The sequence below is a fragment of the Elephas maximus genome, chromosome 14 (genome assembly GCF_024166365.1).
Source record: "Elephas maximus indicus isolate mEleMax1 chromosome 14, mEleMax1 primary haplotype, whole genome shotgun sequence".
NCBI lineage: Eukaryota > Metazoa > Chordata > Mammalia > Proboscidea > Elephantidae > Elephas > Elephas maximus.
Window position 1 is genome coordinate 72166762 of NC_064832.1, and position 72089 is coordinate 72238850.

Consider the following 72089-nt stretch of genomic DNA (forward strand, 5'->3'; position numbering starts at 1 on the left):
AGTTCCTTCACCTTCCCTTTCATGCTTATTCTCACCTTGGTATTGGCTTTCTGCTTCCAGACACATACATGCTGGGAACCATTGTCTTTGTCTTCTTGGGACCTGTGCTTGCCCAGCATTTCAGCTCATCCTGGATTCAGCCACCTCCTCTCCACTCTCCCTCCGTCCCATGCACACTGCTTCTATCTTGAAAGTGGATTTCCTTCTTTAGCTTGGATCCTTTCAAAAGCAAGGTGTAAATAATTAACACACCTAAAACAATTAAATCAGTAATAACTTAGATGGAACTAGAAATTATGTTGGTAGAAATTAGAACTTTCAGACTAAGTTGTTTTTCTTTTGAAAAGTAGAAACTTCAGCAAACTGCTAAATGCTAGGGCTCATCTGGACCCACATGGGGACCTTTTCAAACCACGTAGACTGTGACCACCCCATTCCCCCAATAGTTCCAACACTCTCTTGACAGGGAATAAAAAGCAGAAATGTCTGGGTGTGTGTTTAAGATAAATCTTTTCAATTCTTTCCATCAATTATTGAAAATGATCAAATGATTTTTTTTTTCTTTAAAATCTCTGAATAAATTTACCTTTGTGTTACTAGATTTTGCTTTGGCAGAGGCTTTTTTTTTTTTTGCAAGAGGAATTAGTAGTGGAATATGTTAATACCTTAAAATTAGATTTTAAAATAGGTAGCTGTAATATTTCATATATTTGGGTTATTTTGTTCTGTCACTGCTATTGTCAGAGGGAAAAAATTGGGATTTGTTCTTTTCACATTCATGACAGCTCTGAGTATAAAAAAAAAAATTTTTTTTTTTTCTGAGTATAGTCAGCATGGGATGAAATAAAAGAAGATTTCTAACTGTTCCAGAGAAAAGGTTTCTTGAGGGACTTTTATTTGCTGATTCTTTATCAATTTTATTTCACTATGTATTATGTGGTACGTTACTGCTATTATTATTGTTTATCTCTACATCACTACTGAAGACAGGATTGCATTTTCCTTTGCAAATTTTTTTTTTTTTTTGGTCTAGCGTGAACAGCATCGAAATTTAAATATTTATGTAGGGATCATTTTAAGAGGTATTTTTCTTTTCCTTCTAACCACTTCTAACCGTAAACATTACAAGGGAACAGTATGAGAAAGTTAAGATAATATTTGTCTTTATTGGTGTTTTCATGCTGTTTTCTAGTTGATTTATATCATTATTTAATGCCAAAATGTGAGAACTGATAAAATAATAATGCAAAATGCTGTATGCTTGCTTGGTTTTTATTGCATCAATTTGTATTGAAAGTACATAAAATATTAAAAAAATAATAATGCAAAAATTAATTAGGTCTGATGAACACTAGGGTGTTCATCTTGACAATCCTTGAATAACTGTGTTTTAGTTCTGAGGAGGGTGCCCTGTTGATTGGGAAGAAATGAAGACTTGAAGAGAGACTAAAATATCAACTGTAGCCCCTAAACCCCAAGTGTTTTAATTTTCATAAAGAATCCCATGGAGGATTTATAGGTTGTTGAAGTGATTGTTAGTCAGCAGGGAATAATCAACAAGTATTTATTGTAGACAATTTATCAAGTGCCCTTCACCTGCATTATCCAATATAATCCCTACAAACCCTGCGAGGTAGCTACAGAACCTCACGTTGAAATGACTAACAATTGGCCACACAGCTAGTTACCAGCATAGCCAGACTTCGGATCCTGAAATATCTACTCCTATTAGAGGTCGCTATGAGTCAGAATTGATTTGATGGCAATGTGTTTGTTTTGGGGGGGGATTTGCTAGGGGTAGGGCCTGTGCTAAGAGCTTCATGAATATTGTCTATGATTCTCACATGGGTTCTGCCAAGTGTTATTGTATCTTCATTTGAAGGTGAACAAATCAAAGCTGAGTGAGCTCCAGAACCTTGCTCAAGACCACACAGCTGGTAGTACCAGGATTGGAATGGAGGCACACCTAATCCCAAGGCCTGCATCCAACCTCCATGTTGCCTCAGTGTCCTTCCACTGAACACACTGGCTGCCAGAAACCTCACCATGTATTGTTGTTGTTGTTAGGTGCCACCGAGTTAATTTAGACTCGAAGTGACCCCATGTGACAGAGTAGAACTGCCCCATAGGGTTTTCTAGGGTATAATCTTTGGCGAGGAGAAGGTCACCGAAGGAGGAGATTGAGGAGCTCAGAGCGGGGGAGGATGGATGAGCTGTCTACATGTGTATCAGTTAGAGGCTGAGTTTGGCTGCACGTAACAAAAACACCAAACAGCAGTAGCTTAAATAAAACAAGAATGTTGTTTTCTCTGGAGCCCTAGTGGCCAGTGGTTAAGAGCTACAGCTGCTAACCAAAAATCAGCAGTTCAAATCCACCAGCTGCTCCTGGGAAACCCTATAGGGCAGTTCTACTCTGTCCTATAGGGTTGCTTTGAGTTGGAATCAACTTGACAGCAATGAGTTTGGTTTGGTTTTGGTTAATCTTTATAGGACCAGATTGTCAGTTCTTTCTCTTGTGGAGCAGCTAGGTGGATTTGAACAGCCAACCTTTCAGTTAGCAGCTGAACACTTAACTGTTGTACCATCCATGTTTAATTCTCTCAATCAGCTGTTACATACCAAAATATTTCAGATCAACCGTTAAGAATTATTGAATCATGTGAAATAGCTCCTGTCCTTTTTGTTGTTGTGTGCCGTTGAGTCGATTCCAACTCCTAGCGACCCTATAGCACATAGCAGAACTGCCCCATAGGGTTTCCAAGGAACGGCTGGTGGATTGAACTGATGGCCTTTTGGTTAGCAGCCTGAGCTCTTAACAACTTTGCCACCAGGGCTCCCCTTTTATCTGTGGTAAAAAGGAATCAGACTTGGGATCTTTTTGTCAAAATAAATAAAGTTGTCTACTGAAAAACACTAAAAGAGAAGTTCCCTAAAGATCTACACAGTAAAGTGAATTAATGAGCGTTTGTGGTAGTATATTGTCTCTGCTAAGGCAAAGAAACAGACTTAAGCTGTGCAAGGAAAATGCAGATTGGTAATTACTACCATTTATTCTGCTTCTGCAGGGTACAGGCTAGGGACAAGGGAAGGATACATGAGAAATGCAAGACAAAATCCTTGTCATTGTGGTACTTACAATCCAGCTGAGTAGACCAAATAACGTGAGTTCACTGCATGTGTCGTATACCACCAGAGAGAATCCTGTTCTTATTTGGGCATTTTATTTTTGACATCTCCTTGGTGCAATCTTAGGTCCATGATTGTACTGAGCATCTATAACTAGGGAATTTAAAATAGCCAGAAAAGAACTCTGCTTAGGGCCAGTGTGGAGTAAAAGGAATCAGATTTACCTTCCCTCCTGAAACCAAATAAATCACACAAAATGTTTGAAATAACAAAGGACAGGAAATGAAAGAGGTGAGTTATGTGATTGCTCCAGATTATTGCATGGCTCAGGGAAGGGAAACCCGAGCTCTACACAGGAGAGTCCCCAGATCGAGAGATGGAGCTGAGAATCTAGGGAGACCAAGGAAGCCGGAGCTTATGGCACAGAGTACTTGAGAGACAGTCCCAGAGATTTGCTGAGGCTCCTTCTTGACTATTCAGCTGAGTATTGTTCAGTGCCTGTGTGTGTGAGGAAATTACCCATGCTTGTGGAAAACACCATCTGAAAGGATTAGAAGGAACAGTGGCTCACACTCATACAGAGCTAGAAATGGTGTCTGTTCCCAACAGCCAAGTTGGAAAACTTCATAATTCATGGAGCATTAGGTAGATTACTCAGGAGGGTTTTTCTTCAGTAGTGGGGAATTAGTTCTGCAGTAAACACAGCTCTGCTCCTACTTAACAAATATTAAAAGCAAGACCTGAGAAGATTATATATATTTTTTCTAGGTAACTTAACTGTGACCCAGAAGAAAGCTCAAGAATACTTATAGGAATATAAAAATATCCAGCATTCAACAAGGTAAAATTTATAATGCTTGGCATCCAATCAAAGATTGCCAGGCATGCAAAGAAGCAGGAACATATGACCAATAATGAGGAAAAAAACCAGTGAATCGAAACCAACCCAGAACTCACACAAATGTTACAATAACAGACAAGGGCATTAACCTAATGTTTATAACTATATATGCTCATAAAGTTAAGACATAAAATTTAGATAAACACTCAAATTGAACTTTTAGAGATGAAAATTACAATGTGAGATGAAAAACACACTGGACTGGATTAATAGTAGATTAGACATTGCAAAAGAAGAGTAGTTAATCTGAGTCCATAGAAATAGCAACTGTACAAAAGACAACACAAACAAAAAAAGAATTAGAAAAAAAAACATGTCAGGTCAGGGAGCTGGTGGTGGTGGTTGTTCTTAGGTGCCGTTGAGTTGGCTCTGAGTCCTTGTGATCTTAGATACAGCAGAATGAAATGTTTCGTGGTCCTGCGGAGGATGGGAGCTGGAGACAACTTTAAATGACCTAACATATATGTAACTAGAATTCTCAAAAGAGGAAAGGGATGGAGCAGAGGAAATATTAAAGAAATAATGGCTGAAACTTTTCCAAATTTAATAAAAACTATAAACCCACAAATTCAAACACCTCAACAAACCCAAGCATGAGAAACATGAAGAAAATTGTACTAACGTTCATCATAACCAAATTGCTCAAAACCAGAGTTAAAGAAAAAAATCGTAAAGGCACTTAGACAAAAAGTTCTGTTAAAACCTACGTTTGCAGAAATAAAGGGAACAGCAGCTTTCTCTTGAGAAACAATACAAATGGGAAGATAGTGGAGCCACAACGTTAAAAGTACTGAAAAAAAAGAAGAAAAAAAAATCTGTCAACCTAGAATTCCTTACCAACCTGTTGCTGTTTAGTTGACTCTGACTATGGCAACCCCATGTGTATCAGAGTAGAACTGTGTTCCGCGTGGGGTTTTCAATGGCTGATTTTTCCAAATTAGATCTCCTGGCTTTTCTTCAGAGGTACCACTGGGTGAGCTTGAACTTCCAACCTTACAATTAGCAGCTGAATAGGCTAATACTTTGCACCACCCAGGGACTCCTAGAACTCAGTGAAAATAACTTTAAATAAGGAGAAATCAAGTATTTTCAGGCATATGAAAGCTGAAAGAATTCATCATCACCAAGACACCATACTACAAGAAATGTTAAAGGAAGTCCTTTATGCAGAAGAAAAATCTATCAGATGAATCTACATGATAGAAAGGAGAGCACTGGAAATGCTTTCATGGAAATGCTCATATATTTACCTATGGAAATTGCTCATGGAAATAAATATTTTTTCCTTATTTTAAATCCCTAAAATGTTTAAACTGATAGTTTAAACAAAAATAGTAACGATGCATTGTGGGGTTTAAAACATGTGTATAAGTAAAATGCTTGACAACAATAACATGATGGCCTGGAGAGGAGAAATGGAAGTATGCTATTTTATGGCTTTTATACTACACGTGAAGTGGTATAAAATCACTTGAAGGTAGACTGTGTGACAAGTTAAAGATATGGGCTATACACCCTATAACAACAGCTAAAATAAAAAACAAACGTTGGAGCTAATAAGCCAACAAAGACTTTAAAATGGAATTCTAGAAATACTCAATTAAACTAAAAGAAAGCAGAAAAAGAGGAAACAAAACAAAAAACAGATACAGATAGAACAAAAAGAAAACAAATAGCAAGATATAGATTTAAACCTAACCATAACAATATAAATGATCTTAATACTCCTATAAAAAGGCAGGGATTGCCGGTTGAATAAAAAAGCAAGAACAAAAAATACACTGCCTACAAGAAAAGTGCTTTAAATATGAAGACACAAAAAGGTTAAAATTGAAAAGATAGAAAAAGGTGTATCAAACTGACATGAATCTAAAGAAAACTGAAGTGGCTCTACTAACACCAGAAAAAGTAAATTCATAGTAAAGAATAACACCAAAGATGAGGAAGGTCATTTCACAATGGTTAAAGGACTAATTTATGAAGACGCATTACAATCCTAAATGTTTATACACCTAGTAACAGAGTTTCAAAATACTTGGAGCAAACTGACAGAATTAAAAAGATAAATAGAAAATCCAAAATTATAGCTGCAGCTTTAAATACTCGTCTCTTAATAATGTAGAACAAGTAGAGGAAAAATTAGTAAGGCTACAAAAGATCTGAAAAACAATATCAACAAACCAGTCATAATTGAAATTTATAGGATACTCCACCCCCAAATAACAGACTACACATTTTTAAAAAGTGTACCCAGAACATTTTCCAAGATAGACATATTCTGGGCCATAAAATAAGTCTCAATAAATTTAAAAGGATTAAAGTCAGACCAATTAAGTTCCCTAACCGCAATGGAATTAAATTTCTAATCAATAATAAAATTGGAATATTCTAGAATACTCTGAAAAATTCCTAAATATTTGGAAGTGAAATAACATATTTATGAATAACTCATGGCTGAAAGGAGAAATCAAAAGGTAAATTAGAAATTATTTTGAGATTAATGAATGTGAAAACACAACACATCAAAATTTGTGGGAAGTCTTTAAAGCAGTACTTAAGAAAAAACTAGAGCATTAATTAATACATTAGAAAACAAATGTCTGAAGTCAACTACTTGACTCCTGCCTTAAGAAAACAGAAAAACACAAAAAACTTAAGCTCAAAGTGTATAGAAGTAAAAAATAAAATCAGCTTAGTACTTAACAAATTAGAAAACAGAAAAAAAAGAGAGAGAAAATCAAAGACAGCCAACCTGATTAAGAAAAAAGAGAGAGAGAAAAAAAAAATAAGCAATAGCAGGAATGAGATTGGTGATACAGATGCTACAGGTATTAAAAGGACAATAAGGAATATTAAGAAAAATTTTATTTCAGTGTTGAAGTTGTAGATAAAATAGGCTTATTCTTTAAAGACATAACCAAAGTTCACTCAAGAAGGAATAGAAAACCTGAATATCCCTATAAGTATTAGAGAAATTAAGTTTGTAGTTACAAGCTTTCCCACAAAGTAAATGCCAGGCTCAGATGGCTTTATTGGTGAATTCTACCAAATATTTAATGAAGAAACAATACCATTTCTACAAAAACTTTTCCATAAACTTGAAGAGGAAGGAACGCTTACTTGATCATTCTGAGGCCAGCATTATCCTGATACCAAAGCCGGCCAAAGACCTTATAAGAAAAAAAAAGAAGCAAAAACCACAGACTAATATTCTTCATAAACAAAGATGCTAAAATTTTAAACAGAACAGCAAATTAAATCTGAGAATATATAAAAAAGATAATACATCATGACCAACTGGGGTTTATTCCAGGAATGCAGGGTCAGTTTAACTCTCAAAAATCAATCAATGCAAAAAAAAAAAAAAATTTTTAATCAATGCCATTCACCATATTAGCAATTTTTTTAAAGCAACATATATTTAGTTCAATTTCAGAAAAACATTTGACAAAACCCAACATCTGTTTTTGATTTAAAAAACTCCCAACAAACTAGGAATAGAAGGAAGCTTCCTCAGCCTGAGAAAGGACAGCTACAAAAAATCTAAAACCAACATCAGACTGAATGCTTTCACTGTAAGATCAGGCATAAGACAAGGATATCTGCTCTTGTCACTTCTGTTCAACATAGAACTAGAGCTTCTAACCAGTAATATAAGAAAAATAAATAAATTCCAGGTTGGGGAAAAAAAAAAGTGTAAAAGTGTCTGTATTCACAGATAACATGATTATCTACATAGAAAATCCAATGAAATCTATAATAAAGCTATTAGAACTAATAAATGAGTTTAGCAAGGTTGCAGCATGCATGATCAATTAACCAATGTTCAATTGTACTAGTGAGGAACAATTGGAAAATTAAAATAAAAATGCCATTTACTATAAACAACAAAAATATTAAATGCCTAGCAATAAATCTAACAGGAGATGTTCAAGACTAAAAACTGAAAACCATAAAACATTGCTAAGAGAAATTAAAAACCTAAAAAAATAGAGATCCATGTTTTCTTTATGGATTGCAGACTTAATAACAAGGATTATCAAACTATGGCCTACTTTTGCAAGTAAAATTTTATCGGAACATGACCATGCCCATTCATTTACATATTTTCAATGGCTGTTTTTTTTTACAACGGCAAAGTTGAATAGTTGAGACAGTACCATGGCCTGCAAAGCCTAAAATATCTGCTGTCTAACAAAAAGAAGATGCTGTTCCCTGCTCAATAGTGTTAAGATGTCAATTTGCCCCAAATTGATCTATAGATTCTATACAATGCTAATCAAAATCCCAGCATGGTTTTCTTCTTTTTTTTTTTCGTAGAAACTGACAAGCTCATTCTTAAATTCATGTGGATATGAAACAGACCTAGAATAGACAAAACCAAGTTGAAAAAAAGACAAATAAATTGGAGGACTAACACTACCTGATTTCAATTAAGCTATAGTAATGAGGAGGATGTGTTTGTTATTTGACTCAAGATAACTAAATATATCAATGCAAAGACAAACCACAGACTGGGAGAAAACATTTGCAAAATGTATATCTCATAAAGGACTTGTATCTAAAATATATAACGAATACTCAAAACTCAGTCATAAGAAAACAATCAATTTAATAAATGGGGAAAAATGTGACTATATCCTTCACCAATAATATATGTAGATAGCAAAAAAGCAAAGATGGTCGCATCATTAGTCGTGTTAATTAGGGAAAAGCAATGAAAAACACAATAAGATACCACTATATACCTACTGTTGTTGTTAGGTGCCATCGAGTCGGTTCCGACTCATAGTGACTCTATGCACAACAGAATGAAACACTGCCCGGTCCTGCGCCATCCTTACAGTCATTGTTATGCTTGAGCTCATTGTTGCAGCCACTGTGTCAATCCACCTTGTTGAGGGTCTTCCTCTTTTCCGCTGACCCTGTACTCCGCCAAGCATGATGTCCGTCTCCAGGGATTGATCCTTCCTGACAGTGTGTCCAAAGTAAGTAAGATGCAGTCTAGCCGTCCTTGCCTCAAAGGAGCATTCTGGCTGCACTTCTTCCAAGACAGATTTGTTCGTTCTTTTGGCAGTCCATGGTATATTCAATATTCTTCGTCAACACCACAATTCGAAGGCGTCAACTCTTCTTCGGTCTTCCTTATTCATTGTCCAGCTTTCACATGCATATGATGCGATTGAAAATACCATGGCTTGGGTCAGGTGCACCTTAGTTTTCAGGGTGACATCTTTGCTCTTCAATGCTTTGAAGAGGTCCTTTGCAGCAGATTTGCTAGAATGACTAAATTTAAAGGAACTGACAATATGAAGTGTTGACAAAGATCTGGAAGAACAGAAACTTTCACATACTGGTGTTAAGAAAGTAATATGGTACAACTGTTTTTGGAAGAGTTTGGCAGTTTTTTTTAAAAAAAGCTGAACACGTACCTCCCATGTGATCTAGCCATTCAACCCCTAGATACTTACCCAAGAGAAAAGAAAGCCTATGCCTATAAAAGACTTGCACACAAATGTGAAAGGATCTTTATTTGTAATGGCAAAAAATGAAATGATCCAAATATCCACCAGCACGTGATTGGATAAACCATGAAATACTACTCTTCAATAAATAGGAATAAGGTACTGAAACCTACAACAAAATGGATAGATCTCAAAATAACGCTGACTGAAAGAAGCCAAACAAAAAAGAGTACCTACTTTTTTTTACTCTATGACTCTGTATAGTACTTGCATATTGTATGATTCCATTTATTTAGAACTTTAGGAAATGCAAACAATCTATAGTAATAGAAATCAGATCGGTGGTTGCCTGTGGAGGGATGTATTATAAAATACCAAAAACCCAAACCAAACCCAGTGCCGTTGAGTCGATTCCGACTCATAGCGACTCTATAGGACAGGGTAGAACTGCCCCATAGAGTTTCCAAGGAGCGCCTGGTGGATTTGAACTGCCGACCTCTTGGTTAGCAGCCATAGCGCTTAACCACTATGCCACCAGAGTTTCCATAAGGAAATTTCTGGAGAGATGGATATGTTTACTAACTTGACTGTGGCAATAGTTTTGTGGGATGTAAAGATGTATCAAAACATCAAGTTATACATTTTAAATACGTGCACTTTATTATATATCAATTTACTTCGAAAATGCCATCAAAAAAAAAAAAAAGAAACCAAACCAGAGTATAAATAAGGCTAAAAAAAAAAAACCAGAAAAGAAATATTTGAAAAAGTCATAGAATTTTCAGCTGTGTAGCGCTTTGTAAGCTCATTCCTGTTTTTCAGCTTCAGCATCACATCCCCCTCTTAGGAATCCATTTTTGTATATTTTCCATTTGCTAAAGTGCCTTAAAGACCTTGAGTGTGCCTGGTCATACATATACAAGGCTCTCTAAATAAGAAATATTTGCCTTTTCTTTAGTTTTCTGCTTTTGGGGTCTCTTAGATGGGAAACATCTCATTGCTAGAAATTGTTTAGGCCTGGCCTAGACCAATTCTTTTTTTTTTTTTTTAAAGCTATTTATGTTGTGGAAAAACCACCAGTGAAATACAAGGTTCTAGATTTTGAGGTACTTCCTAATGTTTGGCTGTATGTATTATTTTGGGTGTATTTCAACATATACTCATTATTAAAGTCATTGATCTTATTAATTAGCAGATGGAGGTTAAGAACTCTAAATGCATACCCCTAGGGCAAGAAAAGACCAATGAGAAAGTATGTAGAAATACAGATTTGTTTGAGAAAGCCTTCCAGGTATGCAGGAAAATAAATATTACAGTTTTTTTTATTAAACCAATAAGGATAATGTGAAGCAATAATTTTTGAACCTGGCTACATATTAAAATAGCTTGGGAAGATTTTAAGATATACCTATAGCTGGGCTCCAACCTATACCAATAGAATTAGAATCTTTGGGGGTGGAGCTCTGTGCTGCTATTTTTTACAAATCTTTCTCTAGATGATTCTACTTATACTGCCAAGGTTTTAAGAACCATGAGTATAGTTGTAAGGATCAAAAATATTGGAACAGAGAGACTGTCCTTTGCTATTTTCAACCTGAATGACCCTAGGTGAGGTATTAAGAGCATGGTTCTCCACCTTGATCACACATTGGAATCATCTGCGGAGCTTTAAAAAAATATATTGATGCCAGAGTAGAACGGTACCATAGGGTTTCCAAGAAGTGGCTGGTGGATTTGAACTATTGACCTTTTCAGCCAAGGCTGACCTTATCGGCCAAGCTCTTAACCACTGATGTAAATGTGTTATGTATATTTATAGTGTTTATATATTCTTCTAATAATATATAGTGTACGCTTACTAATTGGGCAGTTCTACTCTGTACTATAGGGTCTCTATGAGTCAGAATTGACTTGACGGCACAGGGTTTCAGGGTTACTAAAATATATAATTATATTATATGTAATAAATGTAATTATGCTATATATAGATATGTATACGCCATGAGTGGGAATTGACTCCATCACAACTAACAATGACAACAACATACATACATGTGGTTAAGTGCTCGGCTGCTAACCGAAATGTCAGCTGTTCGAACCCACCATCTGCTCCATGGGAGAAAGATGTGATAGTTAGTTCCCTTAAAGATTACAGCCTTGGAACCCTATGGGGAAGTTCTCCTCTGTCCAAAAGGGTTGCTAGGAGTCAGAATCAACTCTACAGCAATGGCTTCGGTTTATATACATACATGTATATATATAGATCTATCTATCCATATATATGTACCCATAAAGTACTGTGTGAGGAACTTTTATATAGAATAGAACTCAGACAAAATGAGACTTTGCCAAAGCTTCAGTTATTATTGTTAGGTGCCCTGGAATGGCTTAAAGTAGCCCTATGCACAACCAGAACTAAACACTATGCCACCTGTGCCATCCTCACAATTGTTGCTATGTTTAAGCCCATTATTGCAGCCACTGTGTCAATCTATCTCATCAAAGGTCTTCCTCTTTTTCACTGACCGTCTGTCTTACCAAGCATGATGTACTTTTCCAGGGACTGATCTCTCCTGATAGCACGTCCAAAGTATGTGATACAAAGTCTCATCATCCTTGCTTCCAAGGAATACCCTGGCTATACTTCTTCCAAGACAGACTTCTTCGTTCTTCTGGCAGTTCATGGTATATTCAGTATTCTTTGCCAACACCATAATTCAAAGGTATCGATTCTTCTTCATCTTCCTTATTCATTGTCTAGTTTTCCATCATATAAGGTGATTAAAGATATCATGGCTTGGGCCAGGCACACCTTAGTCCTCAAAGTGACATCTTTGCTTTTCAATACTTTAAAGAGGTCTTTTGCAGCAGGTTTGCTCAATATGATACCTCATTTGATTTCTTGACTGCTGCTTCCATGGGCATTGATTGTGGATCCAAGTAAAATGAAACCCTTGGCAACTTCAATATTTTCTCCATTTATCATGATGTTGCTTATTGGTCCAGTTGTTGCTCACTGGTCCGGAGGATTTTTGTTTTCTTTATGTTGAGGTGTAATCCATACTGAGTGCTGAAGTCTTTGATCTTCATCAGTAAGTGCTTCAGGTCTTCTTCACTTTCAGCAAACAAGGTTGTGTCACCTGCATATCGACGTTGTTGTTGAGTCTTCCACCAACCCCTGTGCCACATGCTTCTTCATATAGTCCAGCTTCCGGGATTATTGGAAACCCTGGTGGCGTAGTGGTTGAGTGCTATGGCTGCTAACCAAAAGGTTGGCAGTTCGAATCCACCAGGCACTCCTTGGAAACTCTGTGGGGCAGTTCTACTCTGTCCTATAGGGTCGCTATGAGTCAAAATCAACTCAACAGCAGTGGGTTTGGTTTTGGTTTTCTGGGATTATTTGCTCAGCATACAGATTGAATAAGTATGGTGAAAGGATACAACCCTGATGCACATCTTTCCTGATTTTAAACCAGGCAGTATCCCCTTGTTCTGTTTGAACGACTACCTCTTGGTCTATGTACAGGTTGAAAACACTTAAGTGGTCTATGTACAGGTTGAGCACAATTAAGTGTTCTGGAATTCCCATTGTTTGCAATGTCATAATGTCACAATTTGTTATGATCCATATAGTCAAATGCCTTTGCATAGTCAATAAAACACAGGTAAACATCTTTCTGGTATTCTCTCCTATCAGCCAGGGCTCATCTAACATCAGCAATGTTATCCCTCATTCCATGTTCTCTTCTGAATCTGGCATGAATTTCTGTCAGTTCACTATCAATGTACTGCTGCAACCATTTTTGAATGATCTTCAGCAAAATTTTACTTTCGTGTGATATTAATGATATTTTTCAATAATTTCTGCATTCTGTTGGATCACCTTTCTTTGGAATGGGCACAAACATGGATCTCTTCCAGGTGGTTGGGCAGGTAGCTGTCTTTCGAATTTCTTGACATAGACACGTGAGCACTTTGAGTGCTGCATCTGTTTGTTTGAACATCTCAGTTGGTATTCCATCAATTCCTGGAGTCTTGTTTTATGCCAACGCTTTCAGTGCGGCTTGGACCTTTACTTCAATGCCATCAATTCTTGATCATAAGCTACCTGCTGAAATAATTGAATGTTGATCAGTTGTTTTTGGTACAGTAACTCTGTGTATTCCCTCCATCTTCTTCAGATGCTTCTTGTGTCGTTCGATATTTTGGCCACAGAATCCCTCAATATTGCAACTTGAGGCTTGAATTTTCTTCCCCCAGTTCTTTCAACTTGAGAAATGCCAAGCATGTTCTTTCCTTTAGGTTTTCTATCTCCAGGTCTTTGCAAATATCGTTAATAATACTTTACTTTGTCTTTTCGAACCACGCTTTGAAATGTTCTGTTCAGCTTTTTTACTTCATCATTTTTTCCTGTCACTTTAGGCATTCTACATTCAAAAGCAAGTTTCAGATTCTCTTCTGACATCCATTTTGGTCTTTTCTTTCTGTCCTGTCTTTTTAATGACCTTTTGCTTTCTTTAGGTATGATGTCCTTAATGTTATTCCACAACTTGTCTGGTCTTTGGGCATTAGTGTTTCATGTGTCAAATGAACCCATTCTTGAGACGGTCTCCAAATTTATGTGAAATATACTCAAGGTTGTATTTCAGTTCTCGTGGACTTGTTTTAATTTCCTTCAGCTTCAACTTAAAGTTGCATATGAGCGATTGATGGTCTGCTCCACAGTCAGCTCCTTGCCTTGTTCTGACTGATGATATTGAGCTTTCCCATCATCTGTTTCCACAGATGTAGTCAATTTGATTCCTGGTGAGGTCCACGTGTATGGTAGCTGTTTTATGTTGTCAAAAAATGGTATTTGCGATGAAGCCGTTGGTCTTGCAAAATTCTACCATGCAATCTCCAGCATGGTTTCTATTGCCAAGGCCATGTTTTCCGACTACCTGTCCTTCCTCTTTGTTTCCAACTTTTGCTTTCCAATAACCAGCAATTATCAATACATCTCGATTGCATGTTTGATCAATTTTAGACTGCAGAAGTTGGTAAAAATCTTCAATTTCCTCATCTTTGGCATTAGTGGTGGGTGGGTAAATTTGAATAACAGTCATATTAACTGGTCTTCCTTGTAGGCGTATGGATAGTATCCCGTCACTGACAGCATTGTACTTCAGAATAGGTCTTGAAATGTCTTTTTCATGATGAATGAGATGCCATTCCTCTTCAATTTATCATTTGCAGCATAGTAGGCCATATGGTTTTCTGATTCAGAATGGCCAACGCCAGTCCATTTCAGCTCACTAATGCCTAGGATATCAACCTTTATGTGTTCCATTTAATTATTGACAACTTCCAATTTTCCTAGTTTCATACTTTGTACATTCCACTTTACGATTATTAATGGATGTTTGCAGCCGTTTCTTCTCATTTTGAGTCATGCCACATCAGCAAATGAAGGTGCGGAAAGCTTACTTCATTCACGTCATTGAAGGTTGACTACTTTGTGGAGGCTGCTCTTCCCCAATTGTATTTTGAATGTCTTCCAACCTAGGGTTCATGTTCCAGCATCATACCAGACAATGTTCCACTGTTATTCATAAGGTTTTCACTGCCAGTTTTTTCTGAAGTAAACCACCAGGTCCTTCTCACTAGTCTGTCTTAGTCTGGAAGTTCCACTGAAATGTCTCCATGATGGGTGACCTAGCTGGTATTTCAAATACTGAGGGCATAGCTTCAAGCGTCACAGAATATGCAAACCACCACAGTATGACAAACTGACAGAAGTGTGGTGGCTTTTACTATTAGGCATCTTAAAACTCTTTCAGCCTCTATCCATTCACAGTTTCAAAATGCCCTCCACGTTTTAGGTATCTGTTAGAGCAGCACTCCACTATTGATACCTAATCCTGTTTCAGATGTAAATCTCTTTCCTGTCATTTATCTTATGGCTTGAAATGGTAGGAATATAAGGAACAAGGGAGAATTCAGTGGGCCTGCACCCATTCTCAGCAACACTCAGGAGCTGACTGAAATGATAAGGAACCTCAGAGTTTTTTTTTTTTTTTCCTATAAGTCTTCCTATTGATCAGCATCTTTTTTTTTTTTTTTTTTTACTGTTAAATATGATGTTTTCCAATTTTGAAAGAAAAGTCACTAAAAGCTAGAAAGACAAACATTGCTTGTAAGCACCCAAACTTGAGCACACAAATTCTAAATAAAAAGCCTATGCCTAAATTCTCTGGGACTTACTTGAGCCAGCTGCTATGAAACCCAGTAATATAAACAGCTATATGCCATCAGTCATGCACTATTATCACCATCGGAGCCCTAGTGGCACAGTGCTTAAGTGCTTGACCAAGAGGTCAGCAGTTAGAATCCGCCAGCCACTCCTTGGAAACTGTATGGGGCAGTTCTACTCTATCTATCCTGTAGGGTCACTATGAGTTGGAATTGACTCAATGTCAACAGGTTTGGTTTTTAGTTTATTATCACCTAATAATTTAGTCCCCAGCTTTCTACCACATCAGTCTCTTCCCCTACAGCCTCCACCCACCTATAATCTTAGGGCATTGTTTTGATGTTATACCTCTCATAATATTCCTACATTAGCTTCCAATCTGGTAAACATAAACTTACTGTCTTGGGCTGTAAAACCAGCCTCCAACTGCTGAACCCAATTGCCTGCTTCCCATTCGCTCCAGCCTGACACACCTACTTGTTATCTCTTGTGTGGGCTTTGTCTTTCGCCACCTGTGAAGGCACTTAGTGTCTGTCTGTGGTGTCAGAATCCCATTTTTATTCCCATGTGATTAATGAGAAACTTGAGGATCAAAGAGATTAAATAATTTGACCAAGGGCACACAGCAAGTAACACACAGCAAGTGGTAGAGCTGTGACTGAGACCTGGATTTGATTCCAAAACACATGTTTATTTGTGTGTTTTTACTGTATTATATCACGCATTGTAAATTTTCCCCCACCAAGGGGCATGACTTATATTCTTCCTAACACTGTTGATGATTTACTTTACCTTGTCTTTGCATTTAAAATCCCCTTATTCTGGCCACCATAATCAACACAGTTGAGACAGCATTCTTTAGTTCTCCAGCTTCCCAAATATATTAGCTAGAACTCAAAGAAATACCTTTGTATTTTTTGCTTGTAAATAATTTTGGTGTTACTATCATTCCAGTTTAAGTTTCATTCATTACATTCTGAGTGTCTGAAGGGAAGAGATTGCTCCATTGCTATCCACAGATCTTGGTAAAGATTTTGCAGCTAAAGTATTTTAGTTACCTTAAAAGCAGCAGAGTGTTGTTGGTAAATAGCAGGCCACTTTCAGAATCCAATCAAATACATCAATATAATTTGAGACCCCACTCTGTGTTCCAGGAACACATCGTGTCTGAGTGATGAGTGGTCTCTGCCTTCAAGGGGTTTATAATTTAGTGTAGATAAGAAAATGTTGAAAATAAGTAGTGATGATTTGCCTTAATTGCTTGTTCAGTAATTGAATTGTTTTAAATTATTTAGGGTGTGTGATTTAACCAAACATACATAAAACTGGGGCAGGAGCTTTAATTTGAATTTCTCAAGTGAGAAACCTGAACCATAAAGGAGACAGGTGACTGACTTCCGGTCTCCTGGTAGGAGCAGACAAGCTGTGCTGTGGGATATTAACACCTGTGTGTCTGCACATATGCTCTGTGAGTGAGAACCAGGAGGAAGCTGTGAAAATTTTATTCCTAAGAGTGTTCAGTGAGGATGGATAGACTTCTTGGGAGTTTTACCAAGTTTGGTAAGTAGGAGAAAAGAACACAGTAAATTATGTAAAAATTCTCAATGAAATATAACTACCTGCATTTACCATTATTCATGAGTGATTTATTTCTGTTGGATACTTTAAATGACTTTATGCTCTTTAAGGTAGCATTGACATTTGAAGATTAGATTCTTCCTCTGTTAGGGGTAATTTCTAATCACTGTATTCTTGACAAGCCTTTGTTCTTTTAAAATGTTATACCCACTTTTTAAGGACAAAACTCACAGTGAAAGATAATCACTGAGAGATTTAGGGCCCTATTAAAGTTGTTTGGTTGATGTGCATATTCAAGTTGGTGTGCGTATTCAAGTGACTATTCAATTATGTGCAAAGGTAGTTTGATCAAAATGCTTTGGAGACAAGAATGTGACTATCATTTAAAATAATTTTTATGGGATTAGAATTCAGCTTTTGACTTGCCATAGTCACAAGAACCAACATCTCCAAATTGATTCCCTATATTTTGTGTTTTTGTCTCTAAGAAAGTAAGATTCTTTTTGAATGTTCCTAATCAGTTCCTACAAAAAAGGGATAAACTGCTTTGTGGAAAATTCATCTCAAGTCTTCTGAACATACATCCCAAGTAATCTGAAAATATACCTACCCCAAACCTTTTTTTTTTTTTTTTTTTGGCATAGTAAGATACTTCTTAAAGATGATAGAATAAAATGTCTTTATTGTCAGCTCCACCCTAAATCACACTCACAGGAAATTAGTCCCCAAATGGTACTTAAGACCACTAATTAAAACTCAATTTCCTCCAGGTATATTATTGTATGTATGGGGGAAGAGATAACAGATCTACATATTTTCTGACCTTCTCACACACATGTACTCATTAAGAAATCAGTGCTTCCTCTAAGCTCATTTTGGTGAGCCGCAAAGTCACTGTACCAGGCCTAAGCCTTGGAGGAAGGAGAACAAGGATGAGGAAATGCTGAAAGGTGGACATATTTTCTCCTTAGACATTATATTTGTCTCCTTCTATTAGATTTATTTTTGGCACACAGAAGAGCGCATCCATACGGGGAACATTTAAAATTGCTTGTGAAGAGCAGGCATATTTCCAAGAGGAAATGTAACCTTGCCTTCATCTGGTGTATCAGATCAATGCACTATAAAAGATCATGTTCAGTTACCTCATTTTTTTGAATTAGAATTAATGGCTCATTAGTCTTGATCATATCAATATTATAACACCACTTACACTTGATAGAAAAGGGAAGAGGCTGATGGAGTGCACTTATTCCCTTTTACTCTTCATGAATAGACTGTGTGCCAGCCTCAGGGAAAACCAGCAAGATCACAGAGGTGGCCTTTCTCAAATAGGCCCATTTAGGGCAAATGTGGCCTCTTTCGTAGGAAGCTCTTGGAAGAGGAGTTAAAAGGTTCTAAAGGTTTGGGTCACTTGGGACACTTATCAATGTTTTCCCCCACTCTTAAGCAGCCAGCCAGAGTGGGGGAACCAGACACCCTCAGCATTTCTTTGGCCACATGTTGGACCATATGTTGGAAACTGGAAAAACAGACATTAAGAATCTCTTGAACTTCTCTCCTGTGAGGAATTCTGACTACAAAGGAGCATATATTTATGAGGGCTAACAGAGAGATGCGGTGGACTTTTTTGACATGAAAGAAATATTGCAGGATCTATGTGAGATCAAATTGACAACGGCGACTTGAAATGTTGGAAGGAAAGCTTAGGGGGCAGTGAGTCTAAGATAATGGTGGTGGAACAAAGTAGAAAAAGATAGCAAGACTGGTAGCACAACTTGAAGAACTTAACTATTGTCACTGAATTATGCATGTTGAAATTGTGTATCTTTGTGTATATTTTCACCAAAAAAAGAAAAATATTGCAGGTACAAGATGATATTAAAATTTCTCCAGGCTGTAAACTAATGGTACATGAATTAGTATCTTACTTCCCTGGCCGCTGCGATTTGGTTAAGGATGAATACCTGACCAGGGCAAGCCAATTAGGGTCTTCCCTGGAATCTACTGGTACTATCAAGACAGAGGCACTCGTTTTTCATTGTGATTATGAACTAAAAGAATATAAGCCAGTAGCTGCTGGTATTCATCTTTGCCACATAAAGTCAACCTAGAGGAAGGCAGGCCTAGAAACATCCAGAGAGAAGCAGAACCACCTAATAAATGTCTGAATCCCTGAATCCCACTGTGCCTGAAGTTGGTCATGCCTGAACTTTCTTTTCATGCTAGGCAAAACATTCCCCTAGTTTCAGTTGGGACTTTGTCACTTGGAACCAACTAATACACTGTGTATATTTAGATTCAGCTCTCTGGATTTCCCTTTTCTCATTTGTAAAGAAATATAGTCAGGCCCTGGTGGTGCAACAGTTAAGTGCTCTGCTGCTAACCGAAAGGTTGGCAATTTGATCCCACTCAGCAGCTCTGGAGGGAGAAAGACCCAGCTATCTGCTCCCATAAAGATTACAGCTTAGAAAAATCTATGGGGCGGTTCTTCTCTGTCGCGTGGGGTTATTATGGCTCAGACTTGACAGCGCCCAACAACAACAACAGTTGATTTCTAGGCTTCTTCCCCTCTCTGAGCTTTTTAAGATGCTAAATCTAAATCTTTTGACATATTTCACCTAATAATTTCTTGTGATAATCTTTATCTTCTTAGATAGATGTTAAGTGTCTTAGGAACCTCCAAAACTTCTCTCAAAAATTTCTTCCAGTTGTTTGGAACTTATGATAATTCTCTACAAGGTTGAATTTATCTTTATATTTACAGTGAAGCATTTGATTAGAAAATTGATAATGTAAACAGTATTTCAGAGAGTACTATTTCAATACAAATAGCTTTCAGAAGACATGAAGATATGATGAAAATCTAACATCTATTCATTAAAGTTCGCCTAAGTGTTTAAATATAATTATTGCATCTACTTGAAAGCAGGAAAATGAAGTATTTTTCTAAAAACTTAACAAATAATGAAAGCTGGTAAATCCCAACAGTTCAGCACCAATCGACAATATGGACTCAAAGTCCCGTTATAAAAATATTCTTAACACCTCCCACCCACCCCAATGTTATGACTACATGCTGGCAAATAAATAGAATTTGAACAAGTTTGCTTTCCAAAATGGCATTCAAGATCTTGGGGGTGTTGTTAAAGATTAACAAGCATGATTTTAGGAAAAAAAAAAAAAAGGAAAGTATCCTGTTTTCGGTCTTCTTTCATTGCTCCCTACCCAGCTTTATTAAACTGAGACAGGGAGACAGACTAAATTAAGAAGAAACTAATATAAGCATTCTTTTCTTTCTTATCCTTTGGAGACGTTCACAAAACTTCCCTCAGCTAATTTTTAAAGGAAATTCATTGTGAATCAAAATGCCATTTTGACACCTCTGAAAGTATGACATCTCTCTGTGGAAGGGACTCCAAAGTACAGTAGCATAAGTATTCATAACACTTGAAAGCTATTAATTAGCACGCTTAGCATCCTTCATGGTATGAGAGTGTTGGTTATAAAACGAGGATAAGGATGATCAAAGTGGGGGAAATGAGGGCCTGAGTAAGCAGCACCAGAATTAGAACTCATAGCTTTTGGTTATTTTCAATGTGAAGGTACCTTGTGTTTCTCTTCCTGGACTACCAGCTCTCCGCAAGCAGAAGCCTCATCTTTCTCTCTCGTCATCCTTCCCTGGAGGAGTGTTGGTACCTTACCATTGTGTAGTGGCCCGTGAGTGCTTTGGCTGAGGTTTAGAAGAATGAACTCGCTTCAGTTGTGAGGTCTGTAATGCATTATCAGGGGCCAGAGGGAAAAACAATAATTTTCTAAAGAAGCGACTTAGGAAATCCCTGATGGGTAAGCTCATCTCTATTTTTGAAAGTGTTTTTCAGCACTAATTTAGAAGAGTAGATTCTGCAGTCTGAGTGCCTCTGTAGAAGATAACACAAGTAGAGTGTCTGAGAAGTTAATGCATAGTTGTGCATTATCGATGTTGTGTGGTTCTGGGCAAGCCAACAAAAATAAAGGTGACCATGTTCAATTCCTAACAACATATCTGGCAGACCTCCCTTTTATACACAAAGCATTGATTCATCCAACAAGCTTTTGTGAATTCCCTCAGGTGTATAGATCTGCCACCACCCATCTGTCAGTTTGTCATATTGTGGTGGCTTGTGTGTTACTGTAATTTTGTAAGTATGTTACCAGTGTTTCAGAGGAGCTTCCAGATTAAGACAGACTAGGAAAAAAGGCCTGATAATCTACTTCCAAAAATTAGCCGGTGGAAATCCTAGGGAACACAACAGAATATTGTCCTATATAGCGCTGCAAGTTGAGCTCCCTACTTTGGAAGGCACTCAAAATACACAGTGACCGCAGTGACGGGACTATCAATGATTGCGAAGATGGTGCAGGACTGGGCAATGTTTCATTCTGTTGTACATAGAGTTGCCATGAGTCAGAGTTGATTCGATGGCAACTAACAACAGCATATGAGTCAGAGTTGACTTGATGGCAAATAACAACAACATATAGCTCTGCGTGGGTTAGCGGGTCTCAGACTTTGGAGTGCGTAAGAACACCTGAGGGAACTTCTTAAATTACTAATTCCTAGGCCTCATCTCAGGAATACTTATTTAACAAATCTGGGTGGGGTTTTAGAAATTTGATTATCATGTGAGTGGTTCACAAACACCCTTGGTTTCCTAACTCCTACTGTTCTAAGGGCTGTGAGGACAGGAGAAATTCTTCATTGAGAATCACTCAGTCACAATATCCAGATGAGGCCAGTGGCTGATACAGGTGAAACAGATGATGGGAAAACCTCACAGAAGCCAGACAGGACAGTACTAGTCAGAATTACACAGCCATGGGAATTATGGAGTATCAAGGGCTAGATTTAGACTTTAAGTAGTTTTAGGAAGATGTTAAAACTAACCTGGACTTCAGAATAAAATCTGGTGCAACAATTCCATTTTTTATGATAAGGAACATGAGATACAGACCAGTTAAATGACTTAATTAAGTTGAAGAGTTGAAGGGCTGGGACTAGAAGCAGAGCCTTCTAACTTTGTGTCCCATGCACTTGACTCTACAAGCAGCCTTTGGAGAGTTTGCTCTGTATGCAACAGGAGAGGATACAGAGACTAGCATCCTATTAACATGGCATGGGAAAACATGGCTAAATATCAATACTGTTTTTAGATTTGACAAAGTAGAGCAGATGTGTTAATAATTTTGAGTCATGTGCAGAGAATAGTTTATATGGAAGAAAGGCTTTTCAAAGATTCTATCCTCTACATGTTCATCAATGACTTAGAAGATGTACATAGACAATATTACACTAAGTAATAATTGTCAGAAGAAAAGCATGGTGATCTACTTCCCAAAAATCAGCCATCGGAAACCCTATGAAGTACAGTTCTATTCTGACACACATGGGGCTGCCATGAGTCGGAATGGACTGATGGCAACTGGCAAGGTATAATAATTATTGAATGCTAATTCTGTGCTTAGCTTTTTACATGAAATAACTCATTTAATCTTCTCAAAAAAAATCTATGAGGTGGATTTACAGATGAGAAAAGTGAGACATAGAATGATCAAGAAATGTACTCAAGTTTGTACAGCTAGTAAAGGGTGAAAGGGCAGTATGGAAGCAAATCAAGCCTTTTTACCTCCCGAGCCCTTTCTAAGCTGCTGTTCTAAATCCACACACAATGGGTCCAGGCTTGGAAAGGTGGCTACATTATTGGATGACAGGATCAGGATTTTTAAAAGGTCCTACTAGTAGGCTGAAACCAATAATGTTGGTTTATAGGGATAAATGTAAAACTTTACATTTAAGTTAAAAATTTAGCTGCACAGTATAAGGATGCTCTCAAAGCCTGGCTTAAATACAATCATGTGAAAAAGACTTAGGGGTTTCAGCTGATTTTGCACTCATATGAACAAACAGTGAGAAATGGCTGTCAAAAAGTTTATACAATTTTAGGCATAAGCCAGAATAAGGTAGATAAAAGTCCCACTGCATTTTAGATACATTAGATCCCAAGCGGCGATAAAGACAAACTAAGTTGAGTTCAGAGATAGAAGTCTTTTGTGTGGTAAAGTGGTTTTTGGCAGCCCAGCGTCCATTCCCTCACTTATTTTGTCTCTCTTTTCCTTCCTTGCCCGTGTGTCTCTCTCTCTTTCTCTCTAGGTAATAGCACTTTATTTTCTTTGTGGAACTACCTCCCTCTCACCCCGTTCTTTGCTGACCTGGTGAAACTGTAAATCCTGGTGTCCTTGTGCCCCACATCCTATTTCTACCCCTTGGCCAAAGCATTAGTCTGCGGCCCAAACCCAACCATACTCCAGCTTGTGGGCTTTTTTTTTTTTTTTTATCTTGAACAGAGCGAAACATGAGAAAAGACGGCTGAGAGGAATCATTTTGTCACCATTGTCTGCAAGAAACTGTCTTCTCATCAAGATTTCTGGATTGTGCCCTGGTTCCTTGTCCCTTGGGTCTGGCAATTCAGTCTGAACCCAAGTATGTCTGTGTGGATCATTCTTCAAGATCCATCAACACACCCCTTCAAATGACATTACATCCAGGGTATAGTCCTACAAACATTGGGTTTTCCTTCTTCTTCTTTTCCCCCACTTCTCTTCCTCCTACTTTAATGGAAATGCCAGCTTCCAAACTTGTGTGTAGAAGTGAATATGAATATGTAAGTAATTTCTTCTTAAACCCATTGCCATCGAGTTTATTCCAACTCATGACAACCCTATAGGACAGAATAGAACTGCCTCTTAGGGTTTCCAAGGAGTGCCTGGCGGATTCGAACTGCCGACCTTTTGGTTAGCAGCTGTAACTTTTAACCACTATGCCACCGGCATTTCCCTTTGCCACCAGAGCCCCTTAAATTTCTCATTACCAAGTTAATAAGATGGGATTGTGTTTCCGATACAGGAGATCATGAGTCTGGCACAGGCGGGTGCTGGAATTAGTGTGAAAGTGTAACTCAGGTGCTAACAGAGGAAAGAAAGGAAAATTTATCAGTGAAGACATAATACTTTGCATAGAAAAAACTCTGAGAACACAGAGCCAGAAAAAGAGGTACAATTACAATAAGAGGAAGAGAAGAAAATTATAATGATGATAAATAAATGTATTTTTTTAAGTTATCCAAACACCTTCACAGACTGTCTTCCTTGCTCCTAGTGAACTCTTTAAGGTACGTATCATTACCACTAAGGATCCCTGATGGCACAGGTTTAAGTGCTTGGTTGCTAAACAAAAGATCGGTGGTTTGAATTTACACAGCAGCTCCGGCAGGAGAAAGACCTGGTAATCTGCTCCTGTAGAGTTTACAGCCTAGAAAACCCTGCGGGACAGTTCTATTCTGTCACATGGGGTTGATATAAGTCGAAAATCAACTGGATGGCATCATACAACAACAAACAACATTAACATCATTATTACCACTGGCTCCTAGGCAAACACCCAGAGAGCTGGAAAAGTTGACTTACTCAACGCCCCAGAGCTACTTGTCAATGCCTGAGTCACATCCTTCAACCCTCCCATCATCTCTTCCTCTCAAGCGCTTTCTATTCCCCATCTTTCTCTCAGTCTCTCTAGCTAAGAGCTGAGAAATGAAATGTATCAAAAGGAAATCGTTATGGAAAGCTCTCAGTCTCCTTTTTCTTTCCTCTCTTTGAGCATGCACTGTGCCTTCCATTTTGTTGGAACCAACTGCAGAGCTCATCTTTGACTCATGAGACAAATGCCCTAAACCAGGTTATTTTATGCACGCTCTTTCTTCAATGCTGGCTCTTAAATCTGTGTCTCCTGGGCCTGGCTTACTATATCTGTAGATTTACTGGGTGAGCAACCTGGGGCGCTCATTAACTGCGCCGCTGGTAAGTCGCTAAGAGTACTCTTAGCCAATCAAAATGCAGGCAGTGTGTTCTGGCCAGGCCTCTAGTAGCCTGACAGGAAATCACAGTGTTGTGGTATGGGGCTCCTGCGACTGAGCTTTCAGAGGCTGGAAGAAAGGAAATGCTCTTTAGTACTAGCTAGAAAGTTTTCTGAAAGAAAAATCCTGGAGAAAAGAAACAAACTGTGTTCTGAGCGGAGTTTGTATTAAGTACCTGAGTCTGGCTGTGAGCAGTGATATGTGGTTGTTTTATAAATTAGCCACATTTGAATTCTAAATCACTATAGGTGCAGCAGAGCCTTTGATATAAGACTGAGCTTATTTTTCAACAAACAAAATAATTGCTCAACATTGGTGAGTTGGTGGGGGAGGAAGGAAAGGGTCTGCTTTTTCAGGAACTATACCTGCTATCCAGATAATATTCGGAATACCTGGCAGTACAGAATAATGGTATTGATAAGGTGAATAAATCTGATTCTGGCTATTTTATGTCAAATTGGTAGAAGACAAATTTTTATGCAAGCATGCAGAAAAGTAATAAACCTGCTTAAGGAACAAATTTAATGGTTTCCAAGACTATATATTTCTAATAATTGTTTATACTTTTAATTTAATACTTTTATTCCTAGCAGGAAGCTTGTTTCAAGTTGTGAAGAGATTGGAATAAAACTGAAATATCAGGATTTCTGAAAAGCAGTTTCCAAGGGAATTTAACATGGTTAGGTACAATTCTTAGCATGTTCAGTTCTTCTTTATTTCAAAGAATCTTTGGTAAATAAGTCTTGAATAGGCTCGGTAGCTCTCTCCCAGAGCTACCTCCCACCCCTGAAGATGTGGGAGGTGAGAAGGGAGGATGGTTGGATCTGATAGACTATTCTATAAATTATTTTATGTTTATTACTAAAGGCATCTCCACAACCCATATTCAGACACTTTAGCTATGATTTAAGAAGTTAAAAATGTCCAACCTTAACCTGATGGTATTTTTAAAAATAAAAGGAGTGTTTGGGAGCAGTCAGCAGAGAATTACTGTTGTTCAAGTTGGCCCCAACTCATGGTGACCCCATGCGCAATAGAATGAAATGCTGCCCAGTGAAATCCCCAACCGATCATGGGGATGCCTGGTCCTGTGCCTTCCTCTGATAGGCTGGGGATTCGATCAGTGTGATCCATAGGGTTCTCACTGGCTGATTTTCAAAGCAGTTCACCAGGCATTTCTTCCTAGCCAGTTTTACTCTGGGAGCTCCGCTGAAACCTGTTCAGCATCAACACACAAGACTCCGCTGACAGATGGGTGATGACTATTCATGAGGTGCGTTGGCTGGGAATTGAACCCAGGTTTCCTGCATGGAAGATGAGAATTCTAACACTGAACCACCAATGCTCCCATGAAGAGTTGCTAAGAGCAGTTAAATGAGGAACTAATCAGTCAAGATAATAATTTCTGAGTAGTATTTGGTGTGAACGAACAAGTCTGTCTTGGAAGAAGTACAGCCCGAGCGCTCCTTGGAAGCTAGGATGGAGAGACTTTATTTCGTATACTTTGGACATATATCAGGAGAGACCAGTCCCTGGAGAAGGACATCATGCTTCGTAAGGTAGAGGGTCATGGAAAAAGAGGAAGACCTTCAAGGAGATGGATTGACACAGTGGCTGCAACAAGAGGCTCAAACATAGCAATGATTGTGAGACTGGTGCAGTGTTTCATTCTGGTGTGTATAGGGTTGCTATGAATCGGAACGGCACCTAACAACAACAGTATTTCGTTCACGAGAAGTTAGTTTGGGCTTTCCTAGCTGTACCACCACACTTTGCAATTCACTACCACCTCTCCAGGCATTCAGACTAAAAGTCAAGAACTCAGCTTTACAAAGCAGGTTTAAAATTTGTTTGCAGGCCAATGTGGAAAACTCCTGGTGCCTTTGCTTAGGTTCTTCCTCTTATGGGGATAGATAAAACCCCCTGTCTCCAGGGTTGCCATGTCAGCACTCTCCAGGAGCACTTAGAAGCAAAGGCATCCCCACCTCTCCATCAACAACAGCCTAAAGCCCTAACTACTAGTAATGGCATAATGGGGAGCAAGGGAAACACTGGAAAAGGTATCAGGAAACATTTTCCCAGAGCAAGTCAATACGACTGTGAGGTTGTCTTCCAAAGTGAACGCTTGAGTCCTGTCACTGGGATTCTGCTCTCTTGCGCTATTAATACCGATGCTGCAATCGCTGCTCTGCATGTTGATGAAGCACAACTAGTGCATTAGGGTCTTTGAGGAATGCAGTTAGACAGAGTGTCTGCAAGACGAAGCACTCCGGAATGTTCTGCAGGAAAAAATCCCGCTCTGTCAGGGAGAGAGGAATGGATGGTCTCCTTCTCAATTCTGTTTCTATTATAAATTAGATGCCTACTTAAAAAATGAGCAAAGTATAAATAATTAAAAACAAATCAAAGGCCTTTATTACCACCATCGTACCCAGACTCTTGAAGATAACTCGTCTACCCCGCCACATTTATGGATGCTGTCTTTGCTTTGCTCTCCTCTCTTTCTCCCAGAAGGACCTGAAGACTAGGAAAAACAAAAACAAAAGAAAGAAACAAAAAGCCCAGTATGGTCTCCAGTCTCATGTCACTTGCAAATCCCAGGCCCCAAGATAGCCCCCTAGGGTCCAGTCTGGAGACAGTCCACATGTGAGGGGTCCGTCTCCCCCTCCCTCCTCAAAGAAATGGATCACTTTAAAGCCTGAGTGAAAGAATCCATGGCAGAGTTACCCAGGGATGCCGTGGGCAACATTTAAAAGCAAATATTTGTTGACCCAGTTCTTCTCATTTGTCCTTGTTGTTACTTCCAACCCTGACTGACCTGCACCTTCATCTACCTCTTCTGTAGTGGCCAGGGCTGGGTGGCCATACCCCTGACTATCCTATTGTCGGTGATATTTTGTTTAACTTGTGTTTGTTTTTGTGGCAAAATGTTCTGATTTTTTTTATAAATAAGATGCTTAAGAATTCTTTCACGGGGAGAAGTGGACCCCAATAGAGATTTAGTAAAAAGTGGGGCAAAACAAGTAACTTAACATGCCTCTAGTATACACAAGTATTGCAGAAGCTTAAATGAGAAAGTGAGACTGGAAAATTGGAAGCAAGAGTGTATGAGTCATCCAAACTTTGTAAAGGCTGCTACTCTGCAACAACAACAACAAAAAAACTGAATTAGGGTAGGCAAATGTGAGAACTTTGTTGGGAAAAATATGTTCATTCCCCAACCTGGCGACTGCATAGTGAATCACTGGGAGCGTTTGTTAAAAATACAGGTTTCCTGGCTTCACACTGTAAGATTCCGTATCAGGAGATCTAGTGTGAGGCTCAAGAACACGCCCGTTGGGAATCATTGCCCTAAGTAAGAAGCAATGAAATGTGAGGTTCCTAGTTGACTCTTGTACCCCAGCTACTTCCACCACCGCGACCAGTTGCTACGGAGTGGGCCACACCATGTGTGTCTGTGTAGAACTGTGCTCTTTAGCTACTTAACAGCCTGAAGTAAACTAGATTAGATAAACTAGAGTTGTAGCTAGCCAGGTGTCTGAGAGCAATTTTGGTAGTGGTTATAAGTTGGGTTTTATGGAGTTTCCATGAACTGTGATGATATATTTTTTTCTTTATGAAAAGTTCTAGAGTATGGAAAATTACACCGCATTTATTTGCTAAAAGACAGTTGATTTAGTGGCCACATTACCAGCACGGGGCTGTCCCCACAATTCCCTGGAACAGTTTTCTGTAACAGATGTGTCTGAAAAATCTTAGCCCTTTAGCCAAGATGAAATCTCAACCAATGTGGAAACCAGACAAGCTCCTTCTAGAACAGCAAATCTCAAACTTTCTGAGGATCCATTCATACTCTCAAAAATTATTGAGGACCCTCAAAGAGCTTCTTCTTCTTTTTTGGTTTGATTACATCTACTGATATTTACCACATTAACGATTAAAACTGAAACAAGGCAAAAAGGAACGTTCTAAGACCATGAAAATGCTGTACATCTTGAGTTGGGTGATATATTGTAAAAAGTTATCAAATTTTATACTTAAGATGTGCATTGCTCTGAATAAAAATTTTCTCTCAATAAAAATGAAAGGAAAATTAGATTTTTGATCAAGAAAAAACTGAGAAATTCAAAAATATTTTAATTCATTCAAAAATAACATAATAACCCCTGTTAATATAACTAACATTTAAAAAATGCAAAGAGTAGCGTTTTATATTTTTTTGCAAACCTTTTTAATATTTGGCTTTATAAAAGGCGGTTGGGTTTTTATATCCACTACAGTATGCTACAATATGTTCTTTTAATTGAAGTGTATAAAGGGAATCTGTCTTCACACAGATTTATAGTTGGAAAAGAGAGGACCTTGAGGATCCAGGAAAGGTCTGTGGGATTGCCGAGGATCCTTGGAGTACACTTTGAAAACAGCTTTTGTGGAATGATCTCACACCCTGCCCTGATGACGAGCAGAACCTGCAGCTGAAGGCAGAGTGCCTTGAGACACCTGGTTCCAATCGTGAGGGTTTCTTTCAGGTCCAAGCGCAAACCATGTCTAGTAGTCCAGGTCAGCCAGGAGGAAACTGTCAAGAATAAAGAGGTGTGGACCCTAGAAGGAAGTGTAATCAGGGACAGTGGCTGGGACTGGAGATGAAGGGTTCAGACATGGCACTGTTGGGATCCTGTCTTCATAATATCTGGGAGGAGTCACTTTTCTGCTGCTTTGTAATCTGAGGGTGGCTCCCGCCCACTGTGTTAGGCATTTAGAACAATAATCTCTTGAGTTTCTCTAGGGTATTCAGATGCCTCGATAAGCCTTACTTTTTTTTTTTTTTTTTAAAGTTCCTAAGGTGTCTTTCTGATGTGTTCTGAGGTTGGAGCCTTTTATTCAGCAAGTAAAGGATTGTCGATAAACTCTGCTCAGCTTTTTTCTCTAAGGGAATTTCTTCCTTCTTTTTCAGAAAGTTCACAACTTCCTCTATTTTTGAGCAACAATTTCCCTGGTTCTCTCATCTCTGTAGATTAGCTAATTCAGCAGTTTGAGGAATCGTTTGTAGTACCCGATCCTCGCTTCCCTGGGAATCTGACTGTAGCATTGATCTAGTCTCGTCATTTCTGTAACCCTTCTCCCTAGTGCCTGTGTTCACTTTCCAAACCCAGTAATTAAAATGGTCAACTGGCATGGCGGCAAAGTCCATTAAAGAAGGACCCCTTATGGCATGAGGCTTCAGAGCTTCTTTCATGAGGGGTTCAGAGTTGGTCGGTGCTTTTCTAAATCTTAAATTTATTTCCAGATTAGTTACGAGGTCGCACTGTGGTATGTGGCCAAAGATGTCTCCCAGTATTGGCTAGTTGTTTGTAAAGGAACTTTGCACACAAATCAGCAGAAATCAGTTGCTGTCAAGTCGATTTTGACTCATAATGACTCCATGTCTGTTAGAGTAGAACTGTGCTCCATAGGGTTTTCAATGCCTGCTTTTTTGGAAGTAGACTGCTAGGCCTGATAGGCCTTTCTTCCAAGGTGCCTTTGTTTAGCAGCTGAGTGCATTAACTGTCTGCATCACAAAGGGACTCTTCCTCTTATTTAACATGCCTTCATGTTGAGCCCTACTATAGGAATGTCAGTCCCATCATAGGAAACTCATCATATTTTTCAATAATTTTTGCATTCTGTTGGATTACCTTTCTTTGGAATTAGCATGCATAGGGATCTCTTCCAGTAGGTTGGCCAGGTAACTGTCTTCCAAATTTCGTGGCATAGATGAGTCAGTGTTTCCAGCATTGCATCCATTTTTTTTTTTTTTAACATTTCAATTAGTATTCTGTCAATTCCTGCAGCCTTGTTTTTCACCAATGCCTTCAGGGCAGCTTGGACTTTTTCCTTCAGTACCATTGGCTCTTGGTCATACGCTACCTTCTGCAATGGTTGAACATCGACCAATTCTTTTTGGTACAGTGACTTTCTGTATTCCTTCTATCTTCTTTTTTAAAAAAATATTTTATTGTGTTTTAGGCAAAAGTTTATAGAATAAATTAGTTTCTCATTCAACAAACTGTACACAGGGTGTTCCATGACATTGGTTGAAATCTCCACACTATGTCAGCACTCTCCCCATTTCTGTCCTGGGTTCTCTGTTTCCTTTTGTCTGATTTTCCTATCCCTTCCTGCCTTCTCACCTTTACTTTCAGGCAAAAGTTGCTCTTTTGGTTTTGTATAATTATTTGTTCTATGGAGCATGTTCTTTTTGGGTGTTATTTTTTATTTAATAAGCCTGTCTGTTGCTTAGCTGGAAGGTGGTTTCATGAACTGCTGTATTTCCAAGTCAGAGGGTTGTCTTCCGTCATAGTCTCGGGGGTTTCTCCAGTCTCTATCAGGACAAGTCTGGGTTTTTTTTTAATGAATTTGATTTTTTGTCCTACATCTTTCTCCCCCTCTGTTTAGGTCCCTCTGTTGTGATCCCAGTCAGAGCCCTCAACAGTGGCAACCAGGCACAATCTAGTTCTTTTGGTCTCTTGGTCATGTAGGCTGTGGTGTACTTCTTTTTTGATGCTTCCTGCACCATTCAATTTCTTGCCCACTGACTCCTTCGATATTGCAGCTCGGGGATCAAATTTTTTCTTCAGTTCTTTCAACTTGAGAAATACCAAGCGTATTCTTCCTCTTTGGTTTTTGTCTTAGGCTGGGTTCTCTAGAGAAGCAAATCCAGTAAAGTGTATAAATATCTATAGACAGAGATTTATATCAAGGAAATGGGTCAAGTGGTTGTAGAGGTTGGAACGTTCCAAGTCCTTGGGACGTTTACATGTTGCTTTAAAAGCAATTAGCACAGCACAGTTATGAAAATAGCTCATGAGATGAGGGAGCAGCTGGCAAACAAACATAGAAGGCACATGTTGAGTAAAATACAATAGTGTTCAATGTGTCAAATCTGTTCTTGAGACTGTAAATTCAGGTGGGATACACTCAAAGTTGTACTTGGCTCTTGTGGACTTTTACTTACTGGTACCTAATTGCCCACTGGGCCTGTTGCCATCTCAGCAGTTGCATCCTGAGCACCCATGGCTCTATCTTAGCTGAAATGTGTTTCCTCCTCTTGAGGAAGGATGAATTCTAAGAGCAGCCGTAGAGAGATCTCTCCTGCCTACTCTGCTCCCAGGGACAGCAATTGGGCTCCACTCAGTGGCCTGACTGCGGTGAACTCTCCAAAAGATGTGTCAGCAATTATACAGGGCTGATTAAAATGCAGCCAACAGATCATTCACTGACTAATGTGCAATGCACTGAAGCTTACTTGATAGCATATTTATGCACGCATCTTCAGAAACAATATTCTTGTAAGCCTTGTATCAAACCCTTGGGGAGATATCGGTAGTAAGCAGGAAATCAGCAAACACATTGATCCTACATGCTCTGTGATGTTAGCAGTAGTCATGAAATTGAATTTCATCTTAACATATTAAAATCAATATACAGTGTTCAGTTTAATTTAGAGTGTAAATACCATCAAGTGTTTTCAAGACAGAGAAAATAATAGTTTCTAACTATGGTACATATGTATCATTACACAGGCCACTTTTCATCATTTAGAACAAGTATGACCCTGGAATAGAAAAATCACTTGCTAAGCCTGTGCGAGTAAATGGGAACTCAAGTTGTCAATTGATCAGAATCGCTTGGTAAGACGGAGTTCTCATTTTCAACTAACGCACAAAGTTTAGCTATTTTTTTCCTCCATAATTTCATATTAAAATAAAATTTTGTGGCAAATTGTACTTATTGATCCTAAATCTCTGAATTGTACGTCAGGGAGCATTTGTTTTTGTTAGCTGCCAGCTAAAACCAAAAAAAAAAAAAAAACCCTGACTTATAGTGACCCTACAGGACAGAGTAGAACTGCCCTACAGGGTTTCCAAGGAGCACCTGGCAGATTTGAACTGCTGACCTTTTGGTTAGCAGCCGTAGCGTTTAACCACTACGCCATCAGTGTTGCTAGTCGGCTCCAATTCACGGTGACTCCATGTACGATGGCCAAATGAAATGTCTGGTCCTGTACCAGCTACACAATCGTTGGCATGCTTGAGTCCATTGTTGTGGCCACTGTGTATTTTAAGTGCCTTCCAAGCTAGGTGTCTCATCTTCCAGTGCTATATTGGACAATGCTCTGTTGTAATCCACAGGGTCTTCACTGCTATGTTTTAGAAGTAGATTGCCAGGCCTATCTTCCTAATCTGTCTTAGTCTGGAAGTTCTCCTGTAAAGAGTCCATATAAAACTCTAGTGGGAGAGTGCCAGGAAGATTTTTGCAGTGTGCCATAAAACAAAATAAGGCAAAGCCAAATAAAGTTCTCTTGGCTATCCTGAGGGATGTCTGGCCCAAGTGAGATCCCTTAATTTGGGATATGAGACTATGAAGTTCAGAGTGTGAAGGCTTCCAAATTCTCTCATTGGTCTCTTCTAATTTCTTCCTCCAGACTCTTGTAATATCATGGATGAAACAGGGAGTAGTAATAGCTATTGATTACTGAAGAATTAAAATATTCCAGGCATGATGCTAACTTTTTCACCTATGTGATTTCAGTTAATGCTCTCACTAGCTCTATCATGTTGGCCTTATTATTATTTGTTTTATAGATGAGAAAATGGAGACTTAGAGAGTAAAACTACTTGTCCAGAGTCACACAGCTTACCAGTAATATAATGAGATTTGAACCTAGGTCTGCGTGACTCCAGAACTCATGCCCTTTTCCACGACTTCTCTCAAAGAGGGAGCTCTGCTTTCTTGCCCTTTATTAATTCTGTCTTCAAGTGACCTGAAAGCCTCATCTCTAAAAAAAAAGAAAGCAGGAGGTGAAAGGGTCATCTTATGACCTCAGTGTGAAAGTATGCATTTCCCAAAGCATGAGGGTAAGGAAAGGAGTAGACGTGGGAGCCTTTCAGCAGCAGTGATTTCACGGCTAATATTATTATTTTTTTTTTTATAAGACATTCTTTCATCTTTATTGTTGCTGCTGGCTCTTGTGAATGCAGTATTCCAGAGGATGTCTTTCACATACCTGAAAGGTTCAATAGGCAGTATGTTGTATACTGTGTGGTACAGATAGTTAACATACTTGGCTGCTCATCAAAAAGTTAGAGGTTCGAGTCTACCCACAGATGGCTTGGAAGAAAGGCCTGGAGATCTCCTTCTGAAAAATCAGCCATTGAAAACTGTGGAGCACAGTTCTACTCTGACACACATGCATGGGGTCACCATGTGTCAGAGTTGGTTCTATGGCAATTGGTTTTAGTCTTCTGGGTAGTTTTTCAAAGAGCATAGTGGTACAAATCTGGCCTGTAGGAGTACATTCATCTTTTTTCTTCTTCCTCACACTGTGGATGACTGAAGAGTGTGTAACCATCCAGTCAAACATGCTTATGCCAGCACTACCTCACCACTTTGGAAAAAAAAAAAAAGCCCCTCAGTGGTATTTAAGTAGTCCCACTTTTATCTTTAAAAGAGTATATATTGCCCACTGGTTTCTAGATTTCTGGTGGTGATTGAGTAGGGACGTACTTCTTAGGAGTCACTTTTCAGGTTTGGATCACAGGGATGTTGTGAGGTAACATCTGGAAAGCACTTTGAGCTCCTTTGAGAAAGGTGCTACGTCAGTACCGTGTATTATTATTTGCTATCAGCTTGAGAGAACAGCAAGGTAGGAGATGTCTTTTGTTTTGCTCCCTGGATACAGCAGTGCTGTGGCTCAGTTGGGGGAATATTCCAGCACCCTAAGTCTCTGACTCAAACGATGTGGGCAACATCTGGTGCACTCTGAGGACAGAGGATCGGCTTAGTGCCCCAGATAAGAGGGGAGAGACTGTGGTCGGGCTCACAGACCAATGACACTCCATCTTAATGGGCAGAAGCTAAGCTCTCCTCACATAGGCAATTGAATTCTCCGTGTGAGAGGTGGAGGGATGGATTTTATGTATCTGGCAATAATGAGGCACTCTTAAAAGAACCAAAGTGCTCCATGCAGTAGCGTGTTAGCTGGGGTTCTGTCATTTCCTGCCCATTCTATTTGTAAAATATATACACATCCTGAGTTGTCCACGCCTCATTTTAAAATAAACCTCACCCTTCTTGCCTGCTAGAAAATTCAAGTCATCTTTTAAATCCCATGTTAGATGCCATGATTTTCTCTTCGAATCTTTTCCAAATGACCAAAAATGTAAGTAATAAAAAAAAAGATTATGCTCTTACAGAATCTTGTTACTCAAAGTGTGGTCCATGGACCAATAGCACAGGCATCTCCTTGGAGCTGGTTAGATTTGCAGACCCCACCCAGGCTTTCTGAATCAAAACCTGCATTTTAACAATGTCCTTAGTGATTTGTATGCATGTTAAGGTTGAGAAGAGCCATCACTAAATGTTTGAGTTTGCCTTTGCTGGGTAAAAATCATCCTAAAAGGTAGTGTTTAAGTAAGCAACGATTTATTATTTCTCATTATTCTGTGGGCGGGCAGGCAACTGCTCTGCTAATCCCGCCTGGGTTTTCTCATATGGCTGAATTCGCACAGCCTTCACTAAGCAACCACATCTCATGGGAATTTCATAACATTTTTGCTTTTTGTGTTCTGATTTTATGTGTTTTTATGGCTAGCTTGAAGGATCTCCAGTCACACAGTGGTTAAGAGCTCCGCTGCTAACAGAAAGGTTGGGGGTTCCAACCCACCAGCAGCTCAGCAGGAGAAAAGACCTGGCTATCTGCTTGCACATTGATTATGGCCTAGGAAACCTTATATGAGCTGTTCTACCCTGATCTATAGGGTCACCATGAGTGGGGATTGTTTTGATGGCGCACAACAACTACAACATGGTTACCTTATGATTATGTCCAATGAAACTTTTTTTTTCCATTTATGTCAGAATCATAAATCTTCATTTTTAAATAAATGTGTTTTTTTAGAAAAGATGATCAATTCAGAGAAACTTGTTAAATAGCGTGCTGGAGGTACTCACTGGTCTATGCTAAGAAATATGGAAGACAGCTTCCTGGCCAACTGACTGGAAGAGATCCATATTTATGCCTATTCCCAAGAAAGGGGATCCAACCGAATGTGGAAATTATAGAACAATATCATTAATATCACACATAAGCAAAATTTTGCTGAAGATCCTTCAAAAACGGCTACAGCAGTATATCGACAGGGAACTGTCAGAAATTCAGTCTGATTTCAGAAGATGACGTGGAACCGGGGATATCATTACTAATGTCAGATGGATCCTGGCTGAAAGCAGAGAATACCAGAAGGATGTTTACCTGTGTTTTATTGACTATGCAAAGGCATTCGACTGTGTGGATCATAACAAATTATGGATAACATCGTGAAGAATGGGAATTCCAGAACACTAAATTGTGCCCCAGAGGAGCCTTTAAATACATCCAGAGGCAATTGTTCGGACAGAACAAGGGGATGCTGATTGGTTTAAAGTCAGGAAAGGTGTACGTCAGGGTTGTATTCTTTCACCATACCTATTTAATCTGTATGCTGAGCAAATAATCCGAGAAGTTTGACTATATGAAGAAGAATGGGGCATCAGGATTGGAGGAAGACTCATTAACAACCTGTGTTATGCAGCTGACACAACCTTGCTTGCTGAAAGTGAAGACTTGAAGCACTTACTAATGAAGATCAAAGACTACAGCCTTCAGTATGGCTTGCACCTCAACATAGAGAAAACAAAAATCCCCAAAACTGGACCAGTGAGCAACACCATGATAAACAGAGGAAAGACTGAAGTTGTCAAGTTTTTCATTTTACTTGGATCTACAATCGACAGCCATGGAAGCAGCAGTCAAGAAATGAAACAACGCATTGCATTGGGTAAATTGGCTGCAAAGGACCTCTTTAAAGTTTTGAAAAGCAAAGATGTCACCTTGAAGACTAAGGTGTGCCTGACCCAAGCCATGGTATTTTCAATCACATCATATGCATGTGAAAGCTGAGCAACGAATAAGGAAGACCGAAAAAGAATTGATGCCTTTGAATTGTGTTGGTGAAGAATATTGAATATACCATGGACTGCCAAAAGAACAAACTAATCTGTCTTGGAAGAAGTACAACCAGAATGCTCCTTAGAAGCAAAGATGGCGAGACTGTGTCTTACATACTTTGGACATGTTGTCAGGATGGATCAGTCCCTGGAGAAGGACATCATGCTTGGCAAAGTACAGGGTCAGTAGAAAAGAGGAAGACCCTCAACGAGGCAGACTGACACAGTGGTGCTCAAGCATAGCAACGATTGTAAGGATGGCACAGGACCAGGCAGTGTTTTATTCTGTTGTGCTTAGGGTCACTGTGAGTTGGAACCGACTTGACGGCACCTAACAAAAACAACACAGGCTATTTGGGAATATAGGAAAAAATCAGGAGGATAGTGGGTGAAATCTTAAAGTCTGAGAAACACTGTTGTTGCTGTTGGGTGCCGTTAAGTCAATTTCGACTTGTAGAGACCCTGTATGACAGAATAGAACTGGCACATAGGGTTTTCTTTACTTTCATGGGAGCAGATCGCCATGTCTTTCTCCTGAGGAGTTGCTGGATGGGATAGAACCTCCAACCTTTTGGTTAGCAGCCCAGCACTTAATCTGTGCTTAATACTTGCCACAAAGTTTCTAGAGGATCAAAGACCCACTTGCCACTTTCAATACCTGTATGGGTCTTCGAGAGAATGGAGGGCACTAGATCACTAAGCTATCCCTTCTCTTTTCGCCTCAGGGATCAAATGTGAGCTGGGGTGGAGGTGAGAAGCACCTCCCTACTTCCCTTCTCACCTAGTTTTTTTTCAGCCAGGATTAAAAAAACACACTGCCGTCGATTAAAAAAAGAAAAAATCTTTTTTTTTTTTTTTTGCCCTCAATTACTGTAGCAATATTGGCACCTGACATTTATGTGGGATTTTATGGTTTAAAAAGCTCTCACACATGTGTGGTGTCATTTGATCTGTAAAGCACTTGATCTACATGGCATTTTACTCTATACAGAAAGTGAGAAGAGTGGTTGGTCATTTGTCTTTGAAGGGGAGGAAGGTCTGGCTGTTGTTGGACTCATTCTCCCAGTAAGGGCAGAGCTTCCTTTATATGCATTGCGTTCTACAAGGCTAATATTATTTGTTTGAGGACAACTGTGGCTTTAGTTTTCTGATAATTGTTAGGTAAAGAAAAATCACACTTACTACACGTTTTCCAGAGAAAGGCAGGGCCACTGGGTTGAACAGTGTGGTGGGGACTGGTTGACACTGAATCCAGAGCCACTGCTTTGCCGCATCACTCTCTTTTGCAGCCCCACTTTATAGTCCTGGTAGAGGCATTTAGTACTTGACAATGTTGGCACAACTCTGTGGGCCATTCTAAAGTCCTCCCAGTCCTGTTAGCCCTAATTTAAATCAGAATTTCCTTCTCAGGTCCTTCGAGGTGAAATTTATCTCTGCCTTTCCTAGAGTTTTATACAAAATTTAAGGTTTTCTATTATAACATTCCTCTTAAGTGATTTTGTTTTGAAGTTGTTTAGGTTCGTGTCTATTGCCAATGCTTAAAAGTGGATCCTAAGAGCAGAAGTGAAATCCTACCAATGTTTGTTTTGACCACAGAATTACCATAATGCTTTACATGTGTTGTTATTGTTATTAGTTGCTATCAAATTGGCCCCAATTCATGGAGCCATGTAGAACAGACAAAACCTTGCCCAATTCACACCATCTTGGCATGTTTGAGTCTCTTGTTTGAACTATTGTGTCAATTCATCTCACTGAGCATTTCCATTGTTTTCACTGACCCTCTACTCTACCAAACATGTTGTCCTTTTCTAGTGATTGATCTTTCCTGATGAAGTGTCCAAAGTAAGTGAGCCGAAGTCTCACCATTTTAGCCGGAGCCAATTTGGAAGGTTTTTGTATTTAGCAGATGCTTAAGGAGGCTTTGTGATTTTGAAAATCAAACATAAAGACACAAAATACAACCCAAAAAGAAAAAATTCTAAGCATTTTTTTAATAAACTTTAAAAAAAGCTTATTGTGCTTTAAGTGAAAATTTATAGCTCAAGTTAATTTCTCATTCAAAAATTAATACACATATTGTTTTGTGACATGCATTGCAATCCCCACAATGTGACAGCATGCTCCCTTTTTCCATCCTGGGTTCCCTGTTTCCATTTGTCCAGTTTCTGTCTCTTCCAACCTTCTCTTCTTGCTTTTGGGCACGAGCTGTCCATCTGGTCTAGTATATTTGATTGAACTAAGAAGCACGTTCCTCACATTTGTTATTTTTGTTTTGTAGGTCTGTCTAATCTTTATCTGGCAAGTGGGCTTTGGAAGTGGTTTCAGTTCTGAGTTAGCAGAGTATCCAGGATAAACTTTATTTTTTAGAGCAGTTTTAGGTTACAAATTGGGCAGAAAAGTTCTGATATGCCTCCTCTCCCGTCTGCACAGTTTTTCCTATTGTAAAATCTTACATTCCTGTGGTACGTTTGTTATAACGGATGAACCAATATTGACACGAAGTCCATAGTTTCCATTAGGATGTCATTAAAATCAATATCCTGTTGATACTTTTATATTATATGAACTGTAGCTCAGGTATACTTCATCTTGTTTTTGTTTTCCATTGTCCTTTCTAAGCATGAGAGTTTGGGGCCATTGAGGAGCTATGGATGAGCCAAGTGCTGCTAATCCTGGGTCTTTAAGCAGAAATTTACCTTCCACTTAAAATTTGTGCTCCCTATTCCAGGCACATATTTTCTGAAACCTTCCTACTTTTCCTTAGGAGATATTAGTATGTTAATGAATTATATTAATACCAGGTACTCTTATATGTTAAAATCTCAGATGATATCAATAGAGTAAGGTTTTAACAGGTGAAACTAATATCCTAGTGACAATTTAATAATTTACATGGGGCTTATAACTGGTTTCATATTCAAAATAAAGGCTATTGAAGAAGAGGGAGAAATAAGCAGTTGCTTTTTAAGTTTTTATGTAACCCATAATTGAAATTGTTAATACAAGATATTCTTTGGTAAACTTCACAGAGGAAGGACTTGAATTCCCACGAACACTTGGGTACTATCTCTAAAATTGATGATGACACTGGCTATTTTCATCTCAAGTCCTGAATTTTACCAAGGGAAAGTGTCAAGCATTGTTTAAAGGCTCAACTGTCTTTCTGTTTGTGCTGAATCCTGGCCATGTTTTGTTTATTTGTGTAATTACTCCTCTTAGCTGTGAGAATTTGGAAGTGCAAGCCTAGGAATACAGTCTGGATACCTTAATGTATTTGCTCTATGTTTTGATTTTTTAAAACCCACACATATTTTGCAGTAAGATGGTGAAAGGCTACAAACAGTCGCTAATATATCTTCTCCCAACTTCCTATAAAAATACTTACAAAGGACTCAACATCTTGTAGAAAATACAGGCTCTTGGAAACTTCCAAGTGTCTCACCGGGGCATGCAATGTACCAGAACACAGAAAAGATACAGAAGAAAATACACCTTGACTGACATTTTAAATAGCATGGGAAAGTGGGCTGAAAATGCACGTATTTTAAACAAAATTAGAAGTGTATTAAGGGGGATAAAGGAAAAATACCAGTGAACACAGGAAAATATGAAAGGCTTGAATAAAGACTCCTGAAAATTATAGCTAACACTCAACCATATGGCAGAGTCTGAGGGGGAGGGAGTGTTTGCCATCTGTGGCTTGGAGGCTCTGTTTGAGGCACCCAGTTTCACCCTACACATGCATCTTCAATCTGGAGTGTAGGCTGGCTGCTAAGTAGAATGGAAGGCATGTTGACTCTTTTCCTCAGCCTGCCCACTTGGTTGAAGACATAAGGGCAGATAAGTGGACAGTTAACACTTACTGCTTAGGACATGTCTTGTATGTTGACCAGTATAGAAGCAGCTTCTCTTCTTGTCTATCTTAGTACTTCTGGTACCCAATACATCCTGAACTGAGTGGTGGACTGATGCATCCCGGCGTCCTGGGACATATTTTGTTAGCAGATAATGTCCAGACAGACAAATACACTGACACACACACGTGTGCATGCACGTAGCACATAGACAGTCAGTAAAGTTACAGAGAATTTGAAAACTGTGTTTTATAAGGTTACACAGGCCAAGTTCTCTCACTGTAATATAATGAACGAGAAATTTTATTTTAAAAAATTCAAATAGAAATGTTTAGACCCTTAAAAGCTAAGAAATGCTCTCTTAATGTGTTCAAGGTAGAAATCAACAAGGCAGTTGTAGGTTCCTTCAGACATACAAATATGAGGATATTACATATCAAAATGTATGCTGTCTCCAAAGATACATTCAGAAATAACTTAATTAAATATTTTAGTTATTAAAAGAGAGAATGAATATGTCATTTAATCATTGAACTCAACAGTTAGAAGAAAAAAGAAAGAAAACCACATAACAACAATAAAAAGATGAAAATAATAAAATTAACTGTGGGAATTAATGAATTAGAGAACAAGACATGTGAATTGGAAAATGAATCTAAAAATGTTTTTTTTTGTTCAACAAAATAGATAAGCATATAATAAATACAATGAATAGTTAAAGAGATCAAGGACAAATAAAAAAAATAGAAATAAAATAGTTATATAACTGTTTGCCTGAGCATACTATGTACAATTTTATATTAATAATTTAGAGAATCTAAATGAAACATATTATTTAGGGAAAAAACTGTAAGTGATAAATGGTCAAAGCTGACATAAACAATAGAGAACCTGCATAGATAATAAGAAAAAAAAGTCAACAACAGCTTTACCAAGATATCTGTACAGCCCATAATAAAAAATTCTGCAAAATGTATTGAGGAAAATACAGGTACAGGTCAGAAGCTACACGCATCTGGGCAGACACCATCATGGCTTCAGTGATCCTGGGAGCAGGTGTGTTGATGGACCTTGGGTCAGCCCGGGGCTCTGAGTGACTGTGATGAACAGAGCCCCCTACTGACCGGCACTGGACTTGAGTGAGAAAGACTTCTGTTTTGTTAAGCCACTGACATCATGAGGTTGTTTGTTACTACCTACTCGGTCTGATTCTAACACTGATGTAGAAATACAGTCAACAGGATAGAATAAATAACTAGAAACTGACTCATTATTTAAAAGAATGTTATATGTGATAAAGAGGCATCACACACACAAAAAAGGCACAAGATAACTAGTTAAATGGAAAAAAAGAGAGAAATTTTGATTCTCACTTTATACCACAGAACAAAATAAATTCCATATGGATTAAAGAATTAAATATAAGCATTCAAACCATAAAAAAAAAAAGATGGATAATATTCAGTCTTTGAATACGATGATACACTTTTAGGGGCTTAAAAAAAGTTTGAAAACCACAGAAAAGTTATCCCCAAAGAAAGCCCCTTAAAATTTAAACTAATAAATGTTGAATTAAATTTTAAGAGATCATGACCTAGTCGACTGCCACTGGATTATATATGAGTTTAAATCAAGAATAAAATCAGATAAATAATTTATTCTTAGCAAAATTCATCTTTTAGCTAATAAGGTCTGATCAACACTGAATTCATCTTCTAGAATTCCAAAGCCTCATTGGCTGGAGTTAGGGCTGTGGGGTCTAAGCTTAGCTCCTCTACCGTTAGCCACGTGAGCTCTTACAGTCATGTGACCCCTCAGAGACGGTTCAAGGCATTGCATCAGATGCCCTTTCAGATCTTTTCCAATTTTCAAATACCGTGATGGCATAGATGTCCACAGCGATCAAAAATATTGGTTTCAAAGAGAAAGCATGTATTTAAAAAAACAAATTAAACAAGTTAATTCCATTTTTCTTCTGGGATTTGAGACTATGATGCATTTACATATTTAGATATGGTGCAAAGAAGACACGTCAGTCTGTTACTGAAGCAAATCTCCAACATTCCAGAGTCGTAAATTCACCCGAATGACCTGGCCATCTATTTTTAATAAGTGAATTTTTTGCAAATTATCCAGGAAGCAAGCCAACCCACCAAATAAAAGCATAATACATCATGAAAAGTATTTAGGTCACTTATGTTGATATGCGAGGCTTTATTTTAATTATTTATGCAATTTCATAGTGCAGTAGTAGGTATCCTGTGGTATTTTTCTAAAAAATAATGAAAGTGTTTAAATATGAACTCTCATCAGAGCTTTTTTTGCTGTTAAATTTATACAGATGCATTTATTTATTTAGTGGAGCTTATTGAATTTAAGGATAAACTACATCCAAATCAGTGAGTTTCTAATAAACTAAATGTGTTTTTAAATTAAAAAACACCAAAAAGTAGAGATATGTGCTTAAGAAGAGGAAATAAATTAAGCAAATAATAATTTGGACCTTTGTCCACCCAAACACTGCCTCTTCTCAAGGCCAAGAGTGAAATTTTGAGCTTGGGGATGAAATTCTAGGCTTTCTGGTCACCCTCAAAGATGAGAATAGGTTTATCAAAGGCAATGAAGTAACAGGTCTGATAAAACTCTATCACTGAGGGGAACAAGATTGTCAGCCAATATTTATGGAGCAGGTCCTCTGTGTCAGGCACTGTACTAGGGTGTAGAATAGAAAGGTGAACAAAACATAGTTCTTACTCTCAAGGAGCCTGAAGTCTAGAGTGTATTAATTAAGGTAAATAATGTTATTTTCTATAATATGCAAACACCCAAAGTTCAATGGCTTAGCACAGTATAAGTTTACTTCTCAATGGTGAGTGGCTTTCCATGTTGAGTCACTGTCTTCCATTGCTGAGCCATTCAGAGGCTCAGGCTATTCCCACCATTAGCTTTGCTTTTTTCTAGGGCTGTAAAGTCCTCTTCTGGATCTTTGTATCTGATCAGAACAGAGGGCATGGATCATGGCACTGGAGGATTTTATGGGTCAGAACAGGAATGATGGACATCACTTCTGCCCACATTCCATTGCCCATTGGTCACAAAGTCATGCTTAACTGCAAGGGAAGCTGGGAGATGTGAACCAGCTTTGTGCCTAAGAGGTGGCAGAGATGCGTTTTAGTGAACACTTGGCAGTGTCTGCCATAACATGTAATGAAAAAGAACCACAAATTAGTGCATAGTTACTGTAATAGCTAAAACACAAGGCACAGTGATGAACAAAGGAGGGAAGGGTTGACCCCAGTATAGGAATTGGGCTAAAGGCACATATCAGGCTGCAATCATAAAATTGCAATTATGGCTCAATAAATCTATAGAATAAAAAAACCAAAAATATTTCTAAATTAGGTTAAATGAAATCTCAGATACTTTATAATACAGAACCATAGTATTTTCTAATTGAAATTTTTATCGATATAATTTTAGATTCACATGCAGTTGTAAGAAATAATACAGAAGGATCTTACGTACACTTTACCCGTTTTACTCAAAGGAGACATTTTTATTATCGTAGACTATCATAACCAGGATATTGATGTTGATATAATCCACAGAATTCACTGATTTTATTCAGATGTCCCCAACTTTCCTTGTACTCATTTGTGTGCATGTGTGCACTTCTTTGCAATTAAGACACAAGTGTAGGGTCATGTATCCATCACAGCAAGATGCAAAACAGTTCATTGCTGCAAGGATCTCTCCTACCTCCCTCTTATTTCCCACACCCCCACCTGTAACCCCGGAAAACCACTAATCTGTGCTCCATTTCTAAAATTTTGTCATTAAAAAAAAATGTTATATAAATGCAATCATGCTATATGCAACTTTTAGGGATTGTCTTTTTTTACTAAGGGTAGTTTCCTACAGAGTCATCCAAGTTGCTGCGTGTAGCAGTAGTTCATTCCTTTGTTACTGATGAGTAGTATTCCACAGTATGGCTGTACCACTGTTTGTTGAACCATTGACCAGTTGAAGGACATCTGGGCTGATTTCAGTTTTTGGCTATTACAAGTAAAGCTACTAAGAACATTAGGGTATAGGTTTTTGTTTGAACATAAAATTCTCATTTCTTTAGGGTAAATGCCCAGAAGTGCAATTGCTGAGTCGTAGGGTAGCTGCATGTTTAGTTTTATAAGAAACTGACAAATTGTTTGCCAGAGTGGCTGTTACATTTTACTCTTCCACCCGCAATGTATGAGAGATCCAATTTCTTGGCATCCTTGATAGCATTTGGTATTGTCACTATTTTTTATTTTAGTTTTCTCATAGATGTGAGTTTAATTTGCATTTTTCTAAGGGCCAATAATATTGAACATCTTTTTATGTGCTTATTTGCCATTTGAATACCAGAACTATAATATCTTTTTAAACAGAAAAGCACAGGTTTTATATAAAGCTAAGAATTATAAAAAGCAACCACTAGATCAAAAAATACAAACCTTTCTAAATGTCAAGGTAGTTATACATAAAAAAGCAAACAAAACAAAAAGCCACATGAAGAGATAGTACTAAAATCTATAGAACAGAAAGCATAACAACTACAACTACAAAAAAAAAAAAATAGAGCAGAAATAAATCCAAACATATGGTAAGTCAAAGTATAAGTGGGCTGAACTCTCCTATAAAAAGAAAAGACTTTCTGATTGAATTGCAAAGGAAAAACAAAAAAAGTTGAAAACTATGATGCAAAGGTACAATCTAGGCAAGTGTAAACTTAGGAAGCAGAGGTTGTAATTTTTTTTTTTTATAATTTATTTTTTGTTGCTGCTGTTGAGAATATACACAGCAGAGCATACAAGTCAACAGTTTCTACACGTACAATTCAGTGACATTGATGACATTTTTCAAGTTGTGCAACCATTCTCACCCTCCTTTTCTGAATTTTTCCTTCCCCATTAACATAAACTCATGGTCCCTAAGTTTCCTATTTAATTTTTCCTGCTGCTGTTGTTACTTTGATCCCATATAGACAGTTCTTTAAAAAAAGCACAATGCTCAGGGCAGACATTCTTTACTAATTAAGCTAAACTATTTTTTCAGAACCCTAGTATTTTTTATTTGAAACAAATTTTGGAAAATTACTAGTTTTTACAAATGACTCCCCTTTGTTCTTATTTTAATTTTTTTTTAATTGTGGAAAATTCCTACTGCTCTTTCTACAGCCCGTCTAATGGCTGCGTTTTCTTTGAAAGCTGCAACTTCCAAATCTGAGTTAATTAAAGCCTTTCTGACTTCTACAGGCAGAAGGAATCTCTGTCTTCTCTGAGTTCCAGTTTGTCTCTCCTTCCTAGCAGTTACCAGAATGTATTTTCATGAAGGTACTTACATGTCTGTGCTTTCCACTAAACTGTGTCCCAAGGGAAGGGACTGTCTTACATATTTTTGCTTCCCCAGCACCTAGTAAGGAGCCTCGGTAGTGCAGTGATTAAGAGGTACAGTTGCTAACTAAGAGGTAGGCAGTTTGACTCCACCAGCTCCTCCTTGGAAACACTGTAGGGGCAGTTCTACTCTGTCCTGTAGTGTCATTATGAGTCTGAATCAACTCGATTGCAACAGTTTTATTTATTTATTTATTTGGCACCTAGTATGATATCTGAACCCTGGGTGGCACAGTGGTTAAGAGCTATGGCTGCTAACCAAAATGTTGGCAGTTCAAATCCACTAGCTATTCCTTGGAAGTCCTATGGGACAGTTCTACCTTTTCAATGATTTTGGGTACTTTTTTATATTCTGCCTCTTTCTCAGAAGTATTTGAACATCTACTTTTTTGGCAGGCACTGTGCTGGGCACTTTTGCAAATAGAAATCTTTACTTGTACTTTGCAGATAATGAAACAGAAACTCAGAGAATTAAGTAATTTGAAAATGAAGATCCCAGTAGGTGGCAGAGCTGAGGCGTGGTGGTGAATCTTCTCTTTGCTGTGTCCCAGTTGCCCAGGATGGGGCAGAAAGACAACAAAGCTGGGTTCTTTCCCTTGTGCCGTGTTGATACCTCGGGGCCCATCTCATTCATTGGCTGCTATTGAATCAGTTTATGTAGCCTACTGATCCTCTGTGCCTCCCTAGCCCATGCTCACCCCAGAATAGACAGTGACCATTGTACACTTCCATTCCCTGCCCCGCTCTGTCCTAAATACCTCCTTCCCCACCAGCCCCGAGGGTTCTAGTTTCTAATAATTTCATCTAACAACTCTGCTGATTTCCCATGCCTCTCCATTCTCTCTAGTGACCCCTGAGCCCTTGGACTGGTGGGTTCTCCCTCATCTCCACTTTTATTTCGTCTTTCCTCTTTTATGCTTCCCATTTCTCTAAGGAATTAGAATCCACTTCATTCAATAAATTTGTTTAAAAACAGTAGATTTTATGAGGAATACAAAGATGAGGCAGCATCTCTGCCTCTCAGAATATTACCATTCAATAAAGGAGATAAGGAAAATACAAACCATTCATGACACTTCATTTTTGGTTAACTTTTGGTTTCCCAGTCTACTCCCATTGCCAATGTCCCAACATTTATGCAAATGAAAGGCCAAAGTGGATGGTGCCCAGGTAGTGGCCTGAAACTTGTCCATCACCAAGGCAAGATTGTGTCCCCAGGGGCTCCATGTGAAGACCCTGACCTCATGTGTTTCTATAATACTAAGGCTGGATGCTGAGAGCTCAGTATTTTTACGTGCATGTGAAAGAAGCACTGATGAAAAAAGACTCCAGTAGAATAAATAAATAATATTTATCCATTTAATGTAAAATTCTCCTTGATAGTCAAAGTTTACAATATGATATGAATGAAAGATACCATACTCCCAAGCAATATATACCGTGAAACAACATAAATAAAGGTAACGAAGTGTTCTAGCTTACTATTGGTCAAATTTCATTCATTTGCTCTTTCTGGCAACAAACAGGTGTTAATTCCAAGATGCCCATTTTATCTCAGATACTGAAATGCATCCTATAGCCAATGGTGTTGCATGGTTTAGTTGGCAGTACATGCTCTGTCTTACTAGTCCAACAATGAATGGTGTATATTACAATTAATGGTGCCTTAGATTCAATGACATACAATATTTGTTTTGAGAACTATCCCCACCCTAGATGATTTTATCATTCTAGTTGAGGAGATAGACGTATAAGGAGATGAGTGATTAGGTAAGGGGACAAATCCAAACAAAGGGCTGTGTAAACTCAAGGGAAGTATTACAGGCATTAGTGGTTTACATTCCCCTCTCCTTGCTGACAGCAGGGACTCTGAAGGGTGGGGTTGTTGTTGGCTGCTGTCGAATCAGCATCAGTGTCCCAGATCATGGTGACTCTGTATACAACAGGGTAATCTATCTGGGAGTCTGATGTCTTATTACATGAGATCTTAAGTTTTCCTCTTGATTAAAGCTCTTTTACATGGATATTCTGTTTCTTGCAGCTTAAAATATCTCAACTAACATTGTGACTAACTCTGCCTGGGGTGTTGCGAAACACTGTTCAAAATAGGTAAAATTCAAACTGGGTACTGAGGGACGAGAGAGAGAGAGAAGAGTGCCTGCAAGGCAGAGAGAACAGCACTTGCAAAGGCAAGGCAAGAAGTGCTAGGCTTTGTAGGTTGTTGTTGTTACTGTGTGCCATTCAGCCTATTCTGACTCATAGTGACCCTGTGTGACAGAGTAGAACTGCCCCATAGGGTTTCCCAGGCTGTAATCTTTACAGAAGCAGATCACCAGGTCTATTCTCCCACTGAGTGGCTGGTGGGTTTCAACTGCTTATCTTTTGGTTATCAGCTGGGCATTTAACCATTGTACTACCTAGGCTCCTTAGGCTATGTATGGGTAAAAATAAGAAATTTCGTTTGGTCCTGGCATAGATATAAGGCTAGGAGTGTCATAAAGAGACTTTTCTTTTAAAAAAAAACCATGTTATGGAGTTTGGATTTTTGTCCCGTAGGCAACATGGAGCCAACCCATTGCCATCGAGTCAATTCCAGGGACCCTATAGGACAGAGTAGAACTGCCCCATGGAGTTTCCAGGGAGCTCCTGGTGGATTTAAACTGCCGACCTTTTCATTAGCAGCCGTAGCACTTAACCACTATACCACCAGGGTTTCCAACATGGAGCCAGTAGAACTTTAAAACAGGTGAGTGCCATGGTCAGATTTATATACTAGCCATATAACTTTGGTGGCAGAGTGACAGCTGGAGTAAGTAGAGGCTGATGGCAGAAAGACTAGGAAAGATCAAGACTCGTTTTATTGTTTTCGTTGCCAATGACAGAAATTGTCTCACATTTGCTTAAGCAATAAATAAAAGTAAGTTAAAATTTGGCTTATGGAAGTGAAAATCCAGCCATAGAAGTTACTACAGAGCTGGCTAGGAGGTAGTAGTTGTTCAGTGGTAGAGTTCCCACCTTTCATGCAGAAGACCTGGGTTTAATTTCCAGCCAGTGTACCTCATGCACAGCCACCACCTGTCCCGCAGTGGAGACTTGCATTTTGCTATGATGCTGAACAGTTTCCAGCGGAGCTTCCAGACTAAGACGGACTAGGAAAAAATGCCTGGTGATCCGCTTCTGAAAACCAGTCAATGAAAACTCTGTGGATTACAATGAGGACATTACAGGACTGCGTGGCACTTAGTTCTGTGCATAGAACCACCATGAGTTGGGGGCCAACTTGATAGCAGCTAACAGCAACAAGGCTGACTTGATCCAGGTGTTCAGACAATGTCACTAGGAATTTCCAATTTTCTCTCTCTTGTTCTTTACATTTCTGGGTTCTGCTTCTCTCTGGGTTGGCTTTATGTTTAGCCAGCTCCCCGAATGCATTGATTTTCCATTATTGTTAGAAAATCATCTCAGAGGAAAGAGAACACTTATTTCCCAACAACTCCAGCAGAAGTCCTGGGGATGGCTCTGGCTGGCCTAACTTGGAATCTGTCCTAACTTTGAACCAATTACTGTAGCTAGGGGCAATGGGACATTCTAATTAATCAGGTCTGGTCATCTATCCACAGGGGGAAGAATCACTGAATGACTTGAATTGAAAATAGGGATGGTTCCCCCAAAGTGAGGAGAGTCAGAACAGACCTAACTAGGAGTTATTGCACAGTGAAGGTGTTATGACAATAGCTTGGGGAGAAAAAAAGAAAAAGAAATCTAGACAAAGGCCTGGCACAAGGAATTAAGAAAATAAGCTGACCTTCAACTTGCATGGTGAGTACTGCTATGTTGTCAGTTTTATAGGTGAGGAAATTGAGCTTAAATAGGATAAATAATTTACCTACGGTCTCATAGCTTGTGGAGTCTCTGGGTGGTGCAAATGGTTGATGTGCTCTGCTGCTAACTGTTAGGTTGGCTGTTTGAGTCTACCCAGAGGTGCCTTGGAAGACAGAACTGGCGATGTACTTCCAAAAAAAAAATCTGCAATTGAGAATCCTATGGAGCACAGTCTACTCTGACACACATGGGGTTTCCATGAGTCAGAATCAACTTGGTGGCAATTGGTTCTTTTCTCATAGCTTGTAAATGGATAATTTAGGATACAAACCAGATCTGTCTGACTCCAAAGCCCATATTCCTAACCTGCAGGCTACAAAGCCTCTCAATGAACAATCTTAGGAGAATCGGGAGGCAAAACCAACTTAGTGGTATGTTCACACCAGCTGCCTAAATGAGAAGGGAATAGAGAGGAAATTAGGTCCCATCTCTGTCACCCAACCCCATCCTCAACAAGACTGAAGGAAGATGGAGAAGAAAGGTGTCCAGAAAGGCCTTACCCTGAACCAGAGTTCCTCAGCCTCAACTGCATAGATATATTAAAAACCCGAATAAACCCGTTGCCATTAAGTTGATTCCAACTCATAGCAACCGTATAAGATAGTGTCTCCCAATAGAGTTTCCAAGGAGCACCTGGTGGATTCAAACTGCCGACCTTTTGGTTAGCAGCCGTAGCTCTTAACCAATACACCACCAAGGCTTCCATTGACATATTAGGCCAGATAATTAATCCATTATGGTGGAGAGCTGTCCTGTGCATCGTAGAATGTTTAGCAGCATCCCTGTACTCTAACTACTAATTGCTTATAGATCTTTCTCCTCCCTCCTTTTTTCCTACCTTGACAAACAAAAATATCTCCATAATTGCCATGTGTTCTCTGGGGAGAAAAATTTCACCCCTACGTCCAGCCCTAAATAAGCCTCCACCTTGGTAGGAGAGTGAGGCCTGAGGCCTGCCTGGCTACCCGGGAGCTGTGCTCTTTTCTGCCCTAAGGGGCCTCCAGTTCTACTGTGAGGCTCCAGTATTTTAAATAGCCCATTCTCCCTCTAGAGCCACCCAGGCAATACCTCCCTTTTTTATACTCTAAACAAGGTGGATTGCACCTTTTCCCCCTTGCCCCTTGGAATTTTGGGATTTCTGGCAAAGTTTTGGGGAAAGAAATTCACTGTTATATGGGATCTCTCTTGCTTCCAAATGAGGAATGCCACATGGAAAGAGAAAACCACACAGACGGTAGGTCAAAGGTAAAGTTAGGTCATTTGTAATTGGTTATTTCAATTGAATTTTGGCATTTAGATTGCCTGCATTATATTAGAAGCCATAGAGTGAGCAAAAAAAAAAAAAAAAAAAAATCCTAGTTTCACCATTTTCAAGGAATGTGACCAGGGGCAACCCACTTAACTTTCTTCTACCACCACCACCACCGCCAATTGTCAGAGTTGACTCTGACACATAGCAACCCCATACGTGTCAGAGTAGAACTGTGCTCCACAGGGCTTTCAATGGCCAATTTTTCTGGAAATAAATTGCCAGGCCTTTCTTCCAAGGCATCTCTGGGTGGTCTCAAAACTCCAACCTTTGGTTAGCAGCCTAGCAAGTTAACTGTTGCACCACCAAGGGACTCCCTTCAGCCTCAGTTTACCTACAAGATGGAGCTGATAAGATGTACTTACTCAATTCTCTGAGGACATGCATTAAATATTTACATGTCATTAGGATAAGGCTAAATATTTAATATATACAGTTTCAGATTAAGAAAAGAGTTTAGAACTGTCTAAGAAATAGCTTCTAGAAATGTCCATCAAAAAACAAGTCAATATGCTTCTGAAAAATTTACTCCTATAAAATATTTGTTAAATGAGATGTTTTTAACATAGCTATTGACCATTTTAAATTCTAAAGGATTCTAAAACCTTTAGATAAGTTATAATATTATCTCTTATATAAGGAAAATTATTGTGGGAAAACAATCTCTTCCTTTTGTTGTTTGTGTTTGGAGAACCTTGTTTTGGCCCTTGTTTGTGTCTTTGGCTCTCCAACTAGAGAAAGGAGAGATAGCTCGATCTCAGATGTAAAACAGGAAAAAGTGACTTTCTGAAGTAGAAAAGGGGAGAGAGAAAAGATTAAAAGATACACACTTTTCCTCTTATATCTGAACGGTAAGATAAATATCATCACATTTTTCTAAAATGTTCTCTAAGTGTTAATGCGCTCATAAAACGAAATTTGAATTTTAAAATTACTTCCGATATCAAGTAATAAATTGATATAGTGGAGTGCAATTTACTACCCCATTTTTGTCCAATGGCCAACCAGCTCTCCCCGTATAGGCCACAAGGCCTTGGCCCTCTAGCATTCCCTGGCTTTTTCTCGCTAGGACCTTACTTCTCTACTGATCTAATGCAGCTCTCTTGACTCCTTATCAATATCTATGTCTTTGTCCTCTCTCCCTCTTTTTTTTTTTTTTTTAATCCTGGTGAGACCCTGTGTGTTTTGCCATTAGACTATACTTATCTGGGAACACCAAGAAGGAAATTCTTGCTAATAAGAGAATTTCAAGAACACTGTAATTGTTGAATTTTTTTTTTTTTTTAAACACACTATGGTTAAAGACTTTTGCAAAATGTATCACATATTTCTGTGCTTTAGTTAATACTGTATTGGCCAAATTTGGATTTCTCTTACAAAACAGTCGGGGGAAACTACAGAGTGGTATCTTAGAAATGTATGTAGTTTTAAAGTACTCAATTTGTTTTCATTTCAACAAAGATTTATTGAGCACCCATTATATTCCACACACTCTCCTGTGTCCTTACTTTTAATTCCTCTTGATAGCCATGATATTCCATAAAATGTCTAGCACACAAGAAGCAAAGAATATACATTTTTTCCATATTAAGCATTGAAAATTTTTTGTGTTTTCAGGAAGCAGGGGCCAGAAAGTAAGAAAGCAAATGCAGTCAAAATATACTACGATTCAGCATATGTATGTGACATGAAGTCAAGCTATTTTATCTGGTTTTCAGAAACCTTCACCTTCCCATATAGACTCCAACTCAGACATAAACCAGAAAAATTGCAAGTGTATCTAAGCCTAATAAAACAATTGTAGCCAAGACCAAGAATCTTGCCTTATGAAATGAATGGAACAATTCACTGCCTTTTCATGGATAGTTTATATTTGATTAGATTTAAATACAAATGGGGCATCCTGCTTATATTTGACACCCTTCGGTTCCGTGGAGAAGCAAACAACAACACAGGCTCCAGATCATGACAGTAAGACCAGTGGCCAGTATGCTTGGGAGGCCATAGGCACAAAAACCCACTGAGGGACTGCAGCAACAATCAGCCAAAATAGAACCACTAAATTTCACTAATGTGAACTTTGAAAAATCGCAGAGGGACTGAAAACCCTTGAAGAGTATTTATAAAACCCAATTAGAACACGACTGGCCATTGATCACCTACCATGGCACATACCAAAGGGTGAGTAAAAGAACAGTCTAGGGGAACAAAGAATGATTCTGCACGGCTGAGGAACAGAGTGGTTCAAGGATGAGGCTAAGAGAAGTAACTAGGAGCCAGACCTAAAGGGCCTTGCAAGTAGTCTTACAGGAGAACAACGGGAGCCACTGAAGGCTTAAGTAGAAGAATGACGCGATCAGATTTTCACTTTCAAAAGATGACTGGCAGTAGCGTGAGAATAAAAAAGGAGAGGGTGAGTCTCAAGGCAGCCAGAAGGAAATTTCCAAAATAACTCAAGCAGTGGTGACTGACGGCTTGGACTAGGTTGCTGAGTTTGGAAACGGAGAGAAATGAAAAAGCTGCAGAAACATGTGGGAGATCAGAGCATTACAACTTGATTGGATGTGGGGGAAGAATTTTAGAGAAGTATCAAGAACAATGACTTGATTTTTTTCCTGAGAAGGGGTAGTAAGTGAAAAAGGCCTAGGGGAGAGAAAGAGAGGATGAAAAAGTTGGGACACATGTAATCAGGGAGCATCCACGTTGAAATACTCAGCACCTGATGGTGGTACCTGGATTTGGGACTCATGGAAGGAGAGATGTAAGCTGGTGGTAAACACGCAAGAGCTATAAAATTTAAGTCCCTGCGTGGTACAAATGGCTAACGCACTCGGAGCTTGGCTGCTAACTGAAAGGTTGGAGGTTTTCGCCCAGTCAGAGGTGCCTCGGAAGAAAGGCTCTGGTGACATATTTTAAAGAAATTAGCCATTGGAAACCCTATGGAGCACAATATTAGTCTGGCACACATGGGGTTGCCATGAGTCAGAGTCAAATTGGTGACCGCAGGTTTTGGTTTATAGAATCTGAAACACCTCAGTGCAAGGGGTTTTTCTTTCTAATCTTACTGCTTCTATGAACCTGCATAGAAAGCTCTTATAATTCCAGTTCCTGTCCCTGAAATTCAGTTGGATTCGTGTTAACTTGGAATATTGATTGGCATAGTTGATTCTCAGTCTCTGTCTCCTCTTAAAGCATATCTGAAATGTGTAAAAATGTGTGGGGCACACGGAAATGGACATAAAGGGCTTAAATTTAACCTATCATATAATAGTCTTTTAACTAGCAACTGATCTATACGGTGCTGATATTTTGTATATTATTGAAAATTTATTTTTAGGAACTTAGAGTTTCTCGCATTTTTTTCTAGTTGAGAAATATGTTGCTGGTGGCTAGAATCTATATAATTGAGTTCAAAGAGAAATAATTTGGTGATGAAATTAATAAAGGATCTCTTAATGTTCTCTAGGCAATTGTATGCTGCCATTGTGCTAAATCTTTGTCTGTTAACTTATTAAATTATTGTTTCATGAATTTTCTGCAGGACTATATCCAAATTGAATGCTTTGCCAATATTAATCCCCCACTGGTGGTTCTCACAAAGAGTTCTCTATCAGGAACAGGTCTTTTTTTCCTTTGGGAAGTAAATAGAGTCAGTGATTTACTGGTAAAGCCACCCAGTATATACATCATCTCTGTCCCATATATCAATGCCACAGGCAACAGCTTGCTTTACTAAGTGATTCTGCAGTGTCTTCTCAAAGACTATTTTGTGTAGTAATCAGATCAAAGTGCCAACATGAATACTTTTCAGTAACGTATAAATTGCTCTTATCTTTAATAGCACAATTAGTTCTGAGATATTTTTATGGAATGGTTTCCACTGCTGAAATTTTCTCCCATCATATTGGTTTACTAAAAAAAACGTTAGCTTGAATATCACTCGTGTGCAATTGAGCACAAATTATTTGTTACAAACTTTGTACTTAAAGCTAAAATTTTATTCTTGTTACCAATTAGGGGAATGCTTATATTTGCAGCCCTTCCTAACTGACTAGTTCTTAATTTGGTGATAATTACCTAAACGGTTTGGGGGACAGGAATGCCTTCTTGTTTCATGCTATTAAATGACATTAAGCAATTCCTCCAAACCCTTGAAAATGGGTTGTGAAACTAATGAGTGATAGCTTTGTGAAAATTTACACAGAGGTGAATAGGAAACCATAAAGAAAAGCAGCCCCTTTGATGATGACTGACAGATAATGTGAGAACTTTCCACCTTTGTTTGAAAAAGGAGGTTTTACTGAGTGGGTAGTTCAATGTAACATCTTTGTAAGGTGATGCCTTTAGGAAGACAATGGGAAGAATACAGAATTTTAATATTTAAAGAAAAGGAACAGAAAACCTTAAGATGAAGAAAAAAATCTTATATGATATTTAAAAAATAAGTAATTGATTTTCTTCTTGGATTTGCGATGCAGACGTTTTAGTGAGTTCCATTTTAAACTGTTTCTCTGTAGAAGCATGTTGTGCTTTGCACATAACCGGTAAAGAATCCTACTTGCAGCATATTTTTCTTCAAAGGCTTTGCATTTCTGCATAAAAAGCTTATTAATTATTTGTAGCTGCTTGTCATGGTGTTCTGATAATAGAAGGCTGGTCAAGGATAATAATTACCACTTCACCTTTTTGGATCATATATATCCACTGTTCCTGGTGCAATATTACCCAAAGCATCTCTTCTCTCCCTGTACACAGGACCAAAAGTGCAGGCACATCATTTATTGATAAGACAAAAAGAATGTAATGAAATTATCAATGTTCTTGAATTAATTATGAACATGATTAAGAAAGCTAAAATCTCAGGAGCCAGGATCTCATTACCCATTCAGTCTTAGGGATTGCTTTCATTCAGCTAGGCAAAAAGGCTTTGAGCAGCCCCTCCATTGCCTTTCTCTCATTTATTTGTGCTGGAATTAAGGTTTATTTGTTTTCTGTTTTCCTCCTCCTCAGATTGTTTCTCTGTCTTGATCCATTTAACAAACCGTTTCCTCCTCTATCTCAGAAGGATTCACCGATCGGGCCTACATCTCTGTCTGCAGTCTGCCTAGCTTCTCCTTTTGAGTGCATTTCTCTCAACTCATTTTACTGGAGCTCCTAAATATCTCTCAAGGTAAGTCTGAGAATGTAGCCAAAAAGTTCTTTCAGATTTATGTCTGCAGCTATACAACAGTTCGGTCTGATTCCCATTCAGCTAGGAGTCTTAATGACATCATTATTACGCTGTCTGTACGGGGCTAGATTTTACTTGGAGCCTTCCCTCTGTTATTGCTTAGCTTCTCTTTCTGTGTGAACAACGAATAATACTTGTGTAGGGTGAGGGAAATGATTCAAACCTAAGAGCGGAATACATTTCTTAAAAATTCAAATCAGGTTTCCAAGAGTAGTATAAACAATACGCGAAAAGTAAATCCATTTAAAGTGTCTATATAGTTGGTATATAGATTTCCTGATAGCGTTGAAATCCCTACCCTCTCATCCTTGCTATTGCAATTAAACTGAGAAGGATGACTGAAATGTAACACCATACTCAGATTTATTTTGTAAAATTCCAAGTGTTCCCTTTTTAAAGGCCTTGGAATTTCTGATACTGTAATGTCCAAAGCAGAGAAATAGAGGATTGGTGTCTGGGATACCAGGTCTTGGAATTGTCTTAATGGCACCTGAATGAGCCAATCTTTTTTTTGTTAAATTAACCAAGGGTAGTTTGACAGCAAACTTTTCTGAAATTTGAGAATAGGTCATTTATAAACAAGGTCGTTGGTAAAATAGGTAAAGTGCTGTCAGCCTGCTTTGGACAGTCACATACAGAATGATTACAAAGACCACACAGTCGGATTACGGTTATTGTGGTTTAAATATATTAACATAAGACCCATATTCTTATATGAAAGAATTAAGTATTTTGAAGATATGACAGGAGAGAAGAACCATAGCTTTAGGCCATTGAATAAATACGGTATATCTTTTTTTTTTTTTATCTAATACTAAATCCATTGATCCTGGTTTTCTTCAAAGTGGTAATTTGATAAGATTGCTAAAAAATCCATAAATTTGAGTGCATAAAACTACTGAAAAACCAAAGCATGTTTTTGGAGCCATAAGTGACAAAATGATTTGATAAGAGTGTGGAAAATATGAAAATGCCCATCTCTAAAATCTTAGAAACAACTTTGAAATTTGAAGATGTTTTAGAAAATGGGATTATATAACACAAAGAGAGAAGGCTGTTTGACTGTTTCTACAAACCTGGAGCCTCTGGATGTAAGAGTTAGATAATTATGTATGTGATATAAAAATGTTTGTTTCCTATTAAGTAAATATTCAAGATATTACCAATATATTGCTAGAGTATTATAGGGCTCATGAACATAGTATCTTTTAACTTGGAGGCACATTAAAGATTTTAGTCTTTATTTTATTTCCTGCCATGTTTTCAAGATTTATTAATTTATAAGCAAATGGTTGGGGGTGCATACTAAAATGACAATTGCTAGGTGTTCTGCTTAGTTCTTTGGATAACTAGATTCACTGAGACAGGTGACTTAATTTGAAAGTGTTAAAAATGCAAAAAAGATACACCGACTCTTGTTTTCAGACATCAAACAGGAGACACAGTGAAAATCATCTTCTTTTCTGGACCCTGAATGCCAGGGAAAAAGCACGTGTCTTAAGTAGAAGCTCCTCACCCTTCATCTCATTCTAAGAAAATGGAAATATCTCTGAATTTCTTTTGATATTTCTTTCATATCTTATCAAAAAGGGAAAACGAATCATAAACTATCCCACATGCCGTTTCTACATGAAAGAAAGGAACAGAAGTCCCGTGTGGCTCTCTCAAGGGGAAGCCCATTATTGTGGTTCTCTAGGTGGTCGCCTGCACGGCAGCAATTGGATGTGAGCAGGTGAAACAGTTTGGGGACAAGCAGAAACATAAACTGCAGGAACTGAGGTGGGGGAAAAGAGAGGTGCTGCTGTAGCAGGAAAGTTGGTGAAGAGCTAAAGAGCCCTTTTTATTTATTTATTTTTTCCAGGGTGTTGGTGCCCAAGTATCAAAAAGAAAAATTCCCAAAAAACAAGATACAAAACCAAAAAGAAAGCCCTAAATCAATTATTTAGTGCTTTAGTGGCCCAGATGCAGTTAATTTTAGGAGCCTTTAATACATTTTAGGAGCCCCGGTGGCACAGTGCTTAAAGCACTCGGCTGCTAACCAAAAGGTTGGTGGTTGGAACCCGCCAGCTTCTCTGAGGGAGAAAGATATGGCAGCCTGCTTCCATAAAGACCTACAGCCTTGGAAACCCTATAGGGCAGTTCCACTCTATCCTATAGGGTCATTGTGAGTCGGAATCAATTCGACAGCAGGGGATTTGCGTTTTTGGGGGGTTAATGAACTTTAGAAAAGTTGTATTAGTACAAAGTGTTTAAATGCTGATCTCAGGAAATTGAAAAGCCTGCTCCTGCTTTAAAAAGTAACTGTCCGAAACTTTGTGGTTTATGTTTTCATTCATTTCTATGATGATAAAGTGAAATGACAGTCCCATGTGTCATCAATAATGTCACCGCCTTCACAGAGTTTGAAAGCTAACATTTGAAGAAGAGTGAAGAAGTTTGAATAGCTACCCCTTTCTGAAAGCAAATTATGTGGGGAAAAAAATAGGAATGGTGGCCTTGCCCAGCTGGTGCCAGATTCTTTTTTTTTCTTCCTGTATTTATATGGCTTTGACACTTTATGCTCCTGATATAGAAATCAAATCTAACCGATATGGAAAGAAAACAGCATCCAAAAGTTAATATAAGTAATCTTAAATATTTAATACACGACTACTGTGTTTTGCTTGCAATGTAAATTAGGTCTGAAAACCAGAAAGTACTAAAATCTTACATGGATGTGGGGTTCCATTCACAACGACTTCTGTTTCAAAGCTCCAAGCTGTGCTAGAAAAAGCCCTAGTTGGTGTTAGCTGGTTAGTTGTGACCTTGAATAAGTTGTCTCTGTTTTCTACCTGTACAATTAATGGGCTACAAAGATAATTTTTAAGGTCCCTTCGTACTCTAAAATCTATTATTTTACATCTATATTTGGGGGGTGTGTGTATGTGTGTGTGAAGACATACATTCATTTGACTATATAAGTCAATAAGCATACCTGAAATCTAAAGCATTTATCTATCCAAGTTTTAAGATATCAGAGAGGTACTTTTCATTTAAAACATGTGAACTCTTAATATCGTGTGCCTGTGTATTACAAGTACTTTAACATCTGAGGTCCTGCTAACTTCATTGGTGAAATGCAGGGCTTAATTTGCCCTTAAACATTCCTCCGTTGGCGTTTATGCTGATCTGTGCCTATAAACACTGGGGCTTGCTTCCCAGCAAATACGTCCTTAACAGAATCCCCCAAGTGTAGAAAGAGAGAGTTGTTCCTCTTCACATTTTTCACAGCAAGTTGTTGGGTCTTAGCAAATGGGTAACAGGCTCATTAAGCTCCTGCTTTTTTTTTTTTTATGTACATCTACCGAGTGAACACGGAATTGATACTTATAACTAATTCGATTTTAATTTTTGGTCAGCAGCCTAATTCTACAATCTTTCAGAGCAGCGAGATTTGAAAAAGATGCTTGGTGGCATAAGACGCTTGGTGTCATGGATGAAAAGCGGTGCTTCCCAGCTTGCTTCTTCTTCTGGGAGAGGTTCAGGACAAGCGTTGTAGGCAGAGTTTGAAGTCCTCTGTGCTGAATGGGTTAAGGAGAACTACCTGCTTGAGATTGATTTAAACCAGTAATGGATCATCTCATAAAGCTGCTGTTACTAGATATTACCCTGCTATCTCCGTCCTCTGATAGCACAGATAAGAAGGGCTTCCCACAGAGCCGGTTCCTAGAGGACGGTTATTGTTTCCTGTACCTCAGGGACTAAAAAGCCATACTGCTGGATCAGTGACTTTTCCTAACGGCAAGTAAATTCAGGCCTTATCAAGTTACAGCACAAACTGCACTCATGTTTTATTATTCTCATTAGAGATTTAAGGACTAATTCCAGTTGTTAGCGCTTAGCAGTTTAATGTTTTCCATAGATAAGAATTAAGATTCTTCTGGGGGATTTTTTTATTTGCTAAAGCTAGCAAAATATAATGGGGGGGTGCAGTTACTGTGATGTAATGCCGAAGGATTTCTCCATGTCCTGAATGTTTTTAAGGCACACTTTTAAAAAATTTAAACCTAATGACTGAATTTGTCCAAGTTGGACAAACACTCGTTTCACTGAAACACGACTTGCTTTGTCTGGGAAATCAGATCAGCTTTCCCTCCAGAAATATGACGAAAGGGGCCATGCAGGACGCGGCAACAGCCTGTGCTTACTGCCCTGAGTTTTCCCAAAGTTAATTCACTTAATTGAGACTAAGTGTGGTATTTGGTTCAAAAGGAAACCTTGCACGAGATCAATTTTGTAAGTAAACCTGGCTTTAAATTATTTCCTTGAAGTGAAGTCGATTTTCCTTCTCAAACAGGTGGAGGGAAGCCATGAATGTCAAGTTCATTCTATTCCTGTTTTCAAGGAGAGTACAAAGTTTGCAGTTAAAAATCAAAATCCATCCTTCCTGACAGCTTGGATACTAAAAGTGAATCCATGTTTTCATTACTTTTAGGTAACGAGTCTACTGTTACCAAAAAAGTTAGCCTTCCCAGTATTTTTGAAGGAAAAAAAAAATCATCTTTGAATAACAAAGTTTAAGTTACAAATATGATAGCATTACTCTTGGAATTAACGCTCAATGATTAATGACATGTTTTTAGTTGTATCTATTGAATTTCTTCCTTTTGTGTGATCTCTCTACTGTGAAAAACCTTGCCCCCCGCCCCCTTCAGATCTTTCTTTACATGAAGTATATGACTGTGTGGTGTTTTCAGAGGTGGATGAATTGCAAGAGTGCAAGTCACTGATACTACGAAAGCTGTTGCCATTATGAAACATTCATTGGCTGACATGTTGATAGCCATTCTTGGAAAAACATTTTCCTGAGGCAAAATAGTACTAGTAAGAATGCTAGAAAAATGGGCTACTTTATTCAGGAGTCCCAACTATATCTACTAGTAGAATTAATAATGATAATTGTAAGATAGCAGCTATTGTTTATTGTGTGCGAGACCTATGCTAAGTGTTTTAAATACATGGCCTTATACAGCAATTGTTTTCAAAAAGATTCTCAATGTGTTAAATTTACCTTTTTAATTTTTTAAGAGGAGGGGACCTATTGGAGTTAATTCTTGATTACGCCTGGTTTTGCAGACTTTGTGCCTGTTTACACCCCAGATTGTTTTTCCCTGTTAGCCAGCGATACTCTTTTCTGCCAGAAAAATTTAGCATGCTTGTTCCAGTTACATTACTGGGTACAATCCTCCCTTATACAGGAAATAAATTTATTATGAAGAACTCCCAGTAGAAGCCCTGGAAAACTTACACAGAGCTGTGCTGTGTCCAAAATGCTGTTCAGTAGGTTTTCCAAAGCGCCCAGGTAACAGCTGGTGCAGGCCATGTGCCAGCTCTGACAGCCCATATGCTCTCTTCAGTGCAGTAATTATCTCAACACAAAACTCTGATAGCCTAGTCTACTGGGTCCAGTTTCCCTAGGTTAAATTGACTCAGTGGCTTTGTTAGTAAGTTCCTTTGGCGCAGTAAGAACTTCATCAAGAGCTTAAGTATTGGGATAGGCTTCAAAGGCCGATATGACTGCTACTTTCAAGACAGGTGGCTTATTAACCCTAAGAGAGTCTAGGTGGCAGTTTGTTAGCTGTCACCGAGCAACAGTACTCTAGTTAAAGGTCTGTCATTGTTTCTACCAGATACCAGGCTTAGGGGTGGTGCTTAACTCATCTGTTTTTGTAATAGGCTAAGAGTATACTTTTTTATATTTCAGTTCTAAGACAAGAATAAGGCTTTCTTCTGTATTTAGTGGTAGTACTGAGGGTGGACTGGTTGGGGTGAGGAATGGTAGGGTAGGAGGAGAGATGAAGAAAAGTGAGCATGATCAAAATGGTTATCGGCTTTCTTACTTAGAGCATCGCAGAGAAAATGCTTTTCTCTTTTTATGTTACTGTGCCCTCTAAGATGTTTACAGTCTATCTAAGTATCTAAAATTCACGTGTTGGAGGTTTGGGATCCATACTCAAATGTGGTTTCTTTCCTTCCCTCCTTTGTTCCTTCCTTCCTATTCCTTTTCACTGCTCCCTAAGTTTCCTATTTAATCTTTCGAGTTGCTGTTGTCGCCTTGATTCCATATGGACAGGTCTTAAAAGAGCATAATGCTCAAGGTAGATTTTTTTTTTTTTTACTAGTTAAGCTAGACTTTTGTTTTAGTTTTAAGAAGATTTCAAGGGATTTTTTGAATATTTTTAGAAGATATTTTAGTAGAATGTGATAATATTTATGTTATCATTTAGATATAAGAGGAAAAGCATGTATCCTTTTCCTTCTTTCCTTCCTTCTGTGAAACATAAACATCTAAAGGACAAGCTGCAATAAAACTAAAGATGCAAATCTGCAGTTATAGTGAGACAATAACACAACCAACCGGCTACTGTTGAGTAGATTCTGACTCATGGCAACTCATGTGTGTCAGGGCTTTCAATGACTGATTTCTCGGAAGTAGATCACTAGGCCTTTTTTCCAAAGTACCTTTGGGTGGACTCAGACTTCCAATCTTTTGGCTAGCAGCTGAGAGTGTTAACCATTTGCACCAACATAAACAAATTTGAAACTATTGCCTGGTATGGAATTGCAGAATTCAGCAACAGATGTATGAAATAAAATAATGGTGTTATACTTTCAGTTTCTCTTCTGTCTCCTGTTCTTAAGGAATGTAGCACACACCTTGAATGGTAACTGTGCTTTACATGACTTGGTTTGTCAGAAGTTCAAACCTCACTTCTGGTCTACTCAGGAGATGATGCCAGGCTCAGAATCTTAGCCAGAAGATTATGTTCCTAGGTCTTTTGGCCAAGATAAACCTTTACTAACATTGCCTCTAAGAGTGTAGGAGCAATGTGAATGGTTACTTTTCCAATGACTCCTTTGTGCAGGCTAGTTTCAGATAACCTTGAGAGGAAGAAATGTATTCTGCCCCATTCTAATCACTAAATGGCCTAAGGTCATTGTTGTTGTCTGCCATCACTGATTTTAGACTCATAGTGACCCCACATGACAGAGTGGAACTGCCCCATGGGGTGTCCTAGGCTATTACCTTTACAGGAGCAGATCACCATGTCTTCCTCCCTCGGAGCCTCTAGGTGAATTTGAACGGCCAACCCTTCAGTTGGCTGCTGAGCACTTAATCATTGCACCACCAGGGCTCATCCATAAAGTCGTATTGATTGTCACAATTATTCCCCAAAATAAAGAAGAAGGATTGAAGCAAGGGATTTGTCAGGATAGCTTTAGTTTCTTGTGTAGAAATGGAATTCTGAGGTGGAGAGGAATACGCCAAAATAAATGGAATATAAATTCCATGATGTATGTATCCTCCACAGCACCATACATTTCTGATCATCTGATTTCTCTCATATTTTACCCCATATAGGAGAATCTGGTTCTGGCCAGCTCTTTTTTCACTATTGTAATTTCAGGGGGTAGAGTAGTACCTGGCACATAGTTAAACAAACAAACAAAAAAACCTGTTGCCATTGAATCAATTCTGATTCATAGCTATCCTATGGGACAGAGTAGAACTATCCCATAGAATTTCCAAGCAGCAGCTGGTGGATTGGAACTGCCGACCTTTCGATTAGCAACCTTAGCTCTTAACCACTGCATTGTTAGTGCCCAATAAATATTTGCTAAATGAATGAATAAATGGATTGAAGTGAACTCAAGTCTATTTTCTGTATGAAAATGACTCAAGCTGTAAGTGGCAGAGTATAATTGGGGATGGGTAAAGGAGATGGGGTGTAATATGGTCCTGAGTGTTAGGCCATCTAGGTGGATGGGGAGACCTGACTCTCTTGGCAAGAATTCTTGGTTTAAAGGATCATTGAGAAGTTCAGGCTGCTCAATGCCCCTTTCAGTGACCAAGGTTCAGGGAGAGGAACCTGGCCAGGGTTGGTATCTTTGAAGTTGGATTCTAGGTTGAAATTGGCTCATTAGTAACGTAAGGCTGTTGCGTTATTGTGTTTTTAATTCATTAAATCAAATTATAACCCCAAAGAGCTTCTATAAAACACTAGATCAGCTAGTTCATAAAAACTAAAACACAGACCTTTGTTATTTAGTTTTCAACTACAGGTAGTTATACTTCTAAAGTCATTATTTATATGTTGTCAGGAGTACTCACTAAATTTATTGACTTGTACATTATTCTTTGCAAATAAGTTCTGGCTGCTCTCTGCATATTATAATTAAAACGACAAGGACTTTAATCATTTATGAAATTTTAAACTACATACTGAATATAAATGTATCATTCAATATGATAGAATGAATTAAATTCATCACTGTCAAATAACTGTATAAAAGATGAAATATCTCTCATCCCACATCATTAACTCATAAAAAAAGAGAAAGAGAGAGAGAGCCAGATTTGCAAGCATTGTAATATGGAATACTTTTACAGTCTTTTAAGGACACTTTGAAAACTAAGACATATGGCCTATCCAATAAATGTGCTTTTTTGAAAAAAGAGTTGATTTTTAATTTTATCTGTAAGAGTTCTAATTTGAATTTGGTGATGAAGAATAACTTTTACCTAGGTAGAATTAAATAGATTGAAACAGTTTTATGTGAACACAAAACATTTTTTTTTTTTTTAATATCACCACGGTGTAAATATTTGTTCATTAGCAAAATAGAGTTTCAGTAGTCTAGATCATTTGGGCAAAGTCCTTTCTGTGGGTTGAGAAGGTAATCAAAAGATTTCTCTGGAGCAGGGAAGTGGCTGACATTTCATCAGTTCTCAGCCTTTTGTGTCTGTCTAGACACAATGTCAACACTCAGATCTCTAAGGAAAACAAAACAGATTTGGCCGTCAATGATAATTATTTGCATTGTTTTAGTTTTCTATTATCAAATTGCTGTCTTAACACTATGGGATTCAACTCAAAAGAAATTTTACTAGATAATTTTATATCATAAATGTTTTTAATGTGTGAAAATCTCTATCATTTATTTCAAGAAAATATGGGCTTTTAACCTATACAGCCCAATTTAGCAGTCTTCAAGTTTCAATTATTTTATCTATGCTTTTGCTATCCATCCTTTCCTGAGCAAGACACTTTGTTAATTCATTGATTGATTGATTGATTCGTTCATTCATTCACTTAATGAACTTTTATTGAGAAAGGCAAAGGGTGGGGGATGGGGAAGGATGGGATTGGTTTGGAGATGGGAAGAGGATCTGAGTCCCTTTTCTGAAGGAGTAACTGTCTAATAGAAACGTATTATACAAGTCTTGCTAACACCTGGAACAAGCAGTATTTTTATAAGCTTATGAACTAATTATAATTTATGAGAAAAAATCCAATCTTTTTTGTATCTCAATTTGCTTAATTCAGCTCTCAGCCAAACAACTTCATGCAATTTTTCCAGTCAAATGTAAGGAAACATATATGAATAGAAAGAAATAAGCTTGTTGTGGTGTTCCAGGATGTACTACGTACTTTCACGTAAATTAAAATAGGAAGAAAATCCCAAGCCCAGACAAGATATGTTACTGTGGGAGCTAACTTTATTAGTTTTCACAATGACCAACGTTATCTTCAGTCATCATTACCACAGTCAAGACTTTTAGATTGCATATTTTGGAAGTGTAGTTGGTGGTATTGAATTCCTTCCACTCTCTGTCCTATTGAGTCCTTGACACACAACACCAAAAAAAACCTAAGAAAATCGATCAAACTTGGAATTTTATATATTATTATATTAGCTCCATGCTGTCTGATGACCTGTAGCTATTTGAAAAGTATTTTTGGAAAATACGAGCTATTTTTCTGGGGAGGGGCAGGTTGAGGAAGGTTGATGACTTGGGAATATATAGCAAAAACACGTATTGCTGTTGGTTAATATACCTTCTCCCAGATACAGCTCATTAAAAGCCAGCTCACAACCAAATGTAGCCTGGTTTTGATACAATGAAATTAACTTTAGATCTATTTTAATCAGCAAGTTTGAATAACCATAAAACTACCAAAATGACTGTAGTAATTAAAACACACACACTCACATGCACACAATAACCAATAAGTTAATGAAATATTTTAGATTAAAGAATATGTTATAAAAGGTAATTTTCTCATAATATACACTTTTTTTTTTCCCAACCCATGGGTTCCTATCTGTGAAATGTGTTCCATAGACATTGCACCTGCCTTTAAAAATGGCATCACTGCTTTCATCGTACTTTTTCTTTTTCATACTTTTTTTTTTTTTTCAAGTGTGTTTGTTTTCACAAAGCAGTGCTTCATCTGTAGCTTGCTTTAGGAACTTGTCATAGACGAGTTTTAGTACTCTCGTTGTTAAGAACCTGATACAAAATTATCGGTCTGCTTAAAAGCAAAAAGTCTGCCTGAAACAACCTTGCTGATATGTTCCCCTAAGGTTTCTAGCAACATTTAGCTGTGTTATAGACTGTAACTGTGTAGGGTGGTAGTTTGAATGAAGTCACGAAACATGGCTCAAGATAGAAAGAAATGCTGGCAATTTAAGCATCCCTTTCTAATCCCTCTATGATAGGACCTTTTGCATTGAGTGATTTTATTAGGTTTGAAGTAAAATTTTCACAGAGTTGCCACAGAGTAGGAGGAAAGTGCATTTGCTAAGCCCTCTATATTGCCCCCACCCCTCGCTTCTCAGTGTTGTTTCAGAATAGAAGGTGAAACTGTATTCCTTGGTGTGCAGTTTAAAGTCAAGAGCAGCAATATTTAGCACATGTTTGGGCAACCTTGTTTCAAATCCATGCCGCCCCTCTCTGGTGTTCTGATGTGCCTTTAGGGGATGCTTGCCTGTTTGTACTTTGTTTTCTTTTAAGGTTTCAGCTACTGCGTTGACTAATGATTATGTAGCAGTAAACTCTCCTCCCTGCTAAATTCAGTAGTGATGCCTCAAAAGCATTTTTCCCTTGTGTGACATAAAACAATAAAGGAACTAGACAAACCCCCTTGGAGAAAGAATAATCCTTTGTTTAAAGAAAAGAAAAGGCATCTCCTTGACACTGGAGGGTGGAGAATTCAAATCAAAGGCATAGCTAATTGATAAAAAATAAAACAAGTGTTAATTCTGAAAATTTTTTTCCAGTCAGAGCAATTATTTGTTAAAAACCGTTAATAATATAGCATTCCTTAGATGCATTACCTCTTTAGGATACGAACTCCACAATACGTATTTAACACATTATTACTTGATTGACACCTTCAGCTCTTGGTTATAAAGTCTAAATACTGAATCTGTTTCTTCAGAATGTGGCTACCAGCATAATTTACCAATACAATTTTGGTCAGGCAGCTGTATGTTATTTATATGAAGATAACTAAATGTATCATTCCCTCCATGTGTTTTTTTCTTCAGTAAAAATTAAAACGGCCCACTTTGAAATATAATTTATATTTTACTAACTTGAGGAAAGAATTAAAACAACCAATATATTTACGTGATGTGTATTTTTAGCCTTTAGATTCACCAATGCCACGCCCAAAGAATTTGAATATACCATTTAATTGTTCTCTCTGCAATTGCTTTTAATGAGACTTGTGGCCATGATTCCAAGTGATAAATTCTTCTTGATTTGCCTCCAGTTGTCACTGGCCAAACCTTAGGGAATGACAGATTTGTTACTGTTGCAAAAGACTTATTATTTTAAACTGGAGAATTTTTAATGTTCTTAACCCAATTAAGCAGAGAGTGAAGAATCTATCAATATTGTTGTCAGTTTATTAAAGAAAAAAAATCATCCAAATTTTAATTTAGGTGTAGATGATGGTCCATTTCTGACCCTCCCTTAGAATAAAATAAGATTGTATCAAATTAGTAGTTAACCCTGGTGCCTAAATGTCAGATCACTGAGTTAGGAAAATCGCTTCGTGATTTAAGCAAGATTTCAATCAATGAGCATGGTTTTTATACTCACCAGTTTGTAAAAGCATTTGCGTTTTATCACCCAAGTCCTTGAGTAATGTAAACAAACTGTACCACACCTTGCTTATGTTTGGTTCTGTAGTGAGATTAATAATGAGTATGCATAATTCATTTCTTTGTTTTGTTTTTACCCCCAAATTTCAAAACTCCAAGGAAGAAAATTTTTCTTGTTAAGTTTAAGTAATGAATCTAAGAGACCACATTCAGGCCACAAAATTGTCCAAGTTGGCCCCAAACACAGGTGCTCCCAGTTTGAATATTGTGTCTGGCTTTTCCGCAGAGAAGCTAAATGAAAGAGCAACTTCAAACACAGGTGCAAAACCCTGCATCTGCAAGGGGCAGGGGCTGTGATGCTGCCTGAAACCATGGCTTTCTCCTGACCGTTTTCGGCTTGTAAACCTCATCCTCTGTGGAGCACCTGTGTCAGAACCAATCAGGGACGTGTATAAATGTTATCAACACCTACGCATCATTACTTATTCATCAACATCAGTACCAAATATTGATGCAAACATGTAAGGACTTTTTTCTTTTCTTTCCTACGGAGTTGCTCTCTTCTGAAGCTTACATCCATTTGTCTAATTGAAAGAGGTAAAACCCACAAATAAGAACACTTGGAGTATTTCAGACTCTAAACCTTACAACCAGTTGTATTGGTTACACTTCTTAATCTTTGAATCTGGTTCCTTTGGTGGGAACAATGCATACAGTGAAAAGGGCTGGAACACATCGATTGCCTCGATTGCCTAAAGGTCTAATTGCAATGCTTCCAGACTTGGTGGTGTACTTTCCTGTGCCACCTCTTTCAAGGTAATTCGTCACCTTCTGGCTGTTTGATGAGCACTCAAAGAACCCACATTTGAAGCCATATAAGATTTTGTTTTTCACTAGCAGTAGCAAGCAGCAGAAGCAGCAGGATCGGGCTTCCTGGCAAACTCCACAGGCATGTGTGTGAGTGGCTTTGTATTTGCCTCTGGGTCTTTCCTGCACAGGGCTGAGGAGGTGCTGTCGGGTTGTTAGAGGCTTTTGGAAACCATTTCTTCTTTGACAATTTAAATTTATGTGGTTTTTAATTGTCTAAAAACAAAGCCTTTTAGATCTCACACTAAATCTCCATCTGAGGTCATCTGGCACCCAAAGGGATGGTTGCTGATTTAGTTGATGTGTGCTTTTCTTTCCCTAAAAAACCTCTCCATCAGTTTATTGTCCTCCAATAGAGAGACACAAAACACACAAATCACTTGGCCCCGCCCCCCCACTTTGAATGAATAGATAAAAATCCATCTGGTTTTTATCTCCAGGTTTTGAGGGCCAAATTGGTGTTCTTTGTAAAAAAAAGGGCCTCAGCAATGCAATCTCCTAGCAAACAGTTAGAAATGGACTGACACTTAACATGTTAAGTCAGTTACAGTTAGAGCGAGGAACTTTCAGTGTAGTTTGGGCCCTAAATGGCCATGGGAGCGAGATCATTTATGCTGTGGATAATTAAGAGCTGAAAAAGTGATAAATATGTCGTGTTTACCATTGTTCACAGCTAGACTACTGATTGACTATATGACCATGGAAGCTAGGAAATATATAAAAAAGGAGTGGGAAAACAAGTGGAGTACTGCAAATTTTTCCTTTTCTATAGGTAAGTTATTCAAATTCACCAGCCACTCCTTGGAAAACCTATGGGGCATTTCTACTCTGTCCTACAGGGTTGCTAGGAGTTGAAATTGACTTGATGGCAACCGGTTTGGGTTTTATAGATAGTTATACAAGTGACTGTAGTCTTTCAAGAACATCCTTTTGGACATGTACAGACAAATGTCTGCCTGTTGGTCACTGGCTCCTGAGAGCTCCAGAAAGCCCTGTACATGCGTCCTGTTTGCTGCACGTTGAGCTTGAGTGCTGGCCAGGGCTGCTCTCCTGCCTGGGCCTCTCCTGCCGGTTCAGTGCGGCACTTCTCCCATTTCACTGAGGGCCAGTTCTTGCTGTCTCTGCCATGTGTGAGAAAAAATGAACTGATGTGATTGAGGAGAGACATAGAGCTCTTAGGAAAAAAAGAGAATAGAACCCACAAAGCAAACTGCATTAGGGTAAGAGCTGTCTGTCATTGCTGATGGGACAGAAGTGTCAAACTCAGGCACAGGGTTCCTTTTTAAGCAGTTTTTTTTTTTTTTTTTGGCTCAGGGAGGTAGAAACAGACAAGGGCTTTTGGATGTTCCTTCCTTCATCTCCTCTGAGCCCTCTGCTCCTGCTTTGAAAGAGAACAGTAAAACCAGAAAGAATACTTTTCCATTTCTTCTTTCTAAATGTATGTGTACATGTGAGTTGTTATCTCATATGGAGGATTGATTTTTTTTTCTTCCAAGTCTATTGCTAGTTTTCAGCAGTGCCAGAGGGTAAAGAAGAATTTGCTTGTGTGCTTAAAAGGGAGTGGATCTGATTCTTGACTTTGTTATTTGCATGACCTTGGGCAAATTACTTAATCTTTCTGGTCACTGTCTCTCAATTGCAAAATGGGAATAATAATATCTACTTGTGGGATTGAGGTAAGGACTAAAATAATTTAGTACATAATTTTTATACTACCTGGGTAACAATTTGAGAACATGAAAACAAACAAACAAAAGCCCTACTTAAATGGGAAAAGTATTCAGAGAGAGTAAAGCTGAAGTATAAAATGATGGGAATTAAGTTAGAACTTACAAATGTAGGGATTAAAATAAAGATTGCATAATATCAGATGGCTGGTTTAGATAAATGGAAGTGGGTGTTTTATGAATAGTACATTATTGAGAGCAGATGTTTGAGATGGAATGGAGAGACTGTCCTACTGATGGAGGGATGGAGAAGTCTGAGGCATGCAAACTGTGGTGAATAGAAGCTGAAAGATTGAGCAGCTCCCAGGTCACCTCAGGGTCAGTGGGCAGTGGTCCCTATCAGCATGGCTCCTACAGGGTCTTAGGAGAAGGAAGGGGAGCCCATACCTCCTTCACACATTCCACACACCTATGTCAACCAGGCCTTTGCTGGGCTTGGTCAGCTCCATTTTGTGGGTGCAGATACAAACCAGGTGGGCCAATGGCTCAGTCTGACTTTGAAGATCTGTGGACCTGGGTTGAACTGTTCTGCAGTAAAATCACTCTTTCTAGAATTTCAAGTCTATTCAG